The following is a 72,089-nucleotide window of genomic DNA, read 5'->3' on the forward strand; positions in this document are numbered from 1 at the left end:
TTAAGCGTAGATTATCATATTTTTCACTGTTTGCCTTCTGCTGTGTCACTGCCTTCTTACTCTAGTAAAACGTGTTTATCTAGCACATCACAGAAAGAAATCTACATATGTAATGTGTAACTTGTAAGTGCTTGTAAATTAGGGCAGTTTGACAGAAGCTGGAGAAAAAATATCTGTGGAGCAGTATTGTCTGTTTACTATGTTAGCTCAGCGCAGCTGACGCATCATCACTGGTTGACTCTGGACCAAAATACAGACTATTAGATTATTTGGTAGATTTTCAGTACTCGCTGGTAAAAACACATACAGTATAATACCATCAGTTCCGCTCGTGCCTCATGGTGATTTATGGAGTTTAGATGTCTGTAATGTAATCAGCTTGCCTTTTGCTGCCTCAGAACCCAGAAGCAGTAAAAAATGGTTTCTTTACATGTATTTATATTGTATTCCTCATGCTCTACCATAGTGGCCTTATGTTTAATAAAGCAAAAGGGAAATTCATTTATGTCTTTAAACTATTTCTACACTGAAGCTGATGTCTGTAATAGCAGCTATAAGTATGTAGCACAGTACAATATAATAGACGATTACCTGTAAAGTATGTTTATGGATCATGATATAATTGTTAACCAACAATGAGAGATTATTATTTTGAATATTACCCTTTTTAATCTTATTTTCTGCATATCCTGATGTATATATTCAATGTTATCAGACAAGCACACTGTACATCTGTTTATATTCAGCCTGTACGGATGAGAACGATGGCTGTGGTGAATTTAAGGTCCAGTTTAACAGTCAGAGGTGGGAGTGAGTGTGCAATGTTATACCTTGAAGGCATGTGTTTCTATGCAGAACCTCAAATAAAACCCGCTTTCTTTCCCTGGTGTTGAAGATACTTTGGTCTCATTTCAGTTTTTTTCTTCATATGTTAACAAAATAGTTTTTCTTTTTATGTTTTGCTGCTGTGCTGCTATTTATATTTGAACCAGCAGAGAGCTAGTAGTGCCTGCTTGGAGTGGTGTGGCGGCAAACACAGCTGGGCCTCCTGGTCTCTGCTGCCTCCCTGATTATATACCAAAGGTGTAAATGGCACCCAGATCACATCTCCATGGAGATTAGAGATGACAGGCAGCACTAATTAATGCTCAGCTACATGCATCCCTTTTCCCCCTCACTTCCGTTGATCTGATGCTAGTATAAAATGCATGTTCTGATTCTCTAACAGATTTAGATGTGAAAGCTTTCACATTGGTGCAGGAAGATGATGAGGGAATTGACTCCCTAAAGAAAAGATTTGATGCTTAATGATGCATATGCTACTGATATAGTGGAAGATGTGCAAAACAAACAATACCATGTAAAGAATGAAAAATACCACTTTGTGTTAAAGGACGAAGAAGTTTACTTTGATTTAGGTCAGACAAATTAAATTAAATCCCATATATAAGACTATCTTCTAGGAAAGTTGGCCGTTTTCAGAAGAGGTTTTTCTAATATTAATTTGCAGATTTATTTTTAATTTCTGTTTTGAAATTAAGTATTTTCCTCAATATTTGAAATGTGAATGATTTTTAACTATTACATTTACTCTAGACATACAGTGCAAGCTGTATTATAGGTATCAACTTGTTTAGGCAGGATTGCTAAAATTATATTTTACTTGCTAAATTACCTTAATGCTAAGAAAACCAGTAGCTAATCCCAATATTTCACTTTCTTTTTTAGTTATTTACAAAAATGTGTTTAATTCTGTAGTTTTTTTGTATGATACAAATCTGCAGTAGTTCTTGAAGAATTGTATTCCTTTGATGTAACTTGGATTCTGTAGCTATTCACTACCTGTCATATAGCTTTGTAGTTTTTTGACCTATCAGCAGAATCACACAGAGAATCAGTGAGTTTTAACATTTTATTTAAAAAAAAAAGCAACAAGAATCTGGAAGCAGAGAACGGAAATCAGTTGAACTTTCTGGTTGGTCTGAGCGGAGAAAGCAGGTTGATCAGGAAGGAGCTGGTTGATGAAAACTGATGACTGATTTGTTTACATGAGGGATGAAGTGGAGGCAGCATTGATCTGCAGGGGTTTTATTCAGTGGGCTTTGCACACTGTACCCAAGAGGTCAAGGAGTATATGAGTGAAATCCGAGAGCATTGGTACTGGAAGAGACGTTGTGCTGGAGAGCAGGCAGGCAGATGATGAAGACGGAGGACTACTGCACACAGGTGAGACCATTTCCATGAGATCAGACTGGTTGTCAGGAACAATAACAGAGTCTACATTAAAAGGGATTCACAAGAAAACAAATTTCAACAAGAAGGTTGTTCCTGGTTTAGGTCTTCAGCTGGAATACCATCAAGGGTAACCATCCGGCAAGGAGAGATGATCCTTGGCCTCCATGTATTCATGCTAGTCATCCTGATTGAAAAATGTTCTCAGGTTTGCATCAACATGGGTCGGCCCAGACACCAGCAAAGATCCTCTCTGTGACAGGAAGCTCACTCACACCAGGAAAAGTAACAAGACCCCAGAGACCCTAATACAGGCATGCCAAACGTTGGTCCTCGAGGGACGCTGTCCTATAGGTTTTCAATGTTTCTCAGCTTCAGCATAGCTGATTCTGATGATTGCAGTAAAAAAAAAAAAAAAAAAAAACTGTTCATAAGCTATCAATGGAAGTCAGCTGTGCTGAAGCAGACAAACCTCTAAAACCTGTAGGAGAGCAGCCCTCAAGAACCGACTTTGGGCATGCCTGCCACTGTCCTCTCATCCAGATCTTGTTATGTACCTGAACAAAAAACAAACCAAAGAATCCCAAAAGTTTAAAAAAGTCTAGTTTAAATGACGTGGCCTTTGCATAATGCATTCATGGGGTCTGTATTTATACATTTTGGTTGTGTGTTTTTTTAGAACCTCTATCCGTTTTACATGGTGATTTAAACACAGACACCTAATTGTTACCCTTTCAGTCCAGATTCACAAAACTGGATTAAAAGAGAGTTGAAATAGTAAAGATGTCATGTAAAAAAAGGAAAAGGAGCTCTGAATTCATTAAAAAATATTGTATTATAATTGTTTAGGTTTTGGTGAAATAAAGGTTAATAGTTGCAGGAATCTACTTCTCAGAAAAGTTATTAACGGGAGAAAAATGTTAAATGGACTACTCATAATTTAGGACATTCTTGGGAGGGTGACAAGATGAAAGCAGCTTTTAAAATATGCTGTTTGCACTTAAATATGCATGTAAAAGCATCTACATGATAGAAAATCCTATAGTTAAATTTTACACTCCTTCAAACATAACAAACTCGGTATAAAAGCCCCTTTTTACTAAGTGATATGGGTTTCCGATATCGTTATTGGGGGCTCTAAATAAACGATACCCAATATATTGACCAACATCTGATATCTGATACATATCAGCCAGAGTAGAAAAAAAATGATCATAGACATACCCTGGATTTGCACTGTCCAACTATAGTCCGAATGAAATTCTCATTACAACCAAAAAAATTTTCAAGACAAAGAAACAGAACATAGAACTATGGAATTAAGATAATTAACTTTAATTTGATCAGTGTCGACATAAGACAATTAATACCAATCAATATTTGACGAGCTGATTTATATATTGCATTAACTTTGTGGTGCTGGAGTCCTGACTAACTTTAACACTGCAGCTGCTGAATCCAACACCTGTTGCATTCTTCTGGAAGGGGCTCCACACCTGATTGTTCCCCTCTGCCTGTGAAATTAGTATATATAATTTAGTGTGTTTTTCTAATTAGATTTAAACTCTATGGATGATAATTTCAATATGAAAATAAGTGACTTCATATAGTTTAAAGAGAAAATACACTGGCTATTGGGAGTTGTTTTGTATCTGATTACTTTTTAAGAGTCATTCACAAAACACCTTAGAAATATATATTTGTCTTATTTATCAGCAAATGAAAAGTTTCCTCCTCCACTGAACCAAAGGGACAAAACTAGATTTGAGGAGCAATGCTGCATTTTTAAAAACATCCAAACAAGATTACAACCATGTTAGAGCAGGGGTCTTCAACGTTTTCCAGGCAAAGGACCCCCAAACTGATGAAGAGATGGCGCAGGGACCCCCTTATTAAATATATTGTATGAAATTGTTTTATATCAAACTGGTCCTATAGTCACTCTATTACATATGGAGCAATGTAACAAAAGTAATTTTACCCTGGGATTATTAAAGGATTTCTGATTCTGATTCCTGGTTGATGGGACAGGTGTTGTGAATCAAACAGTGCCCAGCTTGAAAGAGCTCCTGTGTGTCGCTGAATGTGTGCATTGATGACTGGAAGACATCTTCTGCCTCCATTTATCAGTTTACTACAGTGTGTTGAATTCATGTTAATGTGTATTTAAAGACATTTCAATTAGTGGAAAAATGGATTATAAAGTATCAGCTGAATATAAAAAAAACTTTTGCGACCCCCATGCAATACTTCCATGAACCCCCTAGGGGTCGCGGACCCCCTCTTGAAGACCTCCATGTTAAATGTTGTTTAATGAAAATGTTAACTGCTGAAATTATGAACTCATTGCCCATCACTAAGTCAAATTCTTGCTAAATGTCATCCTCTGCAAAAATGCTTTAAAAACTTGCGCAAAAACTATGTATTTGACAGGTCGTGTGGCCCATTTTATTATATTATAGTAACTCTTAACCTCTCTTAAAATATACTGTACAGCCAGAACTACATTGGATTAGATGAAAATGTGTTCAAGTGTTCCAATAGTCGGTCCACCAAGATTTCAAATTAAAATTTGTGGCAGGACTTTAAAATTAATATCCATAGTCTCTTCATTATTTTTGTCAAGTGCAGGAGTTTAGTCATTGAGCTGTGAAAACATGAGAATCTTTTGTAGTTTTACAAACAAAAAACATCTAAAATAAATTTAAATATATCTTTTGACTGTGTTACAGAAAAAAAACAACAACATGTTGAAAAGACTCAGAGAAGACACCTTTGAGAGTTACAGCAACATTGAGTTGCAAATTAATTCATTTATTCATTAATTCTCCATTATTATAAAGGCACTAGCATATCAGTAGGTAGGAAAAATCTAAACACTAATTTTATTTAAAATTTCAGGAGTACTTTAGAGAAAGGACAGCTGATAAATTTGTCAGGATTTATAAAGATGAGTTATTGCTGAAGAGAAACAGTTGAATTTGAATCCATCAGGATTTGTCCTGTCAGCCATGATTACTCCCTTTGATTGTTTCTCCTTGTTCCCTGTTTTTTCCCCTCCATAAAAGGTTGTCATGACAATAGAGAACATGGTTACCATGGTGAGGGGCTCAACCAGAACCATCTCACTGTCTGAAACATGTGTATTCTTGACATATTCTGGATCAAGCTATTCTGATCCGTTGGTTAATGAGGATGTAAAGTTATGTTTGAATATTGAATCATTGTTGGCCTCCTATAAAACCTGAGAACTGTGAAAGCATTTCAATAAAGAAACAATTGAATCGATTAATGGACCTTGTTTTATGCAAGTCATCCCTTTTAAAATAGAAAATAAATCCAACTGAATGCCAAAGATGTTGTTACGAAAAAGCATTTGATGATTTACCCACAGTCTTGAATCCATCTTAAGCAGGGAAAATTCTGAGTTTGAAGAAAATAGAATAGGAGTGTGACCTCTTAGGGGCTGTTCATGTGTAGAGAAAAGGTTGGATATAACTCAGAGCTTAGTTGAATGTGCAGCAGCAACAGGAGCTCTGATCAGCCACAGCTGAACAGAAATGAGGGTTGTGAAGGATATTGCTGCTAAGCAAAGGTTAAATCTTGAAGAGATAATTTTGGTAAATCTTTATTTGGTCATACTCATGTTTTGCAGTCTTTATGAAAATTTTAAAGGTCCCATATGCAAAATTCCCATCACAAAAATTTTTCAACAGTCATATATATTCTGAATCCTGTATATGAGATTAACAAATGGAAAAAAAAATTACATTTAAATTTGCATAAGTTTGCACACAGGCGGAGGAGAAGGAGTAGCAGCAATCGTCTGACTTACTGATAAGTCCAAAGCCAGTTAAAAGTTCAAATTCTTTTAAACTTTTAACCCCGAGTTCCCCCCATCCAAATTGTAAAGCAACATAACCCCTTCTGTTTAAAAATTTGAATCATCCACCAAGTCCTAACTCACAATTTCTAGAGCAGTTTTCAGAATTCCTATCTGATTAAGTGTCAAATACTGACAAGATAATTATAGTGGGGGATTTTATAGTGGGGGAATGTCGTATAGACATTGTAGAATATGCTGCATGCATAAAAGGGAAAGATGAAAGCATGCATAAAAGCGGTGGAGTATTTGAAAGTGGTGATTTGTATATATCAACGTAACCTTGTTGGTTGACCTTGAAGTGAATTGAAATATTGTGACCTGCCACTTACTAGATATTTCAGATCTTACCATTTTTCATAGTACCTGGTGTTGTGGGTTCTTGCCCTACCAAAATTTGTCTGTTTACATATAAAAAAATTCCAGCCATAAAAAAGGTTTTTAAGATCCAAAAGAGGCTCACTGAACATTGGTGCCTTCATTTATTTTACTCAGTTGCAAAAACTTCACCAAACTAAATTAAATTAACGAAAATGAATTCATACAAAAAACTCTTTAGTTACAAATATATGTAAAGGGAACAAAGCATAAAATTAGTAGTTATTTAATTACATTTTCAAGGAAATCAGTTTCTAATATTGCATAGGTTTGTGTCATAGTTATGGTAACTTATAGTGTTGTTTATTACCATCTAAGTTAGAAGCAGCATGTAGACATTGAATAGGAGGTGCCCTAAGATGGACCCTTGGGGAATGACATGTGATTCTTATTTCAGATGTAAAGTTACCTCGTGGCAAAAGTCCTGTCCTTGAGGGAGGATTTGAATCAGTAGGGTTCTGTAACAGAAAGACTGAACAGTTTTTTTCAGGTGACCTGGTAGAATTCAGTGATCAACAGTATCAAATGCTGCACTAAGGTCCAATAGTAGCTCCGCTTTGGTTCTTTATTAATTTGCATTTATGCAGATGTCTTTGAACATTTTTGACAAGAAGAAGACATTGGTGTATGATTTCTTTGGGATTTTTTTTGTTGGCTTTAAAAACATCAAGTGGACTTAATATGGACATTCAGGATTCCCTTTATTTTCAATTAAGTTAGCAAATTTGTTTCATTCGCAGGAAATGTGGAGAAGCCCTAGTCCTTCACCTATCCATTCTGAATCAGATATGAGAGTTATTATTGTTTAAGATCTTGTTAGGATTCCAGTTTGTGTGGGGTTTTTTTGTGTTTTCCTCTCTCCACCACCAGGCAGTGCCCTGTCCTCATTGGGCCCCCTTGCACACCTGCGGCTTGTTGGGTCATTACCAGAGGAGTACTTGAGTAGCGGGCTGTCACCACCTCGACGCCAGAGTGTTTGCCAATATTGAGTACTTTAGCCAAACTGAGATTAGCAGAGTCTAACCTTAGCATTGTTTCTCTGAGTCTGAACTTATTTTTTGTCTTTGTTCTTTGGCAGGAAGACTTCCTGTGTTACTGGATAAGCCTGGACCTTCTACCCCCTGGAAGGATTTACTGAGTCTCACTGAGCAATTGGAAAACCTCCACATGATCCGTTCAAGTCCACTCCTGGAAAACCAAGTGACAGTCCGCACTTTTACTCATCTGGGTCCAACGTATGTCTGCCTGTCTGCTCTCCAACGAGTTCCCTCTTTTCTGGATTAAACCACCACAAACTGGATCCAAGGATAAACCAAGAGCCCCCCAAAAGTGAGTGCCTCTCCAGCAATATTCAAGCCTCAGTCTATTTTCCTACTGTCCCTGAACTGATCACTGTGATCTCCCCTTCAGAGTTTCCGATGTGTCTGCTAACCTACAATAAACCTGTTAAACTTTTACCCTTGGTCTCTGAGTGGTTCTCTGCATGTGGGTCAGATCTTTAAAGCCCATTATGACAGATCCAACAGAAAAACTATTCTTATTTCTGCAGTTTCTCTATATACAGTAGATGTTATAGTGGACCTGGAGTGCACTCTTTCTCCACCTGTATTCAGCTTTTCTTCCCAGAAACAACCTTCACTTTAATTGGAGCAATGGACTCATTGATGTCTGATGTGTTATAATAAAGTTGTCTATCAGCTCATCTGCAGAATTAAAATCAGTCAAAAATGCACTGTCGAGTTTCACCGATTGGCTATTGAGCTGCAATGTAGACCGTTGTTGAACACAGAATGAGTGGAGAGATAATGGAGTAGAGACTCAGTGACAGTGTTCCTAAAGAAAAACGCTCCAAATGTTCCTGTAATTTGCTCTCTATGTGCTGGAAAGAAGACTTTAAATCAGTTTCAAGAATCTTTACTCCTCACATCATGTCATCATCATCAACACTGGCTAACAGCTGGCTGTGAACCAGGCTACCTCAGAAGGAGGTGAAGGAGGTGTCTGGGGAGAGGGAAGTCTGGGAGTCTCTGCTGAGACTGCCGCCCCTTTCCTGAATGAAAGGAAAGAGAAGAAGAGATGTAGGAATTTTTAAAGTTCTGCTGTTTTTTGTTTTGTTTTTTTTTCCTGGAATTTTTTTTTTATTGTTTACTTTTTGATTACTGCTGCACCTTATAAATGGAAATATTAATTTCACTGCTAAGCTGCTCATTCACTGTCAAAAACCTGTACGTAACGAAATTTCATTTGCATACACTTTGCGTATATAAAATGACAAAGTTTGTCAAAGTCTAAGTCTTTTTAGTTTCATACTTATTTCATAGCCAGTTGTCAGAATGCAAAAGTATTAAGTTATAACACATCAACTTTACTTTGTCAAGTAAATAAATAAATGTAATCTACCGGTAACAAAAACTTCCAACTGTTTTTAATATTCTTTTTTTGTTTCTGCATTTTTTATTTTATTTTATTTATTTTTTATTTATTTATTTTAATTTTTTTCCTACTTGCTTTGATTCTGTTTTATCTTCCTGTATTTTAATCATGTAAAGCACTTCGCATTGTCTTTGTACTGAATTGTGCTATACAAATAAATTTGCCTTGCCTTGCCTTGCCTTGTTGTTTTTTTATTATAAACCAGGGGTGCTCAAGTCCAGTTCTCAAGAGCCACCATCCTTTAACTTGTAGATGCAACTCTTCTCTAACACACCTCAATCTAAAGGCTCAGACCCCTTATTTAGCTCACCAGAGGAATGGTAACGATCCACTAATTTTATTCAGACATGCTAAAAATGGGGTAGATCAAAAAGTTGGAGGAGAGTAGCTCTTGAGGATTGGATTTGAGTACCCCTTTTGTAAATAATAAACATAATGACATCTTCATCATAGTTATATGTCGACTCACTTGCAATAAAGGTTATAGGTTTAGTTATAATGTGAATCACTTGCAATTTAACAAAATAACCAGTCTAAAAAGGGTACAGGGTAATAATACTGGTGCATTTTAAATAATACTGGTTGCTTTTTTTTTTTCTAAGAATAACTTCCTTAAAAATTCCTGTCAATAGAAATAATTTTGATTATTTTGACTGGCCAATCTGTATCATTCTGCTAAGTTTTCTCACTTGGTAAGTAATGTCTGTCATTGTGGTTTGCTATAGTCCAAGAGGCTCAGACATTCATTTAAAATATCCATTTCAACATGAATAGATGTCAGTTACCTCAAATCTGTCTTTGAACTACTTTAGTGTGATGAAAGAGTTCTGGCAGATGTCGTGCCTGGGTAATTCTAGCAAAACTAGATTTAGCTATTGTGATCTTTCAAAGGTGATTGCTAATTTAATAAGATATCACTGGAGATACTATGGGTTGTTATTTTAATGTTGACTTGAAAACCAACAAAATTAGTTTCCATTACTGTAAAATGCACTTCTAATATGGCGATATAATGAAAATGGTCCTTTTTTTATTTTGGGGTAGATTTGTGCCAAACTGTAAACAAAAATGTTAAGGTCCGATTTTTAGGAATGTCATGATCAAATTATATAATTAGATCGTTTTTGTCACAATAAAATAGAAGACTATGGTACATATACAACCACACACTGAAGAGGTGGTTTAAAGTGTTTTATGTGGATCAATAGTGGTTTTCTCATTTCAGTCAGTAGACAGGTCCCTGGGGTGAGTAGAAGGAAAAACAGCTAATTAATGAACTTTCCTGCAGATGAAAAGTAAAGATATGAAACATCAGAGGGTGTCTGTGTCTTAATTACTTGCTTAAGGTTATGTTCTGGAGGAGTGGGTGCTGTATATCTGAGACTGCGTGTTCTTTGGGCTCCTTTAAAATGATGAGGGTACAGGCAGAGGGGAGATAGGTGGAGGAAGGTTTTCCATGGGGAGAGCAACTCTAGCAAACTTGATCTAAGGTAGTGCTCTGAGAAGTAAGAAGTGCAAGGAAATAATCCAGGAGGAGGAGGAAGGAGATTGGTATTTAAGGCTGGAAAGTAACTTGGAAGGAATTAAAGGATCAACTTGGAGTAACTATTTCGGAGTAGGAACTAGGGGGACCTGTTTGCCTTAAACAAACAGGCAACTCTCCCTTGCCTTCTTTTAAGTTGCATTCATGCCTGCAGAGAAGTGGAATACTAGATATGCATATTATCTCTGGTCTTAAATATACAGGTTTTAACCATTCCACAAATGTACTATATTTCCTTTATGCGGGATAACTACTTACTATCACTATTGCTATCTTACTATTTCAGTACACCTTGGCAACCAAGAAACTCACAACTTGATAAGTTTGCATTTTTTTCAGGTGTTGAGCAGGCAACATACTTTTTTTGTTGTGGGTTTATGTTGGGATGTGGAGTTGAATTATAATTGTAATTAATCATTTACATTTACTGACTTGTGTGTAAACACCCAGCAAGGGGTGGCCTGGTTGTTACAGCATTGGCCTTTCAGCAGTTTCATTTGTGAGACATAGACTTTTAGCATGTATCTAAATTTATGTAACTAAAACTCATCCAGATTATGTATACTACAATATTAAATGTTTTGGAACCTGATTTGGAAGTGTTACTCTGAGGGTATTCAGTTAAAAATTAGGTGTTAACAATTCAATTAAATTTTACTCAAAATAGGTTTTTTGCAATTATATTAAGTATTAAGTTAAAATTTGCTCAAGTGTTGGAGATAATATCCACAGGAAAAATTTGACAGCCATGAAGTGTCACTTTTTCTCTGTATGGTGTTGATTACCCACCAGTAACCAAGGAAGGATTTTTCATCCTGTTAAAATGAGTAGATGGAATTTTGCTTTTATTGAATTTGTTATAATCACATCTCAAATTAAAGTATCAGATGCTCTGAAGTCCATTATATGCTGCTTTTAAGGTCTGACACTTCTATTCTCTCTAATCTGGTTTTGTAAAAAGCTTTCTTAATTACTTTTTGTCATGTTGCTACAAAAACTCTCTGAAATTAAATACAAGGACTAATGCAGGACAAATATACAACAGATCATATGAAGAATCAACTTTAAAGAAAAGCAGCAGAATTATGGCACTCAGAGTTCCCAAAAGAGGTGCGTCTATCCCATACTGCAGAAACTGCAGGAGACACTCCTGGACATACTCCATAATATGTTTAATGTAGAGCACTTACTGTGTTCTTTTGTGTTTGTATGAGATACAACACTGAAACATTAATTTCCTTGAATGTCTTAATCAAGCTTTTCTGCAGTCTAAAGATATTTTAGTTTTATTCGTTGTAGCCATTGAGTCATAGCTAATAGGCTTTAAAGTTCAGTCCAAACTTATCCACAGCAAAGTAAAAAGTAAAGAGTGATGATAGGGCAGTAGTGCTAATGAGGTATAAGCCAATAACATCCAATTAGATGCAGAGTGTATGAGGCAGCCTTATTCAGATGACTGGTTAGTGTGTTTTCCATGTCTGTCATTTAGGAATAAAAATTAATGTCTGTTGCTTTTAATATTTCGAAGATGTGCCTCATTGTGTGGCACACAGTGTGTAAAAAAACAAAACCTTCATTCAAATATGGCTTAAATCTTTAATTTGGTATATTTTTATTCTTTTCTCGCACGTTAAACAGGTATCCAGTGAAGGTTCAAGTCAGGGTGATGGTCCTCAACTTTATGTGGCCTTTATTAAGTGGCATAAATACGTATGGCAGAGAAATTATAATTCAAACATGATCCCTGACTCCTTTCTATGCGCTAAAAATAGAAAGATTTCTTTTTTTTTTTTTTGGTAGAGATAAAAAAGATTAATGGACCTTTTTGTGTGCACTGATATTACATTCTAAAATATCTTGTCTTGTACCCACTCTCCAAAAGACCAGAACTAAAAGCATAATAAAATACTAGCATAAATCTGGCAGATATAATGCTTAGAAAAAATATTAACAGATTTAGAACATATCAAATCAAAAAAAAAAAAAAAAACCCATACACCAGACGTCATTTAGATATTGGTTTTTAGGCTAAATCTGGTCGGTAAGTCATAGTCCTAATTTAGTCCAGAATCATTGTTGAAAACTGGGCTGTGTTTGGAAGGTCTGATTTTGTCCCACTTTTGTCCAGTAATATATGTTGAAAAGATTTAGCAAATCCAGTTTTCAATGTCTTTTCAACTATCTTAAAATTACAGCTTTTCACCTTTCAGTTTTCAACCAAATGTAGACGAAGGATGTAAAGCATGCTGTCTTTACAATGTCTTTTCAACCAATTGTTGTTCAGTGGGGATATATGAATTTGGTGTTAGGATAAATCCAGATGTTCGGTTAACAAACAAGGAATATGGAAAACAGGTCAGTCGGAGACACCGAAAGGAACAAGCAAGGGTAGATTTTACCTTAAAGTACTTGAAAAAATCTTGTGCTTTGGAAAACTAAAGCTCCATGTTGCCCTAAACACACCACCTCAGTAGTTTGGGCAAGGGGCTGGTCAAAGATGAAGGAAAATGGAAGGCGCTAATTACAGGGCAAAACTGTTAGATGCTGCAAAAGAACTGAGATTTAAAGTTCAACATCCAGAGAACAACCCTCCCTTTGTCTCTGTCAGCCATTTATGCTCTCCCTCTGCTCTCACTCTTTGTTGGTTCCTCTGTTGTTGCTGGTCCTGTCTTAGCTGTAGTCGTCTCCCCTTGTCTCTCCCTGGCTCCTTCTACGTGTTTTCCCTTGAAGTCTCCATGGTTCTGGCCTGTAACATTTTTAGTTGGATTTTTGGACTGCCTTCGTTAACCATTTTCATTAAAACTACAAGTATTTACCTCTGCCTCTGTCATGGATGGTTGTGGTCCTCCCAACCACAACCATCCATGATATAATCTTTCTACATTACAATACCTTCTCTTCTAAATTAGCTCTCGGTGGAGGAGGACGTTTTTTCTCTGTCTCCCACTCCTTCCCCTGTCTACCCTGCTTAGCTCTGTGTCTTTTGTTCTGTTGGAGTCTTTCGTCACATATCTTCCCAAAACCTACAAACTGAATTAAAGATCTGGTCAGCTGGTCTCTCAATCCAATAGATTAATTGGACTGGTGTGGTCATGTCCCCACCAACGTTGGCCTGGAAGGAACAGTCCCTACCAACAATTTCCACAATTTCCACTCTCCCCTCAATTACTTTAGCCAATAGAAACTCAGGTTTGTGTCTGTGTTCAGAGAGTTTTCTGTGTGCATTTTTTCTCTCTGTCCCGCTGCTCCCAAGTCCCACCTATCCTTCTAAAATCATCGAAACTTCACACTGAGATATAACAAAATTTTTGGTTGCTACTTACTGCATACATAGTAGCTATGTGGTTGGAGGAGAGACAACACACAGTAGTAGCACTCAGTGCATTTTAACCAGAAGCTACTTCAATATATGTTTAAGTAAAAGTTAGAAGGGATAACATTTGCAAAAATGTGTTCGTTAGACATATGGAGATTGTTCAGTAAAGAAAATGGTAAGATTGTAAGTGTATGTCAAAAGTTAGTATTATAATGTAATAAATTTGACAAAACAAAGGGTTTAAATGTTGTTTTTTCTTTACTAGTTAAAAGAGGCTTCTGAGAGGATAATGACTCACAGTTACAGGTATATCTGTTGTTTGCAGTTAGATGGAATCAGACTGCAAAGCTTTTTTTTGGCATCATTATAATAGTAGACAGGTTCATAAATCCAAGAAGAGCACAGAGACACAAGAAGGCATAGCTGCAGATTTAAAGGTGAATCAGATTTAGTGGGATATGCAACATGCAAATATATATATCCAAGTTTATCTCCAAGTTTACCAGAAAATTTACTAAACAAAAAAATTTTTAAATGCTGTGTTACTTTTAAAATGCAACTTATCTTTTTGTAATTATAAATCAGCAAGACTAAGTAATAGTTGCAAGCTTGGATCTTGGCGGAGTGGACCAATACCTCTGTTCTATTGGGTTTCACTAATATGAGACTCCAGCAAAAACTCTGAAGGCTGACAGAAACAAATAACAGCCACCCTGAACCAAACAATCTGTCTCTATCTGAAATTTGGCTCCCCACTGACCTTAAGAGTCCTTTATCCAGTCCAGTCTCCAGGAGGAAATGTAAATATGAGGCTCTGCCCTCGTATGTATTGTGCCTATGTATTGACTATTTATTTTCAAGCAATGTCAGTAACCCCAATTTTTTCCCCAGCTTTTCTTTTCGTATAAACATTGCTAAATTCCTTGCTAAGAGTTGTTTTCCACATCGGCAAACATATAATCACAGGGTAATAATGTTTTTTCAAGCCATTGAATTATTTGGGTTAATATGCATGCTAAATCATCAGGTAAATGTAGAAGAAACATCATCACATTTTTAACCACACAAAAAGTAGTATGCAAACCACAAGCAGAAATGATTTGATTAGAAATCTGAGGTCAGCTGAACCCTAGTTAGTCCATGAAACTGCATGAAAAGCTTTTGGACAGCTTAAAGCTTTTAGTTACCATTTATTTTATGTTAGATCAGATTCCTCTCAGGGTGAAGGCATGTCTTTTGTAAAAAGGCTCAGCCATTATGTCTCACAACAGGCGGGAAATCACTCAGCCATTAGTGTGTGCATTTGCTTCACTTGCCAGTCCTCTGAAATACTTGATCCATTTAGACAATTCAATTCGCTTCCCCTGTAAAAGAGAAAATGTCCAACTTTACTGAAGGTTCCTTTAGAATAAAACTTTTCAGACAAAATCCACCTACACAAGAGTTTAACATTAAATCTAAATTCTCAAGTAGAGCCTTTTCAGTTGCATGGTAAAGGTTTTACCTTCACACGTATCTTTGAGGAGACAGAGAAGGCAACCGTGGACTCCTGCTCAGCAGTGGTCTAATCAGCTGCCTGCTGCTCTTCAGCTGTCATTGCAAAAAGGCTTTTCCTGCACTACTCTCCAACAATACCTCTGAATGGCTGCAATTATCCCATTTGATGAAGCCTGTGCACATGAAATGACAAACCCATTAGACATGACACCTTCCACCACCACTTCCAGGTTGGAAGGAAACCATTAAGGCCCAAATGTTTTTCATCTAGGAGTTGTTGTGCTAGGCTCAACATCTCAAATGTTTAATGTAATGTTGTTAAATATTTATATTCTTGCATGCTTACTAATTGCTCCGTCCAAAAAAAGAAAAAACAACCCTTTGATTGTATGTGGGTGGATTAAATGACCACATGTTATGTTTTAGGAGTCCCAATGGATGCGACAAGTAAAATCAAGCCTGTTAATGCAGAGAACAGGCTGACATTTAACCGATATAAGAGGATGTTCTTTGTTCAAACATGATCTCCATTAATTCCAAAGAGCTGCTGGACTAAATGCATAGAGAAACAAGGCAGATTTAAAGTGTGTGACATTTTAATAACAGATATTTCTATTGTCAGAGATGCTCTTTCAATTGATAAATATTTAAAATGTGGACATGACATGATGTTTGTCAGATTTACTATATCATCAATATATAAAGGTTTTTAATAATCTATGCTAACCTATATTTGTCAAATAGTCTCAAACCATTTCTCACAAATCTCACCATCAAATATCAGAGTAATGCTACAGTCAGACCACACATTCTAGAAGCAGCAGAGGCAGCTAGTTCACAAAGTCAATGGTTGACGCGCATCAACGAGCAACAAAAGGTCCTGCAGCGCATTTTGAGCAGCAGGAGCAGTGCTTAGCGAGCTTCTGAGCTTCTAAAGTGTGTGACGTGCTGCAAAAGCAGCAGCTGCTGGAGTATGAAAACCACATCAACCAATCAGAGAAGCTGATCTGGGAGCTGGCAGGGAGACAGACACAGCACTGCTGATGCAGAGTGCTATGATCACTCCACTAAAACAGTTTATCAATGCCTAAATTAACTTAAAATGTTGAAACAAAATATTCAGTTTTATTATTCTGGTAACTGCAGTTTGGATTACGTACATGAAAAACGCCTTCCAGTCGCCGGGAACATTAGCGGAAAACCCCCAAGAGCTAAACAGGCCAGAGGCTGCTGTTGAATGGGATTACCAGGGACAGAGCACACCGTACAACCACTCAGACCCCCGTACAACGGCAGTCTGAGCGGCTCCTACAGCAAAATAATATTTGAAGGCAGGATCGTAATCTTCATCTTGCACTGATGAAGTTTTCAGCTGGACTTTCTCCCTTAAAAACATTTTAAAACTTATAACAGTAAATTTAGCAAAGCTGTCTGCCATTGAACACAGAAGCGGCAGACGCATCTGGACACACTTTACTGGACAGGCTACAGGAGTGACAAAAAGCTGCTCTTGACGAGCGTCAGACCTTAATGTGTTCAAGCATCAAAAATTAAGAGGCAGAAGCTTTTTTTGCTGCTTCCAGCGTGTGCGGTCTGAATGTAGCATTGAAGAAGCAAGGAGATTCTAGATATTTATCAAAAATAAAGATATTTTATCAATGATACAAATTACTTATATAAGAGGATTGCATTTCAATACTGTGAAGATCTGTTCTGTAAAAAAAAACAAAAAAAAAAAACAATTTAAAAGTCACAAACTAACAAGTTTGGACCAAAAATCCCCAAATTCAATGTTTCTTTAAAGGGTGAGATCAAAACCTCTACATATGCATATATAAGTCTATTATTTTTTATTTTGGGCAAACTGATTAACTTAACTGATTCATGTTTAATTTGTAGATTAGCCAGAACATCTGATCCCCAGCTGCCTCCCAGCCAGTTCATTTTAATGCATGAATTGAAATATTGGGATAAGATTTTCATATCTGGATTGGATGTTTAAATAGAGTCATAATTTAAAGCAGGTAGCCTGTTTGTATTTTCTCTGTGTTGTACACATTCTATGTAATCAAATCAGTTATTATTTAAATCTTTGTTTTCTTATTAGTCGAATTGAAGGGAATTGTATTCCAACCTATTAAAAAAACTTATTTAGGTACATCAGTTCAGCAAGAACCTTTGGTTTATTCATTTTAGTTTTTTTTTTAAACATTAATCTACTGAAATGAGTAGATCCATTTGTTAACTGTGGTCAGACAGAGCTGTAAAAACAGCGGCAGTAGATGTTGATTGGTGTCAAACAGCAGGAAATGATCAACTAATGATATTTTTATTTGCATCTTCAAAAATATGGCTATTTTTTCTCATCAGCCAAACTATTTGCATTTATATTCTTATCTATTTCTTCCCAAATCAAAAAAAATACTGTACGTAACTGTCTGTAACAAGAGGATCTTTTCCTTCTGTTTATTTTTGCAATAATGAGAAACAAATAGAACATAAAAGGTGTTTTTTTTCGGACACAGTTATTTCAGGTGGCTGGTTGGCAGTGGGTGTCCTGAATCCCATCGATTTAATTGGAACTCGGAAGGCAAGGTGCATTGAGTACAAAGGATGTTTAGTTTGAATCAACTGCTAAAGTTCCGGCTTGGCTCTTCTTTTATTTATGATTATGGTTCTGTATGAATTAGGTATGAGCAAAATTCAACACAGTTGCAAAATTAGAGCACCATAAATCCACTTTACTCTTCTGTAAAAATAGATTATTTTTCAGCAATCTCTTTCTGTAAATGGTTGGTTTTATTTTGACATTTGTGTGAGTTTCCTAACTTCCCTTTATGAGCATAGTTTCTATAGTTTTTTTCCTCCAGGCGACAAAATCTGACTTGAAGCCATTAGACTTAGACAACTGTTATTGTCATTTAGTATACACAGAGTATATTCAAAACAAAATTTCATTTTATTACAGCTGTGCAGAACTTTTACTTCATCCTCTTGCGAAAAAAAAATCCCCAAACAAATTAAATTAACTTACAATAATTGTTCTTAGATCTCAATAAATTATTAAGAGTGTGAGACTCAACAATGTTGTGCTCAATGTGAAACAGTTTCAGTATACGGTTCACTCAAATGTTAACAATCAGAAGCACACCAAACTGAATGCATAATGTTTTATTAGATCACACATCCATAAAAATGCTGAGTACTGATATTCTAAATGTGTGTAACTGGTGTAAAGCTGCAGTGATTTTAGTTATCTCTATTGGGAATGAATATAAGAGCATTCTAAGTAAATCCTCAAAATAAATTGCAATTAAGAATGTAAAATGTTTCAGGGGATTCTTTTCAGTGCTGCTTGTTATTAACTATATGTTTTCCTGTTTTGTTATAATTCATATAAATAATATTTTATTGTTTCAATAATTTTTCATAATGTGCTGCATTGTGTGAGAAGATGTATTCAAATAAAAAAAGGTTAAACTTTGTTTATCAAGTTCATTTTTGGTGCTTTACTGGTAAAGCCCTTTGATTTCGGATTTGCTTATTGGTCAAACACTGATGGTTAGCGCTCTCATCATGCTTCACATGGGATGACTTGGCTATGCTGAGGAAAAAAACAACAGCAGAAGAAGCGACATTAAAAAAATACTAATGGATCTCAGCCTACAAGCACACTGTTGATTGGGAAGTGCTACTTGAAGTGTGAAAGCTTACCATCGAGAGTCTTTTCTTAGAAGATGTGAGGAAGCGGTGAACATTTAGGAAGCAGCCGCTGCAGCTGTGAGTGTTGTTGTGAGATAAATATCTGTGAAAGAAGCTGCAGGTGTTCTCTTCCTACTCCCCCCTTCTCTCTGGGCTTTTTCAGGTCAATGCAGCCTGTTTGTGAAACCTTTGTGTGATGGAGAAGCTTTCTTTACAGGATGCTCACAGGATATACCGGTACACTTTTCTCCACTAAAGATCATAATAGTCAAAAAAGGAAGTGTGGTGTTTGGCACATACTAAACACACTTGTGACCAATAATATCACTACAATAGAAGAAGTGTGCCTGTAACGGCATTAAAAATAGCTTTTAAATACAAAAAAGTTATTATACCAACCTTTTAACAAAGACAAACTGTGGTTATACATGTTCCAGAAAGGTGTAACATGTTATAAATAGGAACCAGACTATTTATAATGTTTTTTCTCTTCTGCTGTAGTTTTAACTTTAATGGTTAAGATCTAAAAATTCATTTACACATGTCTGTAACCCCTCTCCTACTTGTTTTTGTCTCTGTGGTACAATAAACATATTCTAATCTATTCTATTCAATGCTATACTGTTCAATGCAATTATATTCTATTATATGCTATTCTATCCTAGGCTACCTATTCTATTCTATTCAATTCTATTCTATTCTATTCTACAGGGTTGTGTAAATAGGTCTGTATATTGCTATTATCTTTCTTTAACAGTTATTTTAAAAGACTGTTAGTAAACAAACCAAATTGTTGAATAGGCATCACAAGGCTGTCATTACAGTCTCAAGGAGAACGTAGGCAAATTGTTCACAGAAAAAGGTATTTTCACAAATCTTCTAAACTTTTTGAAAAAAAAAATGTCATTATTTTGTTCATTAGGAAATAGTAAAAGTTTTACTAATCCTCATTTAGTCAAAACATGTTTCCATGAAAGATCTGTTTTTACTGTTGGTTAAAGAAATGAAATATGCTTATCTATCATCGAAACAAGATACGATTGAAATTCCCCTTTTTAATGTCTTCTTTGTACTTTTAAGTAAACTCATGTTTACACATTAGAATAAAAGACACACAACGCTCTTATCAATAAAAGTGGTTATTTTAATTCCTCTTCATACCAGAGTGTATTCTTTTTACACTGTCACTCTATTCACCAAAATAGTTCCTGTTTTATTGTTACAGTCATACATGTCTTCCTGATTGCGTTGTAAGTTTTGCACTGGATTCTATCACTGTTCGAGAGAAAGACAGAGAGAAGAGATTGCTGAAACGTTAGTGGTCCCACTCAACAGCAACATTTGTTTTCATGTACTGGCACACAACACTGAAAGAGGAGAAAAACACAGAGCGAAACACCGAAAACCAATACATATTTTCACTTCAAACAGATGCTCCCTGTTGCACACACAGACACACAGGCTCTCTCGGTTATTATCATGAACAACAATCACATAAAAACACCTGAAACCAACAGATACCAATGTAACAGTACTGACAGTACAAAAAAATATCTGAAAAATATACAATTATTATTTACAGCTCAAGTATACACCCTGTCACTCGTACTACATATATACTCAGTGTGAATTTATCAGAATATACATCAATATTTACAGGTTAAATACATCGTCTTAAATACTATAAATATAACTATGTTTGGTCACATAAAGACTATTTGCACATTTAAATAGATTTACTGGTACTTTGTCAAGCTCATGTTGTTGACTAAGCTGAGATAAATTCCAGAAGATGCTTGTGACACAGCGGACATGTGGATAAGACAAAAAGACCCTGGGGTGTTTGTTTTCAATCATACTAATCATAGCCAAGTGATAATAGCTTTTTCCTGCCTGAGTCATCATCTTTGTAAATTTTAAGGCAAAATCTACATAGATCATCAGTTATAATACCATAAACTCTGGCAGGTAACTAGGATTGTGCTCTAATCGATGTCTCTGTCTGCAGATAAAATGTTTTATGGCAGTTCTGTTACTTTTATTGATGGCAGTGTGTTTTATTGTGCAGATGTGTGCTTAATGTTTTGTAGGATCCTGGATTTAAGTAGACGAGATGTTCGTTCATCAACCACCATCCTGTGGCTATGGGATCAAAAGTTCAACTTAACATTTTATTCAACATGACATTACCGTCCATGCTTCTAGTTGTGCTATCCTAAAATGTGCTTTGACCTCCAGCTGAAGCTGCAGATTTATAAAATATGTGCTATTATTTCAGGTTATGTGTCATTGGTAAAACGTCTGCCATGCAATTTTAACTTAGACATTAAAATCTTTAAAAAGTTTAATAAGACATTCCAAGAGAAGGAATAGTGAGGAAATGTAATAAGTGCCTTTACTATTTGTAAAAGTGCATTGTTATTTAACTCTACAAAAGCTAAAGATAAAGAAAATCTTGGGGTTGTTTTTGGAATTTTGCTGCTTTGGGTGTTTTAATGTGATAAAGGGCTTGAAGTCCATGGAAATGTTGCATTCACATCACCCCTTTATGCGCAAGTTTCAGAAACTGGCTCAAAATGGAGTTAAAGCTATTATATGACAGAATATTTTAACTCCAGATAACTGTATTGCACAGATTCCCAAATGTGAAATCAGTAGACACGGAAAAGTGTAAGGTTGCCTGTGCATGTAGATAACATTCATAAATCTATTTCTTTATATATCTCATTTATATATATATTTTTTTCTTTTCCTGAAACATGTTTTCCTCACATTTGTGCTTAACAAACAACTCCAGGGTCTGAATCTAATTAAAGTGCTTGTGTGAACAAGACAAAACATCAGTGCAAACAAACTACAAAGCAAACAGTGATCAAATGACAAAAGCATAAGGCAGACAACACAGATGCTGCTCAGGCACCACACAATGTGATTCTGCTTTTATCCATTTCTTTTTTTTTTTTTTTCCAAACATTTTTTATTAGTTTTATGTTTTGCTTTTATCCATTTCTGGTGGCAGTTTCAGGTATTGGTGCTCTAACAGGGAGGGGCCACAGATAAAATTACACCACTGGATCCTCTGCTAGGCAGCAGATACATCTAGTGGCCAAACCCAGGTACTATCACTTATTCAAAACATTAATATCACGTTACATTGCCACTGTCTTTCAGGATTAGAAGTTAGAATAAAAAAAGCTTTGTTTTTACACTTTGGATAACAGAAAGTATAGCTTGAGTGCTGTGGTCACTATTAGAGGAATGTACAAAACCTAAACCCAAAGATCATCTTCCCAGGGATGAAGTACTGGTCCACAGAGGTATAGCAGTGAACCACATATATTCAGTCCTTTTAGCAACACTGGTGAGAATTGTAAGTGGGGTATGAATAGATGTGCAGGTGGAGCAGACAAAACAAGGTGTCTGCTACTCTCCTCCTCCTCCTCCACATCAGAACAGAATCTGTTTCTATGGTGCATGTTGCCACGGCTTCCCCTGGGTAACGCTGCTCTATTTTTAAACAGGCAGGTAAGCCAGGAGCTCTTATTCAGCAGCGGACAGCACTCAGACTTGCTCATCTGCTTATATTAACCAAGCTTTCTTCTATGTCTGCCTCCGTATAAAACATGCCCTGCACAGGCAAACTTAGCTTTCTGTCACAATTAATGAGGAACATAAGTTCAAAGACAAGTGTTAAGGCTCAGAGATTCTCTAAACATAGGTGTCTGTGGTCCTGTGCTTGTGGAAATGATGAGGGACAGAGGTAACCTCTTTTTCTTCTCTATTGCAGTGTGTACGCATGGTGGTGTCTCAACCTATTGCCCAACATCTATATATATATCTATATATATATAGATATATATATATATATATACAGTGTTCTAATGTACATTAGAGGGGAAAAGAGAGCTAAAAGGAGATCCGTGATTTTATGAGCACTGGCATTATTGCTGATGCATGATAGGCACACACAAATAAAAATATAGAATGTGCTTGTAAATAATCTCAAAGTACATATTGTTGTAGATGTACGCTTGGTCAGTTATTGACTGGATGAAAAGGTTTCTGGTATTGATAAGATGAAGTATGATTGATTCTTCTTAGTCTTCTGCAATCCTATTCCCACAGCCTCTCTTGAATGAAATAAGCAGAAGTATAAACTGATCACCCAGAGCAATTTGATTGTTTACTTGCCAAAGCATTGTGGCATTGCCAAACATTTAACCTCAGAGAGAGTTTTTTGGTGCATTTCTGCTCGGATATTTGAAGATGTTAGAAAATACTGGCGCTAGCATGAGAAAAAAAGTCAACCTTTTCTGAATATTCTAGGAATTATATACTGTTAACAGTAAAATTCTCAAAATTCTCAATATTTCACATTAGGGTTGCATTGACATGTTTCAGGAGAGACAGAGTTTGAAAGATAACAAGAATTAAATAACAGTATTCTAAATCAAGGAATCTTCTGAAATTTCGCTTTCTTGCAGATAAAAAGTTATAAGAACATTCTTATATTGAATAGTCTCCTCAAACAAAGCATCAAGCTTAGCATGAGGCCCTTTGGTTTCCTGACTGGCAGATCGAAACCTGATTTTTACATACTGTGATTGATTAAGTTGTGAGCAATGGAAAGTCAGATTCCTTGTTTCTGTGCACAAACTTGGCCATTACTGTTAATTCAGATTTTTTTAGTGCATCTCTATGCATGATCTGTCCCACCAAAATATCCTATAACAATTATACATTTGTATATCATTTTCTCTAATTCAGACCCAATAATGCTTTCGATAAAAACAGAAATGCTGATTGTAATGTATTGCTCACTGCTGTCAGTTACTTGCAAAAACATAAAGAACTACTGCAAATTAGTAATGAAGCCGAAAAAGGAGAAATTGGAGGGTTTTCTCTCTAGAGGTTAAGCTGTAAGGAATGCTGTATTAAAGTTTTCTTCACCTGCTTTAATTCTCTTCTAGCTGAGTTGGGTTTTTGTAATAGGAATGAAAACATTGAAGCTCATTAGATCATAGCTCAGACTCAGGAGAGCCAATGTTTTGGTATCCCGTCTTGGTGGAGGTGCCATAATTGGTGTTGGTCATCTCCTGGGTGCCACCAGGCCCAAGATATGCCCGGTGGGCGGGCATGGGGGAGGGAGCCTCACTGGGATTCTTTCCGAGGATGAAGCGCTGCTCATCCTGCTCCTCCAGGTTGGAGATATCCTTCATCATGCCCTTGCGATAGGAAACCGAGAGCTTGTTGGAGCCGTCTGAGACCAAGTTAAATTGGCGGGCAATGAAGACTATTGGCAAAGGCAGCATGGCAACCACGATGAGGGAGTATGCCATGGCTAACGCCCATGGAGGGTAGCTGTGGAAACGCTCTGAGCCCTTAACAGGAAAGAGTAACAGTAAAACAGGTTTCTGGTTAAAATCCACATTGTCATCTGAAAATGATGTTTAGACAAAATATACATACACAATCAAATAGGAATATTGACCCCCCATGGTGAGTATGGCTACGTAAGGTTTGCGTATGTAGTACCCGCAAAATTGATAGCACACACAAAGCTGATTTACTATTCAGCTTAAAACAAGGTTTGCATTCCTAAAACGAGCATAAATGCAAACCCATTTTATTTTATGGGTTTACCTTCATCATTAGGAAAAATTCTGCTGATAAACAGTATATGTAAAATCCTGGGAGATGTGTATATATATATATATATATATATATATATATATATATATATATATATATATATATATATATATATATATATAGATATATATATATATATCTATATACAGGTGCTGGTCATAAAATTAGAATATCATGAAAAAGTAGATTGATTTCAGTAATTCCATTTAAAAAGTGAAACTTGTATATTATATTCATACATTACATACAAACTCATATATTTCAGATGTTTATTTTGTTTAATTTTGATGATTACAAATGACAACAAATGAAAATCTCAAATTCATCATATCAGAAAATTAGAATATTACTGAAGACCAATAAAAACAAAGGATTTATAGAAATGTTGGCCAACTGAAAAGTATGAACATGAAAAGTATGAGCATGTACAGCACTCAGTATTTAGTTGGGCCTCCTTTGGCCTGTATTACTGCAGCAATGCGGCGTGGCATGGAGTCGATCAGTCTGTGGCACTGCTCAGGTGTTATGATAGCCCAGGTTGCTCTAATAGTGGCTTTTAGCTCTTCTGAATTGTTGGGTCTGGTGTATTGCATCTTCTTCTTCACAATACCCCATAGATTTTCTATGGGGTTAAGGTCAGGAGAGTTTGCTGGCCAATTAAGAACAGGGATACCATGGTCCTTCAACCAGGTACTGGTAGCTTTGGCACTGTGTGCAGGTGCCAAGTCCTGTTGGAAAATGAAATCTGCATCTCCAAAAAGTTGGTCAGCTGCAGGAAGCATGAAGTGCTCTAAAACTTCCTGGTATGTGGCTGCGTTGACCCTGGACCTCAGAAAACACAATGGACCAACACCAGCAGATGACATGGCACCCCAAACCATCACTGACTGTGGAAACTTTACACTGGACTTCAAGCAACGTGGATGAAGTGCCTCTCTTCTTTTCCTCCAGACTCTGGGACCTTGATTTCCAAAGGAAATGCAAAATTTACTTTCATCAGAGAACATGACTTTGGACCACTCACCAGCAGTCCAGTCCTGTTTCTCTTTAGCCCAGGCAAGACGCTTCTGACGCTGTCTGTGGTTCAAGAGTGGCTTGACACAAGGAATGCGACAGCAGAAACCCATGTCTTTCATACGTCTGTGTGTGGTAGTTCTTGAAGCACTCACTCCAGCTGCAGTCCACTCTTTGTGAATCTCCCCCACATTTTTGAATGGGTTTTGTTTCACAATCCTCTCCAGGGTGCGGTTATCTCTCTTGCTTGTACACTTTTTTCGACCACATCTTTTCCTTCCCTTCGCCTCTCTATTAATGTGCTTGGACACTGAGCTCTGTGAACAGCCAGCCTCTTTAGCGATGACCTTTTGTGTCTTGCCCTCCTTGTGCAAGGTGTCGATGGTCGTCTTTTGGACAACTGTCAAGTCAGCAGTCTTCCCCATGATTGTGTAGCCTATAGAACTAGACTGAAAGACCATTTAAAGGCTTTTGCAGGTGGTTTGAGTTAATTAGCTGATTAGAGTGTGGCACCAGGGGCCATCAATTTTGAACCTTTTCACAATATTCTAATTTTCTGATATGATGAATTTGAGATTTTCATTTGTTGTCATTTGTAATCATCAAAATTAAACAAAATAAACATCTGAAATATATGAGTTTGTATGTAATGTATGAATATAATATACAAGTTTCACTTTTTAAATGGAATTACTGAAATCAATCCACTTTTTCATGATATTCTAATTTTATGACCAGCACCTGTATATCTATATAGATATATATAGATATATATATATCTCCCAGGATTTTACATATACTGTTTATCAGCAGAGATGTATATATATATATATATATATATATATATATATATATATATATATATATATATATATATATATATATATATGATATGATATATAGATATAAATATATATGAGTATCGTTTTGACAACAAGCTCATAGATGTATAGCAGAAAACATTGGTAATGAGTTTAATACAATTCTATGAAAATGGTCATGTTTTCATTATTGTTCTACCCTTTTCCAAATTTTATCTACTCTCTGTATAATAATACTAAAAAAGCGACACAGACATCCAGGAGAAACTGACCTCCTCTTCCACCCATGCATTGTATCCTGCAGGATTGACTGACATCTCAATGACTGTTGCAACAATGAGCACCACCAGGACAGCTGGGGACACATATCTCCACATGTAGTAGTAGAAACTGTATGGCCTGAAACCAAGCATGTCCTCAAGGTCCTGCATGAATCTGAGTACAAAGGAAGATTGGAGACAGTGGGATTAGACAATGTTTCATAGAGATTTTGTAAGAGAAATATTCTTCTACCTCAAGTGACTTTTTTTTTAACTGTAATTTAGTTGTGACAGATTTTTTTATATATACAAATAAAAAATCAGACATATTACATATTCATATTCAAAATGAAACTAAATATTTAGAAACAAAACATAATATTCAAAATGCAATGGCATTGACTTGAAAAATGAGACCTCGCTGACTGGACACCATTTGGCTTTTAAACAGGAAGTCATTCTGCTTACAGCATGCTCACTTATTCAACGTTTGAACCGAAAAGGCGTCGTCCAGGTAGCGAGCTCTCCGGTTTCACATTAAGATCTACCTCTTCCAGTAGGCTAATGTCATTGTGATTCTGAAAATTATGTTGTGTTTTTTAATATGTGGCTGAGTTTCTGAAAATGTTGTTGCGTTTTTAAAATTTTTACTTGTTGATGTGGTTTGTACTTCTGCGCCATCGTAGATCTGCTCTTATTTTATGAAAATATTTTTTTTACCAATACTTAGAGGTGATTGATGCAATAGGTTTTTGTACGACAGCTTAAGATCTATTTTTCCTATTTTCTTCTAACAACACAAACGTCCAAATAACTATTTCTAGCCATGTTACCTCTTAGTGCCGTATATCCAGGCGACAGAGATGTTCTCTAGGATCACAACCACAGTGAGTGGCAAACCAGCAGAGTAGTCATCGAACATGGTGACAAAGTAGTTCCCTGAACGCTGAACAAACAGCAAGCCCAGCAGGAAGGCTATTATGCAACAAACCACTGAAGGAGACATAACAGAGAAAGATTGAGTGAAAATCTGATCCCTCATTCTAATTTTTACAATGTAAAAGACCTGGAAGACAAGAATCAGGACTTACCACACAGGATCTCCTTGCGGATCTTGAAGGCATCCAATATGGGTGTAGTTATTCCAGTCATGGTTCCGATCATGCTTCCCAGTCCCAAGTTGATCAGCATGAAGAAAAACATGACAGACCAGCATGGACTGGCAGGGAAGTGTGTCATGGCCTCTGTGAAGGCGATAAAGGCAAGGCCGGTACCCTGAACCGCCTTAAAGGGAGAAAGAAGGTGGAGATGGTCACAGAAGCAAAAAAATACTGTATCTATCAGTTCATTAATTATTTTAACTAAGATAATTCACCAAAGTGACAATATCAATCTGAAATACTTTTCTGAATTTCAAATACCTTAAAGAAAAACAAAACAACTGAAGGCAATTAAAAGATACATTCACAACAAAGACGTTGACTTAATAATCCTAATTTCTGCTTCTCTACTTCTTTGAACTGTTCCAGGATCAGCATAATTTAAAAATAACCTTATTAAGTTCGTCCTCCAAGATACAGGGGTCCAGACCCAGCTGGCCAAAGCTGTCCTCCTTCACCGTCTTGATGACGCCATACATTTCCGAGTAGTCCTGTGCTGTCAGCTGGGAGAAGTTGACATGAGGAGGAACTAGATCTCTGCTCAGCACACCTTTTTCCAGGTAACCCAGGATCTTCTCTGCATTTCTGGTAAGGAAAAAAGTAGACATGTTAGTTAATATAAGAAGGAAAAAAACTACATCTGATGAAGAGCAACTGTTTCTGTGAGACATACTCACTCGACAACACACTTCTCATTCATGATGTTAGCTTTAAAGCCAAGTACAGCAAACACCACCAAAGTGGCCAAGATGGAGGTGACAAAATTGATGGTAGAAACCAGTGTTGCATCGAAGTGGCAGTTGTTATCTCTCTTATTGTAGCTAGAGAACGCAATGACGCCTCCGAAGCCAAGGCCAAGGGCGAAGAAGACCTGGGTAGCTGCTTCTCTCCACACCTGTGGCTCCAACATCTTTTCCAGCTGGTTTGGAAAATATATCAACATAAAGACAATGTTCATTCGCATTTACTGATGTAGTCAAACGTTTCCAATGGCAGTTAGAAACTTATATACACAGAAAAAAGTAGTGCAACCATTTCTGGCGTTTACTTAATCAAATTTAGTTAATTTAACACAATTGTTTCATGTTAGCAGGGTAGGACAATTGTGGTAAAGTAACTAAATATGATTAAGAAAGCTTCCAAAGCGGTTGCATTATAATTGAGATCAAAGATTTCATGAATACCAGCTTTAGATAATGTATTTGAATATTATATATATATATATATATATATATATATATATATATATATATATATATATATATATATATATATATATATATATATATATATATATATAAATAAAAAAAAACTGTTTTCTCACCCCTCGTGGGGTGGTATGTGTCATCCTCAAGCTCGGGTCCTCTACCAGAGGCCTGGGAGTTTGAGGGTTCTGCGCAGTATCTTAGCTGTTCCTAGGACTGCGCTCTTCTGGACAGAGACCTCTGATGTTTTACCTGGAATCTGCTGTAGCCACTCTCCCAGTTTGGGGGTCACAGCCCCCAGTGCTCCAATTACCACTGGCACCACTGCTGCTCTCACTTTCCACATCTTTTCTAGCTCCTCCTTCAGTCCTTGGTATTTCTCAAGCTTCTCGTGTTCTTTCTTCTTGATGTTGCTGTCGCTTGGGATTGCCACATCTATCACTACTGCCTTCTTCTGCTGTTTGTCCATCAACACGATGTCTGGTTGGTTAGCCATCACCTGTTTGTCAGTCTGGATCTTGCAGTCCAATAGGATCTTAGCTCGGTCATTCTCAACTACCTTAGGAGGAGTCTTCCATTTTGACCTTGGGACTTCCAGCCCATACTCATGGCAGATGTTCCTGTACACTATGACAGCTACCTGGTTGTGGCGTTCCATGTATGCACTTCCTGCCTGCATTTTACACCCTGCTGTTATGTGCTGTATTGTTTCAGAGGCATCTTTGCACAGTCTGCATCGGGGGTCCTGCCTGGTGTGGTAGACCCTGGCCTCTATTGATCTTGTACTGAGTGCCTGTTCTTGTGCTGCCATGATTAGTGCCTCTGTGCTGTCCTTCAGTCCAGCCTTTTCCAGCCACTGGTAGGATTTTTTGATATCAGCCACTTCTTCTATTTGTCTGTGGTATACGCCGTGCAGCGGCTTGTCCCTCCATGATGGTTCCCCTTCCTCTTTCTTGTCCTCACTTTCGGTTTTCTCCTGCCTGAGGTACTCACCGAGCCATTTGTCTTTGGGGGCCATCTTTCTGATGTACTCCTGGATCTTAGTTGTTTCATCCTGGACAGTGGTCTTGACACTCACTAGCCCTCGGCCTCCCTCGCTACGCTTGGTGTACAGTCTCAGAGTGCTGGATTTGGGGTGGAACCCTCCATGCATTGTGAGGAGCTTTCTCGTCTTGATGTCAGTAGCCTCTATCTCCTCCTTTGGCCAGTTTATTATACCAGCGGGGTATCTGATGAGTGGTAGGGCATATGTGTTGATGGCTTGGATCTTGTTTTTCCCATTCAGCTGACTTTTCAGGACCTGCCTTACTCTTTGTAGGTATTTAGCTGTGGCAGTCTTTCTTGCCATCTCCTCGTGGTTTCCGTTAGCCTGTGGCACCCCAAGGTATTTGTAGCTGTCCTGAACATCTGTTATGTGGCCTTCTGGTAGTTCAACCCCCTCGGTTCTGATCATCTTCCCTCTCTTTGAGACCATGCGACCGCACTTGTCCAGTCCGAAAGACATCCCAATGTCGTTGCTGTAGATCCTGGTAGTGTGGATCAGTGAGTCGATGTCTTGCTCACTCCTGGCATACAGCTTGATGTCATCCATGTAGAGGATGTGACTGATGATTGTTCCGCTTCGGAATTGGTATCCGTAGCCAGTCTTTGTGATGATCTGGCTGAGGGGGTTCAGGCCTATGCAGAACAGCAGCGGGGATAGTGCATCACCCTGGTATATGCCGCACTTGATGGTGACTTGTGCAATTGGCTTTGCATTGGCTTCCAGACTTGTTTTCCACAGCTTCATTGAGTTCTTCTTAGAGTCCTGTTGATCTTGTACATTTCCAGGCATTCCAGTATCCATGTATGTGGCATTGAGTCATAGGCTTTCTTATAGTCGATCCAGGCAGTGCACAGATTTGTCTGCCTGGTCTTACAGTCTCGGGTGACTGCTCTATCCACTAGTAGCTGGTGTTTGGCTCCTCTGGTGTTGCTGCCTATTCCCTTCTGGGAAGGGTGCATGTATTGAGCCATGTGCCTATTCATCTTAGCCGCTATGATGCCTGACAGGAGCTTCCATGTTGTACATAGGCAAGTTATTGGCCGGTAGTTGGATGGGGTTGTTCCCTTCTGCGGATCCTTCATGATCAGGATTGTCCATCCTTGGGTTAACCATTCTGGGTGGGTCCCATCCATCAGCAGTTGGTTCATTTGTGCTGCGAGGCGTGCGTGAAGTGCGGTTAGTTTTTTCAGCCAGTAGGTGTGGATCATGTCAGGGCCTGGTGCTGTCCAGCTCTTCATACCTGCCACTCTTTCTTGGACGTCGTACTAGGGGATCCAGTTTCGTTATGATCTGCTGTCGCAGGTCAGCTGCCCTTACGTTTAGTGGGCTTGTTGTTGTTGGGGCTGGGGACCCAATCTCTGTGTGTTGGGATGATGATATTTCCCTACTGACCTGTTGTCCTGACTCCCCCTTGCCGCAGCATGTCAGTTGTACCTCGTCAATTTCTAGCTGTGATAGGAGCTGCCGTGTGCGGATGTTAGAACACTGAGTTAGTAGTTGTTTCTTTGTCAATGATGACAATCATTGACATTCTTTGTCAATGATGACAATGGTTGTTGGAGCTGCCATAATTCCCATAGTCTCTGCATGTAACCTCTCTCACTGGGGACGCTTCTATAGTAGCATTTCATCAGTACCAAGTTTTCTGGTATCTAGTCCATCTATGTCTTGTTCCAGTAGCCAATTTGTCATCAAGTTGCCCTGGTTCCCTAGCAACTGACAAGGACCTTGTTAACCCGGGCGACGTCCGAGCCGGTATGGCTCTTGTATTTGCGGTTTCAGTCATGCCTGAGGTAGGCCACTAAGCACAAAGGACCTTGCCTAAGGGTCCACCTGGATGTCCATGCCGGGAATCGAACCCCGGTCATCTGTGCCGGAGTCGTCGATGTTACCGAGCTATCCAGTTGCTTAATATATATATATATATATATATATATACATATTTAGTCATATATATATATATATATATATATATATATATATATATATATATATATATATATATATATATATATTACAATATACATATATAGATAGGCAGGTAAATAGAAAGAGTTATATAGATAGATAAAGATATTATAGATATTTATGTATATATATATAGTTATATAGTAAAACTGAGTTTTATGTTGCAAAAAACATTCAACAACATTATAACAACATTATGTAGAGGTGGTATTCATGGCATTTATATTATTTGGAAGGTTTTAAAAGATCAAATCTAACCCAGAATTATGTGCTTAATCATGGAGATTTATTCTGAAAACATTTTTACTAGAGAAATTAAAAAATAAGTCCAACTTCCTGCTCAATTATCAGTAATGACAATTGAATTATATAATTTCCTCTGAAACCAAATGTATTTCTTATCTTGTCTCAAAATATAGCAAAAGAAAATTAATACAGTACATTTCTTTACGCTATATGTTTTTTTAGCACACTTTTTAAAATCTTTCCAATGGTAAATTTTTGAAAAAACAACACACAAAAAAGCAAAAATAAAACACGAAATCCACAAATGAAATACTTTCCCCAAATATTCCCAGAGAATGTTGAATGACAGACTCTATTTAAAATGATTGACTTACAAATATGTAGTTGCATTCTTAAGCTTTTTGGTGCTGTTTTTTCAGTGAACATTGACCACTAGATGGAGACACCGCTCATCTATAATCTATGTAGTGCTGACATTTTCATGTAATTGGATCTTAATGAGTGGTGCTTGAACTATTAGAGATGTTGACCAGTGTTGTGTTGTGACCTTACTCCCTGCTTGGGAGGTTATTTTTTCTCTGCTTTAAGCAAGAAATTCTCATCTCTGTTGTTTAAAATGTTTTAAACCCCTCTAGTTCATCAAGTATAATCCATCCCAGAGTTTCTATATGCTGATAGCTCCTTTGATAGGAAAAAAAAACTGCCTAATCTCTCTCACCTTGGGAGTAAACATGTGAGCTATGCCGTCCACCGCACCCTTCAGCAGCAACCCTCGTATCAGGAAACAGAAGAGCACCACATACGGGAACAGAGAGCTGAAGTACATTACCTAAAAGAGGGAGAGGAAGTCAACACACATCAAATAGTGTTGCCATGGACACGCTTTTTCTGAGACCTCACACATGGAAGAAGTGCAATCAAACCCACTTCCACATACACTTGTGCTGGATCAGTCCCAAAGCTGCTCCATGTTTGCTTAAAAGCAAATCTGTGAGATGAGCCCATGGAAGAGAAAATCCTTCCCACAGCATATCAGGGACTCGTTAAAGCTCTGAGAACTGGATCACCAGGCACTGTTTTTTTTTTTTTTTTATGTGTCAGAACTGAGTTGGATTTAGTAAAGAGATATGCTGGATGACTCATATTTTGGCCTGAAAGCACAGCATTGTTCATTACAGCTGTTCCTTGGTTCAGTTTAAGATTATCAATGTTTAATTTCTCTTGGTTTCATAACCTAGATTAGTTCCAAAAATAGACACAAGTGGATAAAACGGCTTAGTTTTTACCTTTGACCCAAAAGCAAAGTCAGAAATGCCCTCATAGATACGGATAAAGCAGTTATAAAAAAAAAATCTAAAAAGGAAGCTTTTGTTATATGTTATCTTTATGTACTATCATTATATTTTTATTCTTTGCATGTGGGAAAAAAAAAAAAGTTATGAATGTATGGAGGCTGTGGGTTCAGGGAAGCCACAAAAACGGCATACCTTCCCAGAGGACTGGATGCCCTTGATAACGGCCAGGCAGACCAAGATCCAAGCCACTAGCAGGGACAGGGTCATCTTCCAGTTCAGGCCACCGGTGTCGTCAATTGTGCTGGTGATGTTCAGAGTCTGGCGGTACCAGAAATAGGTGGTAGCTGAGCTCTTCTCACATTCAGGCTCCACAACTGGAACGGCCACAAGAGATTAAAAAAGGGATGACAGAGGCAACACTTAGAGTGATACATACTGAACTAAAAGACATGTAAGAATAAGGCAGCAACAGGAAAAAGCTGAAAAACCAAAACAGAGAAAATAATCTTTATACATTTACAAATTATGTAGAAAATTATATTTACTGATAAGCATTGGAGGCATTGATATTTGTCATATTTTGACACATCATGACCCAAATCCTTTGTCTAATTTGATTAGATTTTATGTGAAAGACCAGTTAAAAAGTTATTGTTTTAAAAGGCAAAAAGATTTGCCTAGCATTTCTTTAAACTTAAATCAGAAAAGTGTGTTGTAATTTGAAGGCATATCACGGATTTTGTACCCTGAACAGTTGACACATAGGAGTTATTTTAAATGATTCCTCAGGCTAATATACAGCGCTTGACACTATCATTGCTACAAGCAGGCTCCTCTCTTGAAATACTGACTATGTAAGTTGGGAGAAGATGCACCGTCATTGGCCAGGTGACCTAGAAGAACGTATCCTCGCTTTATAGCCGCAGGCTCTTATATAGTCATGGAGCTAAAGCTTTTGCTCTACAATTTTTCTGCCTCCTCGACTACTGATTATGGTTGAAGTAAAGAAAAAGTTTAAACCTTCTGAAGAGGCTGAAGAGAAAAACGTAAAAGGGATCATGCATGAGGAAAAACAAGAGTCGATCTTGGAGAGGAGTTTCCCTTTTCTAAACTTTATTATTAGACTGGTAAGTTAACACTTTGCTCCTAGTATACAGTCATATATCTTTTTTATTATTTTCGATGTTTAGCAGAAGCAAAATGGGGCAGAGAAAGCTAGCAGGCTACAAACAAAAGCCAACCGAGACACCCGTCCAACCCAGTCGCTCTTCACTGGAGCTCCGCCGCTGATCCTCAGCGCAGTCCAGCCTGCCCTGGCAAAGCTCTTTAGAGCGCAGCAGCGTTTCTAACACCCTCCGAGCTGAACCTAGATGCCTAGCGCGGTCCCCAAATTAAAAGATACAGGATTGTTTGTTGTCTTTTCTGGCAGTGCTACAGTACATGTTGCCACTAGGGGCGCTAGACATGAAACGTACAGGTCTAGCACCCCTAGTGGTCAAAAGTTACACAATGTGCTTTTCAAGAGGCATTATTGAGTTTCCTAATGATATTGTCACCTATGGCCAAATCTCAGAACTGCAAGGTTTGTTCATGCTAAACAAGTTTATCTTTTTTACTTATTCACCTTATGTGGTTTTGCCACTGGTGTCTGAGTATCTTCTGAGTATCCACAAAATTCATCTTGAATATAACGCTTTTATTGTTTGCTAGGTCAGACCCATTTAACATTGATGCGCTTCACATCTTATCCACCGTACAGCATGGGTGTTAGGATTCCAGTTTGTGTGGGTAGTTTTTTGTGTTTTTCTCTCTCCACCACAAGGCGGTGCCCTGCACTCGTTGGGCCTCTCTGCACACCTGCAGCTCGTTGGGTCATGACCGGAGGAGTACTTGAGCAGCGGGCTGTCACCACCTCGACGCCAGAGTGTTTGCCAGTATTGGGTACTCTGGCCAAACTTAGATTAGCAGAGTCTAACCTTAGCCCTGTCTCTCTGAGTCTAAGCTTGCCTTTGTCTTTTGATCTCCGGAAGGAAGCCTTCCTTCTACTCCCTTGGAAGGATAAACTGAGTCACATTGAGCAAGGGGAAACCTCCACATGATCCGTTCAAGTCCACTTTCAGGAAAACCCGGTGACAGTCCGCTCCAATACTCCTCTGGATCCAACATTAGTCTGCCTGTCCGCCCTCCAACGAGTTCTTTAATCTCAGGATTAAGCCCCACAAACTGGATCCAAAGATTCACCAAGAGCCCCCTAAACGTGAGTGCCTCTCCTGCAAATTTCAGGCCTCAGCCTTTTTTCATACGTTCCCTGAACTGATCATTGTAATCCAACTGTGTTACCTAGCTGTATATCTCTCAGTCTGTGTTTTTGCTATCCCCAATAAACCTGTTAACTTTTACCCTTGGCGTCTGAGTGTGTCTCTGCATGTGGGTCAGATCCTTAAAACCCATCATGACAGTGGGAACTTCGGACCTGAACTAAATTCAGGAAAATATGCTACAGGTTGAACTATTAAGGTCAGTCTGCTCATCAAACATCTTTTAGTCATAAAAGGTCAAATTAAAAGGATATTTTGTGTGAAAACTTAGGTAATGTCTCTTTAGCATCCCCTCAGTTAAAATCTTATGTAACCACAATTTTGCAATGAGTTCAAGTCTTTGGGGTGTCTATCTGTCTGGGTATCTACCAATTGAGCATATTTAGAATTTTTTTCTGCCCATTGTTTCTTATGATATAGATTAAACTCAGGCTTCCCGTCCTCCTTGACGCTGAACACTACATTCCTGAACCTTACATGATGAAATAGCCTTTAGAGATCCATTTCTGATCTTTTTCCTCTATATTTGGACTTCTGAATAGCTTCTCAGTAAGTAAGTAGAAATTAAATGTGGATGTTTAAATTTCTGCATTGTGTATTTGTGTGAAAAACTCACTGGCTTGGGTTCCATTTTTCTTGATAGGGCATTCAGCCCAAGGCAGCGGATACTGAAACGACTGGAAGAAATAGAAGATACTCCAGCCGATAATTACATTATAATAGAGGCCAACAAACCCGCACACCTGTGGGGACAGGAGAAAGACATCAGAAAGGTGCATTAATCAAACAGTCCACAGTGTGGCGAGGGTAGTCAGGATGCAGGCCCACACAGCACACATCAGCTTAAGACGAAGTCGGTATGAATTATTGAACTGTTTGCTTTCAGCCGCCAAGGCTGTGGTCCTCAAAGAGGTAGTATTTATAGCCGCACAAGCTCCCTCACATCTGAGCTGCCACACGCCTCACTGCCCCCAGCCACAGATCCACATCCCTTTCGTTTACATTAGACTGATGAAATTTCTGTCTGGATTGAATGGATGACTGGCACACGCTGAAGACTCACTGACTGAGGGATGCAGGTGCCGACAGGCTGTTTTAAGCTGCTGACGATAATGTGATGGGGACATTGTGGGTCAATACTCTTGATAATGAGGACATGCTATGGCAGAGATCACTGATGGAGGCTGTTTTTATATAGCTTAAAGCAACAGCAGTTCATTTGAAGAAGCACAACTAGTTGTGAGGGGCATGCTATACTTGTATTGTACATCTTTCAGGAGCAAATATACATACATGCAGAGAGCATAAAGAATATCCCTTATAGGTTTCTAGAAGATACATTAATCGGTATATTTTCATGTGAAAATGTGTGTAGGACTTCAATTGAAATCTGATGGAAAATTTGGATTGCTACACTATATTGCCAAAAGTATTTGCTCACCCATCCAAATTATTGGAATCAGGTGTTCCAATCACTTCCATGGCCACAGGTGTATAAATTCAAGCACCTAGGCATGCAGACTGTTTTTACAAACATTTGTGAAAGAATGGGTCGCTCTCAGGAGCTCAGTGAATTCCAGCGTGGAACTGTGATAGGATGCCACCTGTGCAACAAATCCAGTCGTGAAATTTCCTCGCTCCTAAATATTCCACAGTCAACTGTCAGCTGTATTATAAGAAAATGGAAGTGTTTGGGAACGACAGCAACTCAGCCACGAAGTGGTAGGCCACGTAAACTGACGGAGCGGGGTCAGCGGATGCTGACGCGCATAGTGCGAAGAGGTCGCCAACTTTCTGCAGAGTCAATCACTACAGACCTCCAAACTTCATGTGGCCTTCAGATTAGCTCAAGAACAGTGCGCAGAGAGCTTCATGGAATGGGTTTCCATGGTCGAGCAGCTGCATCCAAGCCATACATCACCAAGTGCAATGCAAAGCGTCGGATGCGGTGGTGTAAAGCACGCCGCCACTGGACTCTAGAGCAGTGGAGACGCGTTCTCTGGAGTGACGAATCGCGCTTCTCCATCTGGCAATCTGATGGACGGGTCTGGGTTTGGCGGTTGCCAGGAGAACGGTACTTGTCTGACTGCATTGTGCCAAGTGTAAAGTTTGGTGGAGGGGGGATTATGGTGTGGGGTTGTTTTTCAGGAGCTGGGCTTGGCCCCTTAGTTCCAGTGAAAGGAACTCTGAATGCTTCAGCATACCAAGACATTTTGGACAATTCCATGCTCCAAACTTTGTGGGAACAGTTTGGAGCTGGCCCCTTCCTCTTCCAACATGACTGTGCACCAGTGCACAAAGCAAGGTCCATAAAGACATGGATGACAGAGTCTGGTGTGGATGAACTTGACTGGCCTGCACAGAGTCCTGACCTCAACCCGATAGAACACCTTTGGGATGAATTAGAGCGGAGACTGAGAGCCAGGCCTTCTCGTCCAACATCAGTGTGCGACCTCACAAATGCGCTTCTGGAAGAATGGTCAAAAATTCCCATAAACACACTCCTAAACCTTGTGGACAGCCTTCCCAGAAGAGTTGAAGCTGTTCTAGCTGCAAAGGGTGGACCGACGTCATATTGAACCTTATGGATTAGGAACGGGATGTCACTTAAGCTCATATGTGAGTCAAGGCAGGTGAGCAAATACTTTTGGCAATATAGTGTATGTATGGCTATGTATTTTCGGATAGGCTCTTTGTTCAAAACCAGAAAAGCCCAAATCATGCTCCAAAAAGCACAATGTCTGTCCTCATGACAGGAATTTCGGAAGGGCACTAATATTACCTGTTCCACCAAAATTTTTATTCGGAGACTCAAATGCTGATAGCCGCCAAGTGTTGCTGCTTGTGTAATTTTTTACCTATTGGGTAAGAGACTGGGAAACTAGGGTATATGAACTCTAGCAAACTGCTAATGTTGCTAACACTACACCCACATGGATCTGTTTAAACACAAGTCCAATTCTTGTGCATATATGATAAAAAAGGGAAGTGAAATTTTCGATCTATTTAATTTTTTTTCTCCTAAAATGATTGAGCATTATTTTAAAGAGGGATTGTGTAATTAAAACACCAGGTTTTGACTCTAAAATACCAACATAGAAAAAAAAACTGAAGCAGGTAGTTAAATGATTACATTTACATTTTAAAAAAGTACTTCTAGGAGTTGCTTTACTCTCTATACCCCTAATTTTAACTTTGGTGATAGTTTGTTGAGTTAATGCTACTTTATTGACTCTATAACTAAGACAACCTAGAGGACCAACAGATTCCACCAGTCCACACCAAGTGTTCAAACTTTACACTATGCAAGTAATTTGAAATCTGTGTCCCTAAACTCTTCCTCCAGACGGAGAGCTAGATATCGAAAAGGGAGCAATGTTTATTTACCGAATCACTGAAGAACAGTCAAGCTATTTTGCCCTTAATCCCTGTGACTGGGCCCCTTTGGTGTTTGACCCCTCGGGGGGTCGGGCTCCAGGTGTTCTCTTCTGCCCTTCACTGGTGGGTGTGGGCATCCCTATGTCTGCCCTCCTTGTTTCCCAGTGATCTGGGGTGCCTTTTGACATTTGGGGCTCACATTCCCTCTTTATCAATCCTGAGGCGCTGTAAGGCGAGTCTGGCTGCTATACAGATTCACCTGCTATTGATTTTCCTTCCAAAGAATTTTTGTAAATCTATATATATATATATATATATATATATATATCTTAGGCACACATGGAAATCTAAGGGAGAGCTAATGTTCATTAAAGCATTTTTTTGTTGTCCTTTTTCTTGTATTTGCTGCTATTCTCACTGTTTTGTGCTCCTCTAATCTCATGCAGGCATGGAAGCAGACTTCTAGGAGTTACTGTATATATTCTCTGTTGTCTGTTTTTGCTTTATTTGCTCTCTTTTTATGCACTCTTTCCTGTCTCTATCACTTTCCCTCTCCTCCTAGTTCCTATCGCCTCTTTTTTCCGACCTCTCTTTCCGTCTGTGTGTGTGCTGTAAATGGTTTTACTCCCTAAACAGTTTTCAATATTGTAAGAAAAGTTGGGAAATTGGGAGTATATAAAAGTATTCAACTAAATCAAATTAAACATCTGATTCTTGTGTTGTGGAGAGTGATAATCTATCCTAAGTTAATTTTATTGACATAACATACTTACCATGAGGCTAGAAACCCCAATGCCCCCCAGCTTTGGGTAGACGTAGTTCCACACACCGATACTTCCACGCCTGATCCTCTGACCCACTGCCAACTCCAGGAAAAACAAAGGGATCCCAATGAGGAGAAGGAGGATGAAGTAGGGCACCAGGTATGCACCTAACACAGAGAAAGATTAAATTATAGCAGTAATTTCACAATTTATCCTCCTTCAAAAGCATCAGATAAAACAATGCTTGGTCTTTTTTTTTACCACATTCTTTTTACTACAACACTTTATTTACTCTAACATTAGCAATATTTCTCAACTCTTCATCATGACATTCATTTTTCGAGAAGGGAAATGCAGAACAGACGGCTGTCGCAGACATCAAATCACATCTCGTCCTGCTTACGTCAAGAAATGAAGAGGCACCATGGTGACAGAAGTATCTGAAGCCAGAGAAATGGTTCGCAGAGAGAGACAGCAGTCTGAAAAAAATCATTTTCGTTTGATCTGAAACTAATTCTAATAACAGTATCATTCTGATACGGTGAGCAGGAGAGTGTTATATTTGGCTTTGATACTGAATCTTATTTATTATAATTGATACTCCACTAAACAGGCATAATGAAGAGAGGTAAGGCAATGTGTAACAAAGGAGAACAAAAAATATTTTTCTCACTATGTCTTAGTCAGCTCAGTAGCAGTTCTACACATGAATTAAACCATTTATTTGACTAGTAATGTAGATATTTATTAGATATAGCTTTTGACATAATGTTAAAATAGGAGTTGACAAGTTTTGGTCTTCTAAAAACTGCTATTTAAATAAGAAGAGAAACCATCTAATCAAAAAAAGATTTGCAGGTGGCATGCTTTAGTTTGGGCCAGTTTTGACAACATGTTGCATCATTTTTTGAATTCTGTTCTTATCATAGTTCACTGGTGCACAATGTAATTGAATGCAGTCACCATTCCTTTATCATTAATGGGACTGATCTTGAAAGACTCCAAATATGAAGTACGGTACTACTGCTGGTGCAAAAGTATGCTTTAAATGATAACTGTGTTGGTTATGATAAAGCCTGATAGACAAAAGTAGGAAAAATATAGGCTTTTCTTAATGAATATCACAAGAAAATGTATCTCTACATTTTTCTCTGAAATCATGCAGAGAAATCATAGAACTCAAATCACAAAAAAACCCTCAATGAATTCAAATTGACCCCTTTACCATTTTATCCAAACCACTATGTATCTCAACCCCCTTTAAACAAACCATCCTGTTCCCATCGACTAAACATATTAATTTAAGAGAAAAATGATTAAATAATACTTTGATGAATATTGTCCTGCAGCATCATTCTAATAATCATAGTAGAAACACATTGGACCACATAACATACACACGACCTCCAACAAATGTAAAGAACACACATTTTCCTATAAGAATACCTGTATAAAGTTCCTTATTAGTTTTCCTTAAAACTGATAAGGAACTTTACACAGGGTCGTTAAAGGTGATTGTTGGCCTGGCTGAATAGAAGAGGTCGTCCGCTCTCCTGTACAGCCCCAGCAGCCCCAGCCCCTGTACAGGAGAGTGGAGGACTATTTAGCCAGGCCAACAATCACCCTCAAACCCAATGCTAATTCAGACATTTTGAATTCAAAAAGCTTCCTGGATGGGAAGCGAAATGTCTGCATACCCTGCATATTACTCAAGGTTAATAGACTATATTTATTAGGCTATTAGGCTAAGTGTGCTTCCAAAAATAAAAAAAAATTCCACCATCCCCTTTCTTTTTTTATACAGCTAGACTACTGGCTACATATTCTTTTACTTTCTCTCACTAAAAATCTTACCTCTACATCAAACATGATATGACCAGTAATATAGCACAATGTTTTAAAGCTGTAGCATAGGGTGATATTTAGGGTGAGTTAAAGTTTCCTTATCCTACTTATCGTTTAAACAAATGAGGATGATAAAACACCTTTAACTGAGTCAGCCTTCTGGTAGGAACTGTTTAAATGTGAACATATTAAGAAACGCTAAGCCACAATTCATGTAACATCATCCCACACAAGAGATCAACACCACCTAAAAACCGGGAGCATTTATATTTATTCTTGAACTTCCTTCTTAGTCATCGCCACTTTCACACTTCATTTTAATAGCAGTAAATCAAGCTTCAAAAGGCAAGATTCTAAGAGAACTATAATAGAATGAGGGTTTTTAGGCAAATGTATCTGTGCCTCCTCATCTCATTGTGGATTAAAGGTCTAATCTCATTGCTGCTGAGGCTGCATGTTGACTAATTCAGACAAATGCTGTATAGCCTGCAGCGTGGGCTTGGTGAGAGTGGTTTCTCTGTGTGTGTCAGGTGTAATTTCACACAGAACAATAACAGAAAACAGTCCAAATGTTTATGTTCTTTTTGCTGGAATACATTTTATTTTTATGCTACTAACACCAATTAATTCAGTCCAAGCTGGGCCAAATCTTAAAGGTATAGTGGAGGATGTTCTTTTTAAGTTTGGATCATCAAAATAAGTGGTCCTCCTAATTGTCAATCGTAATTGTGATATGTCCTACATCCTGATCCCAATTTTCACTTACTGGTGGTGAGATTGACATAGCGGAGAAATTGCAAATCTTCTTTTGGAAAGTTAGCTTGTATGAGTTATGAGAAGAGAAACTTTTTAACAGAGCGTGCACAAGGAGAAATGGGCTTATGTGTGCTCTTATACGTTTAATAGGCATCCCCTCTCGGGAGCGGGTACAGGGTTGTTCATGTGCTTTTTTTTTAAGTGGAGAGGGCGGGTCTTTTCAAAAATTCACGAAAATCCTCCCTTATACCATTAAGTAAAACACCAATAGCAGAGCAACCTGGGAAATAGTCAACAACCTTCAACCAGGACCTTAGGCCTTCAACAACTCACAAGTCTACTTTCCTTGGACAAAGCAAGATTTCACTGAGCAATCAATATGTTAAACTATACAATAAACATATCCATCTAAGGGTCTGATCTTCAAAGGGTTTTCCTGTATAAAAAAAGTTGCAAACTTTATAATGTCTGCAAAGGTGGTCTGCTAACTACACACATGGACAAAATTGTTGGTACTCCTTGTTAAGTGTAAAAAAAAAACTCACATCGGTCACAAAAATGACTAGAATCTGAGAAAAGTAAAAAAGAAACTCCTATGAAAATGAAAAAGATGAGAGTCAGACATTGATTTGCAACCCTGCTTAAACAGAAGGAATTAAAAAAATAAACTCATGAGACAGGCCTCAACTAAAATTATGTTATCCTTATTTATATAGATATATAATTATGATCATTATTAATTTGAACTTAACCTTTTTTAATGACCTGCTCTCCAAAATCACTTCGGCACTTTGTAGGCATCTTTTCAAATCTCCAATATCTCACTCACTGCATGTGCATTTTTGTTTTGCAAAAGTTCCTTTTTTAACAACTGAAGATCAGGCTCCATCATTTTAAGCTACACAATGGGTTCAGATTTAAGGCTGAGATTATAGTTGGCTGGTATGGCTTTCTGTCCAGGGAGCCTGGCCAATACAGTCATTCCCTGGCAAACTCCAGTCAATGGCAAGAGGCCCACAACCACTGTCTGTACATTTAAAGCACTCAAACATAAGTTGCACACCACAGGTGGCTGATGTGAGATTAAGTATCAGATTTCCAGCTTAAAATGCAAAGCTGCCATAAATCAAACATCTTACCAGATTTTCATTATTATCCATTTGTAGTTCGAATGTTTATATTTTTAGACTTCATCTGAGCTTAGAGTGTAAAAGAGATGGTGAATTTGAGTCCAAAATGGTATATGATGAAAAGATTTACAAGCTCTGCTTATGCACTAGTGATGCACCTTAGAATATAAATGAAAAGTAAGATGACTTTTTAGCCAATTAAGCATTTTATATATATTTGTTCTGGTCATTACGGAGTGTGTAATGATGCTCGTTCTTTACTGTTTTTGATGGACCAACTCCCTTTTCTTACCTGCTAAGTATGTTTTACACTGTTCATTGTTCGTAATTAGTAAAATAAATGGTAAAGGACCTGTTTTTATGCAGTGATTTTCAGATCAGAGGACATACACATTCACACATTGATGCTGGCAAACCACAGCTGCCCTGGGGCAGACTGACAGAAACGAGGCTGCCAAGAAATCAGTGCTGTCCAGTCTTCAGATCACAGACAGCAGGGAGGGCAGCTGAAATGTCTTGCCCAAGGATTTAAGGTCAGAGGGAGAGAGAGCAGAGACTCAGACTAGTGGCAACCCGCCAATTACATGACAAACACTTTCATGCATGCTAAGCTCCTGTCACCACAAATAAATTAAAAGAATATTTATTGCCAATATTTTTGGTTCTTTGAGTTTTTGGTTTCAAATTTGTGTATCTGTTTGGACTTTTTCTCTGCTACTTCCAAGAGTTCATTGTTTCCTTGAGGGTTATTATTTAAACTTCATAATTTAAAAACAGAATGATAGAAGTCAAGTGAAAAAGCAACTGGAGAGACTGGATCATAATAAGTCACCAGGTCCAGATGGTGTCAGCCCCAGAGTTCTGACGTCCTGTGCAGAGCAGCTCTGTGTGATTCTACAGCACATCTTTAACGTTAGCCTGACAGTGTTCATCACAGTTCCAGCGATGTGGAAGATTGATTGATTGATTAATTGAATTTATTGATCTTACAGTGGAGAAATGTACTCGTTACATCAGCTTAAATAGTCAAAGGAGAAGAAGAATGTGCCAAAGGAAGAAAAAGGTGCATGGGATATATACAGTGTGTCCACATATGGCATCTTTCTTTTTATAGTAGGATTATTATACAGGGTTATTGCACAGGGTGTTTACATGGGTATTTATATAGATGGATATTTATATACATATATATATATGGTTATTGCACTGGATGTCAAACATAGAGAAACAAGTTATTGCACAGGGTATCAAATAGTAATTGCACATTATACATTTGTCAAAGCAAATTGCTCAAGATCTGCTATGGTGTTTTGGTACCAAAGAAAAGTCAGCCCACAATCAATAATGACCGGTTTGCCCTGACATCCCACATCATGAAGGTCCTAGAGAAGCTTCTGTTGGTTCACTTCAGCAAATGAGCAAGCAGTTATCAGGACCCCCCGCAGTTTGCTTATCATCATGGAGTTGAAGCTGCCATCGTACACCTGCTTCAACAAACCCAGTGTCATTTAGACAAGGCAGACAGTACTGTGAGGATCATGTTCTTTGATTTCTCCAGTGCATTTAACATGATTCAGCCTGGCTTACTTTGTGAGAAACTCCAGAAAATCCAGCCGTCTAAAAGAAAGGACACAGCAGATTGTACGAGAGCTTAGGTCCTTCAGTGTTTGCAGCATGATGCTGCATATCTTCCATAACTCTATTGTAGAGAGGGCGATCACTTCTGCCTTCATTTGCTGGAGTAACAGCATCAGATCAAATCATGAAGCTCAACTAGCTGATAAATAAGACTGGCTCTGTTCTAGGCAATCTTCTAGAACCTCTGGAGATTATTTCATATAGAACAAATTCTTCATTAAATACATTGACAAATAATTTATTTTTTAGATATCCCTCCCTCCACTCCCTTACTGATGGTGTGCTCTTTAGGGAAGAACACCTGCAAGATAATGCATAAAGGATGTTCCTCACCAGATCAATGCCCCCAGTGCCAGCAGGGGCCCCGTTGGACCCCAGAGTGGGCTAGGCACCACATTGGTTCAGAAACAAGCCGACAACCACCAGCAGGGACCCCACCCCAGATCCATCAAAACAGCCAGAGGGCCGGTAAACCATGTCCGCTGACACAGATTCCTGCAAGACCATCTACCCAGCCTCCAGGAGTCCCACCCTGGGGCTACCAATCTGGTGCATAACCTGAGCATTGCAAGCAGATATCAGGCTGTGCAAAACCCATCTTAAACATCCGCTGACCTAGATAGTGTACTGTATAAAGGATTTTATATTAAATGAGTTGTTAATTAGGATTTCTAGTCATGGTAAAGGTTCTCTAAAAGATTTTAGACCAACAATTTTGTTTAAGCATAATTGTTAAATCAACTTCCATTTTTCAGTAGGAAGTGATATAGACTGATCTATTTTGGATAAACTCCTATAGATTTTGGACTGTCATTTTGGAGGATTAAGATTTAATAAATCCTCTACATTTGATAACATTAGACAGAATTAAAGGAATAGTACACCCAAAACATGATTAGCATTCATTTTCTACTCACCCCCATGCTGAACAAAACTCTGGAGTACTTTTTTGATATCTCAAATGCATCTGGAGATCTGGGAGGCTTCTTGCTGTCTGCCGACATTCAAATAATGGAGGTCTATGGTGACCGAGACAGAAAGGTCCATAAAAGTCCACAAAAACGTGTCAATATTCCTCCATACTGCTCGTCCAATGTAATCCAAGTGTCCTGAGTGGGTAGCATCCAGAATTTACTCGAAACGAAGTCATTTAGAACGTTTTAGAGCCTAAACAGTAGTGTATAGGATTTCCTAATAGCGCCCCCATGCGCGCTCACGATTCTACGGAAGCCGGCAGACCAAACCGGAAGAAAGTGCGCATTCAGCGTCTGCTCTGCCGATAATGCAAGCGTAGAAGAAGAAATGTGCTGTTTACCTGTGCAAAGAAAGAAACAACGAAAGAAAAATGCCTGAGGACTTCAGTGTTGAGGAAGAGCATGAGTTCTTTGCCGAGCTGAATGCGCTGGTTTGGTCTGCCGGCTTCCGTAGAATCGTGAGCGCGCATGGGGGCGCTATTAGGAAATCCTATACACTACTGTTTAGGCTCTAAAACGTTCTAAATGACTTCGTTTCGAGTAAATTCTGGATGCTACCCACTCAGGACACTTGGATTACATTGGACGAGCAGTATGGAGGAATATTGACACGTTTTTGTGGACTTTTATGGACCTTTCTGTCTCGGTCACCATAGACCTCCATTATTTGAATGTCAGCAGACAGCAAGAAGCCTCCCAGAACTCCAGATGCATTTGAGATATCAAAAAAGTACTCCAGAGTTTTGTTCAGCATGGGGGTGAGTAGAAAATGAAGGCTAATCATGTTTTGGGTGTACTATTCCTTTAAATCTGTATTTTATTATAGATATTCTAGAAATGTGTGTTTTAAATAAGATCATTGAATTAGTCTAAAATCATCATATGAATTCTAGCATAAACAGATAATTTAAGAGATAAGAGGCACATTTCCTGTAGCCGCATAAATCTGTAAATATTTTTTTGTAAAATAATGTTTTATAAAACTAAACAGATAGTGTTTACCATTTTTTTATTAACATGTGAGAATACTTTTCAAATCACAGCTGAATAGTTTCAGAATTTACCATAAGCGATAAACCAACATTTAAACAGCAAATTGAAATGGTGTCCCGTCTATGGATTTTACAGAACCAGTAAAAGGCATCATGTTAAAGTCCGAATATGCTTGTTTCAACTAAGCTGAAACTAAACCAGAAATTATGGCAATTCAAAATTCGGGAAAGTGTTATTTAATAAAAAGAAAACAGGAGCTGGCACACATCCATTTTCTACTTACCTCCACCGTTCTTCTGGCACAGGTAGGGAAATCTCCAAACATTTCCCAGACCAACTGAGAAGCCCACTTGAGCAAGAATGTACTCCAACTTGTTGTTCCATGCAGGTCGGCCATCCTCTAAGTCTTGTTCAGGGAGCAGGGACCTTCCTGGGGCAGTGGATCCAGGACTGAGCCCCATACTCATCTGACTGCTCTTATAGTCCATGGGATGCTCCAGGGACAGAAGGTCAGCCACAGACTCAGTGACGGCCTCATTGCTGTGCTCCCGCTGAGTCACCTTGGTGTTCTTTGGCATAGTTGCTGGAACAAAGGAGCTCCTTCACAGGAGAGGCTGACGGCTGGGCCTGAAGAGGAGGGTCTTTAATAGAGGACCAACTAAGCCGCTGAGACCGAGGATGTGTGGGGATGATAAAGCTGCACTTTTCTTAAATCTGTGAAGGGATATATGGAATAGAACAAAAATGACTTCTCAAGAACAAAAAATCCCTATTAATTTTCACAAGGCTTACATTTTGTATTGCTTGACTGAAAGCAACCAGCAAACAGACTGGTCTAAAAACAGTTTAAAGAGAAACTGGTGTTAGAACTTTGTCTTATAGCAAATTTACATGTTTTTCAGGATTCCCTTTTATTAGCTGCATCCATCGTTCCAAACTGGCTTCGCTGTCCCTGCTAAAGAAGAGCATACCCAGTGCATGACATTGCCACTATCATGTTTCAACTAAGAGAAAGCATCTTTGAAATAAGGTTCACTTTTCCTGCCACACAAAGCTTTTCTGCATATAGGCCAAAAGGTTACAGTTTAGCCTCACCAGACCACTAATCTTGACCATAAAAGCAAGGAATAAAAATGCTATATTTTTTCTCCTTTACATTTTTAAATACATTCAATACATTTCTTAATAATTGTGTGAAACTGTCTTGACCTGTCATATACAAGCCCATGTTTGTGGTCATATCATGAAAAAAGGGGAAAAAAGATAAGAATACTTTGGCTTGAGATCAAAAGGTTGTGTGTCCACTTTCCTCCTGTCACAGGTGGATATGCCCCCAGGTAAGACATCTAACCTAAAGCTGCATAAATGCATAAGAATGTGGCTGGACGTGGGCATAATGTAAAGTGCTGTATGAACTTAGTCAATGTACTAGGCTTTACATATTTTTTTAAGACCTTTTATGGTAAACATCCATGCTAATCTCAGGGTACTGATGTCCCTTTTTTTTTTTATAAAATCAGTGATTGTTTTTTTTCTTAAACAACAGAGAGCTTTTAGATAATTTACCAATTTGAAAACAAAACTGATAAAACATGCTAAATGTGGAAAAGAATGCACTTCACTGTGGATTCTTCAACATTGAAAATCTGGTAATTGCATTAACAATAAACTGTTTCAGTTTTTTCTTAACTAAAGTATTTTTAAACAGCAATTCAGCACCTCAAATAGCTATAAACAGCAGCACTTCAGAGCCATGAGGCCATTCTGTAATCCACTTCATTATAGCAGATGAATCTCTCAGACTGAATTACAATCCATTTCACAGCAAGGCCCATTATATGAGTAAAGTCATGTGAATGCCATGAACAACTGGGAGTTTTCTATGTGTCTTTGTCTCACGGAGGAATGCAACAGTGTTAAACTATGGTCTCTGAGCACAGATTAAATCAGTTATTAATGCTATTTTCTTTCTTATCAGAAAACCTTTACCCTTTCTCAACTGTATTTTGTTTTGTTGAGCAAAACATTTTTGTCTTTTCATAATACCTATGAATTGTTATTGTTTATCGTTTAACTCTTCACTGTTATGTTATTCTTATACATTTTTCTAAGGTCCACATTTGTGTGACAATTTTTTCTATAAACTTTTTGCTGCTGTAAACACCAGAATTTCCCCATTGTGGGACAATTAAGGGATTTTCTGTCCTATTCTATTCTATTCTATTCTATTCTATTCTATGTGGAGCATTTTACAGGAAAAGATGCAACAAAAGATTACCTGTAATAATTTGGTCTTATTGTCTGACATACATTAGGATTTTACAGACATTAACTGATTAAACCAGTAATCCCCTGAATTAATATTGAACTGTCTGAGTAATCCATTATTTTAGTATCAGTTTTTCTAACAGTTTAAGGAAAATTAATAATAAGTTTGCTTTTGCACAGCCCCCATTTATCAAAGTAAATCTAATAATGTTGACAAATGAGGGGAAGGTGAAGCGGGAGATCAATAGGCGGATTGGTACGGCGTCTGCTGTGAAGCGTGCTCTGTACCGGTCTGTTGTGGTGAAGAGAGAGCTGAGCAAAAAAGCAAAGCTCTGGATTTACCAGTCGATCTACGTTCCTACTCTCATCTATGGTCATGAGCTTTGGGTCATCACCAAAAGCAGCTAATATGAGTTTTCACCATAGTGTGTCCGGGCTCTCCCTTAGTTATAGGGTGAGGAGCTGGCCTAAGTGGCTGGGGAGAAGGGAACGTCTGATCCTCCCCAATGAATCTGCTATCCCTGCAACCCCACCCCGGATAAGCGGAAGAAGATGGATGGATGGATGGATGGATGGATGGATGGATGGATGGATGGATGGATGGATGGATGGATGGATGGATGGATGGATGGATGGATGGATGGATGGATGGATGGAAATCTAATAATGATTTCAACTAATAAACAACTAAATGTTAAGACTTTATCTGGAGCATGTAACAAAAGTAATATCCGTCTGGGATTATTAAAGTATTTCATATTCTGATTCTGACTGATTTAAACTTTCACATTTAACACTTATGTTTTTTCTGTATATGGTTTTTATTTTATCTTTGCATGTTTTAAGTTCATTAGATTCCTCAAATCCTCCAATTTCACTTTTTTTTAAATTAGTTACATTTTTTTTCTCCCAGAAATACTGCTTATTCCAAACTGATGTTAAAATTGCACATTAAAATATTTTTTTTCAGAGCCTTAAAAATAATCTTTTGAATAAAATCTTTTAAAAGGGAAACAACAGATGGCAGATAAATAAAATATTTTAGCATGTTAGGTTGCAACAGCACTTACTGCTCTTTTTTTTTATATTTCAAAAGATTTAAACATTTTGTTTGATATTAATTCTAACAAACTTCTGGCCAAAATGTAACTATTAGAATAATAAGCATTTGGTCGGTGTGCACACTAAACATATATTTATTTAATTTCCCTTTGAGATCAATAAAAAAAGGTTGAATTTAATTAGGCTTTCGATATATATATTGTTTGTAAGGACATTCATGTCTTAACATTGTATACAAGTTGTTTCCATGAGAAAAACGTATTAGTCAGGCAAACAGACTGTTTGAAAAAGAGTAAGTAGAGGTACAGACTTCTGTCATTTTCTTTTCCCCCAAAATAATACTGGCATCCCAAATTTCTAATTACAATATTAGACATGCTAAGTTAAAATAACTGTCAATGAGCCCAGAAAAATACACAGAAGAAATCTTACTACAACTCATCCTCAGCTTACTCTACCAAAAATATATAATTTTTATGTTATTTTATAAATTCATTTATATTTGACTATGTTTTAAATTATTATTATATATATCTATAACAAATCATTGACCAATGCATACATCTGGATTTTTCCCTAAAACTCCCCAAAAATTTTTTTCGTTCTTAATTTTTTACATTTCTTATTTTAGATTTCCAAAGTTCTTACACTCAGAGTATAAACCCTCCAAATTGTGAACTATCTACATTATGAATGTTTCAGATTTTTTACCTAACTAGTTAAATGATGTTGTAAAATACACCGTAAAATACAGTTAAACTTACAACAGCATCAGCATTTATTTAATTTACACCACTGTAGCTGAATGAATAGCTGAAAACAAACTGCAATTTACTGTAGAGAAAGGATTGGTATCCCCTTAGAATATCAACAATGGTTTTGTTGTAATTCTTTCTCTGATTCTCTGATATTAAATGTATTCCAGCCCCATGGTTATAGATTTAAAAACAGGTGCTTGAAATTTACAGAAAACTAACGACGGTAAGATCAGTGTCCATATACCAATTAACTAAAGGTCAGCTTGAGAAAGCCTGACACAGACTGGCTCAGGTGACTTTTGTTGAATGCCAAACAGCAGCTGCAGTGGTAGGAGATGAATGAGCAGAAAGCTAGCGCTTTGTTTGGCTGGGTGGGATAGGTGAAAGATGACTTTTATTCACTCGTAGCACAGGGGCAAAGAAGAATGTCAGAAGTGTTAGATCTGAAGAAAAAAGAGCTTAATTTGAAAACACATGCAGCTGACAGATATTTGAGCCCAGTGTCTTTTCAGTCACTTCTTAAGAATGCTAGCCTGCTGTTGAGCCCTGAGGTCCTGGAAAAGACTGAATAGAAGTACAACACAGTAGCTCACACTTCACAGCAGTCACGACACACAGCAGCTTACAGGCAGGTTGTAGAGCACACATTCCAGAACTGCAATCCACAACTACTACATTGTTTCGGCCTCAAGATCCATGTGAAGACTGATTATATTTCCTTTTGCTGTTTTAAAACACACAAAAATACCAGGAAAGTTAACAATTGTTCTAAATGTTGAGGTTAGGTAAAATTATTACAGAGCTCCTCCAATTGTTCAACCTTAATATTTTCCATTGCTATCAACAGTGAATAAATACCTAAATTTCAAAGAAAACAAGGACTTAAAATAATTAAATGACCTCAGCCCCTAATTTTTGAAGTTATTCTAAATTCCACCTGTTTACAATTTGAACTTACTAATTCTGTAAAGGATTTCTTGAAAGAAAGAAGTCTTTCTTTGAATTTTCCAAAGCAAATCCATAAGAACAAAAGACTCTCTGGTTAAATGAAATAACATGTTAAATTTTAGCCCGTAATCCAAACATTGCATGGCGAAAAGCAATCACCGTACATTATACCCTGAGCCCACAATCTCTATTGTACAGTAATGTTTGGTAGTGGCAGCGGTATGCTGTGGGGAAGCTTTTCTTTGGCAGCAACTTGGAAGTTGGTCACAGGTGGTGGTAATAGATGAAGCGAAACACAAAGTAATCCTTGAAGAAAACCTGTTAGAGGCTGGAGATGACTTGAAACTGTGACACCTTCCAGCAGGATAATAACCCAAATCATACTGCCAGAGCCATATAGAATATTCACATATTAAAACGGCTTAGTTAAAGTTAAGATAGGCAAAACATTTAGAGACATACCACCAAAATGTTGTCTTAAATGAAAGGAAGGTAAAAAAAAATTATAATTCAAAAGAGCTTAGTATAAATACATGTAATTTCATTCATTTATTATGAACTATCACTTAAAGTCTTGATCAAATATATAAAAGTTAGTATTTGTAATAAAAAAAAGGGGAAACATTCAAGTGTTGTGAATATTTTTTCAAGCACCTAGTCTATTTCTATCTATGTAACATTTCTAGACCAAGGTGAGGGTCCAGAAGAGTGTACCCTGTCATGCAACAAGCTGATGCCTGATCCTGCAACACCTTGGTTTCCACAGACCACTTGGAGTTGATGATGCAACAGAACAGCTTCCTCATGATGTGATGCTCCACTTCTATCTGCTGCGGTTGCCTAGCAATGGGCTCTTTCTGAAAAATTCAAATTTCATCTTTGCAGCATAATTTCTCGCCTGTGTATATCTCTTTCTCTCCTCTCTTTATCTTAAAAGTACAGACAATCATACACACCCCTGAAGGGTGGAGGCAAATAACTGTGACAAAAGTGAAAGGGAGAAACAGAAAGTGGCAAGGCTGGAGGTGATGATGGGTTGCATCTACTGGCTATCTGCTAGGGAGGCATCATCACCTCCTGCTTATCTCATCTGTTAGGGCTGTTTTTTTGTTTTGGGGGGTTGAGTTAATGAAATCAGAGCAATCATAACTCCCTGAATGTTAGGTTAGGACAGCACCTGACTAAGAAGATCCGTCCATCAATTACATGAGAGATGTTGGACAGATTTCCTGAGCATACAACCTCCCTCAAGGTCAAACTAAGTATTTAGCAGCAATGAGGGGATGCAGAAAGATGTCAACACACAAATTAGGATCAAAATAGGGGAAATAATTGGCATCAGCGACAGAATAACGAGGCTGTTTGTCCGGTGAGGAGCTGCAAGCTGCCGCTCCTCTCCATCTAGTGCTTTCAAGCCTTTCTTGTAGAAAAAAAAATCTCGCAGCAACTGTAATAATACTAAAAACTGCTTATCAGATGCATAAATGGAAAACAATAGAAAGGAATCAACTGAGACCCATCTGGTGGGGAACTGTTCTTACCTTTTTTGCAATCTGCAGATCGGGTCGGTGTGGCTGCATAAATACTCCGTTAGATCATCCTGCGTTCATTCAGACACGGTCTCCTCATGCAGCATCTCTACACACTCACATAGATGCGAACTCACGGAGAGCCTGGAGCGGCGCGGGGCGCACGGTGCGTAAAGTCTGACGCAGGAGCTGAATGGATCGCTAAACCTGGCATTAACCCGCTGATTCCCTCTGTCTTACTTCTTATGTCAGGTGATTGGAACTTAAAGGAGGCTCTCTCTCACACGCGTGTCTGGTTTCCACGTGGTTATGGTTGTGTTGTGGAAAAATTAGGCTACATACTATAGCAAGTCACGACAAAGTCTGACGCAAGTTTGACTCATCAGCCCGTGCGCACGTCAGCGGCTGATCCAGAAAAAAACATCTGCAGTGTTCGCTGGATGTCTGTATAATGAGACAGTTAGTCTGCAGGTGTCAAAAATCTCCCCTATATCAGAGCCTTAATGTTTTCATATAAATCCTGAATATCTTCATTTACTCATATCGCTGACTTGATGATCGCCAATAAAATAAGCCTGGGTGGTTTCATATCTCAAGCAGACATAATATGTGGCTGTCATTTATCTTTCTGACAGATACGGCCTTGGCTTTGCCTTCATCCAGCTTCATTCATCACAATACACCGATTTTTCCCTGCATGATCAATTTTACTATATTTTCCTCCCAAATATGATCCATATAGTGAACTTTACTGACTACAGTGCTATCAGCGCACTGTCACTGAAATGGGTGAAATACAATAGAGTGAGAGAAAGTAGTGTATGAGTATGACGTAGAAGGAAAATCTAACTTTGGATTTAAAAAAAAAATTAAAAAGTGTTAGGTATTTGCCCCCAACTTTGATTTTTCTAAATTAAATCGAATGCTTGCCTTCAAATGTGAGTCTACCTGTGTGTAGTTTTTGTAGACCCCTAAGGTTTATTTTTGTTTTTAAACTAAGGGATAATCAGCACTGTCATGCACAACAAACTCATTAGAAATGTCTGCCCTGCAGTTATGGAGAGGTTTAAAGCACCTCTTTAACGCTGGACCTCTATAACTCTATAGAGGGGGCCTTCAACCCTGGTCCTCCAGATCTACTGTCCTGCAGATTTTAGATGCTTTCCTGCTCCAACACAACCAATTTAAATGACCAAATTTAGCAATTACCTCTTCAGCATGCTATGAAGTTATGCAAAGGCATAACAAGCAGGGATGCATTTACAAACTGCAGGACAGTAGATCTCGATGACCAGGATTGGAGACCCCTGCTCTGTAGGACCTGCATATATCTACTGCTCAGGTGTAAGGAAATGAGATCTGTCAACAAAACAATTATTCATCATCCACTCATCAAATCTGAATCTTATTGCAATAAAAATACTGCTGTAGAAATAAGTCTGTAACGTTGCAATAACTTTGAAATAATGTTACCTTCCAGCAGGATAGTGGCCGTAAACATTCAGCCTGAGTTACGAGAGAAGGGTTTAGAACAATGCATGTTCAAGTGGAAGAACGGCCTAGTTAAAGTCTAGACTGATGGTTTAAATGGCATGTACTTATAGCGCCTTCATTCAAGTTAGGAGACTTGACCAAAGCGCTTTACACTACATTCATTCACCCTTTCACGCACACACGGATGGTGGCAAGCTAAATTGTAGCCACAGCTGCCCTGGGGCTCACTGACAGAAGCGGGGCTGCCATACACTGGCGCCACCGGGCCCTCTGACCACCATCAGTAGACAATGCAGGTGAAGTGTCTTGCCCAAGGACACAACGACCCTGAAAGTTGGAGTCGGAGCTTGAACCACCAATCCTTCAATTTCAGGGCAAGCTCCTACATCCAACGCCACTGTCGCCCTTTAATCTGATGGTATTTTGTCATTCTTGGAAACTGTTGCTTCAGAGAATTTGATGCAGTCTAACTGGGCTGGATTTATTGTGCACCACATGAGCCAAAATGTTGGTATTAACATGTGCAAAAAGAGACTTATGTGACATAAAAATAAAATTGCCTTTGGCAAAACATGGAAAAGCTTTATAAAAAAAAAAAAAAAAGAAGAAACAAAAGCCAAATGTCCTGAAACACCAAGGTTCTGAATTAAATATTTGACTGAGTGTGTCTTTGCCAAAGCTGAGCAAAGTGAACAGAAGAAGACTGGTGTTAACTTGGCAGCTGCTGGAACACACAGTGCCTACAGGAGTTATATTCTGAGTCCTCATTTATAATCGTCTTAAACATTAGAAGCTTAATGTCAGAATGTCTTCTCTGGGGCATTTTGTATTCAACTGCTGCTGGATCAGCTAACACAGAGTTTATCTTTTTATGCATCATGGGATGCATCCAAACAGTACAGCTACCTCCTCACACACACACATAAACAAGCAGCCCTGCATACATGCAGGCAAGGTATGCTTCCTGTCTCCTTCAATCCGCTCATGTGACTCACTTTCCAAGGACTGCCTACTGGGATCAGTTGCCATAGCAACCAGCTGATCATATGATGGTTACTCACCCTTTGAGCATTTGTGTCTTTTTTCTCAACCTTCTCATTCTTCCTCCCTTCTCTAAAGGACCCTTTACCACCGTTCCTCTCTGCTGTTGTGAATAACCCTCTGTACTACTGTACACCATCCATTCACCGAAACAAACCATGCAGTTGGGCCTCCTGCTGGTGGTTTGTTGCCTTTGGTGTGTGACTCATAAACACAATGGTTATCACACCTTCAAAAATATTCATTGCTACCCTGATGTCCCCTGCATCCTGTCAGAGCCTAGATTCTGGTGCAGTATTACTCACCTTAAAGGTTCAGGAATAGCCAACAACCATAATTCTTAAAGTGCAAAGCCCTAAAGCCCTGAGAAAGGGACTCCCACTTCATATTTTCTGTTCCACAAATGGGAACAGCTATATTATGACTTTATATCATCACACCTTTCACTTTGGACATTGACTCCTCTTGTCAGGTTTCTATTTTTACAGTGCAGGGCTGTTCCATAGGCAACAGCTCCGAGTGCTTGGATGCATCCTTAATATCTCACACACTGTTAAAGTAGAGCACAGAATGGAGGGCTAATGAGCCATCAGACTGGGCTGTGATTTTACAGCTCTCTTTAAGGCCATTGATAAAGGCTTAGTTCTGTGAGGTCTGACAACTTAATACCCTGTAAACAAGGGCTTATGGGAAGCCTCCCAGACTTACATTAAATCTAAAAGATCTTAAGTGTACTAAAAAATGACTGGTCCTCATATTAGATGTATGTAAATTCTATTCAAGTTCTCTGTAATGCTTTTCAATAGTACAGTGCCTTGCAAATGTAATGATTTATTTCTGCTAACAACCCTAAACTGATAGACCACCACAAAGAAATGCATTATAGGGAAGTAAAATGAAAAGTTTTCAAAATTTCTAGCAAGAACATTTCAACATTTTTGACATGAATTTGTATTCAGCTGTATCTGAATCAAAGCTGTATAAACCCAGCATGTGTTGTAATGGCAGCTTAAATTAATTTAGGCAAAGCACCTTGGTTTAGATGCAGAAATGTCTGCCCATTGAGTCTAAAAAATACCTAAGCCAGGGGTGTAGTGGTAGTAGTGTTTCTCATTTTACATGATGAACTCCGTCAAGCCGTTTCCGGAGGCGAAACTGATGAAACTCTGTTAAATGTAGGGGTATCAGATATAAAGATTTGATACTTGATTTTATTTGTAAGAAGAATATTTTTTATTCTAGGTAACAAATGCTAGTTTGTGTTGGCCACTAAATCCAAATAAATAAAATGACATTTTTAATTGTAGCAATGTGAAAAAGTCCAAGAGGGATATATATATACCCTGGCAAGGACTCATATGCTGTGAGTGCATTCATGAATGGGCCTCCACAGTAAAGTTCCATCCCTTGCCACCATTCTCGAGAGAGAGACAGGTTGCCATGTTCCAAGTTAAACCTGCTGATAGAAACCTAAGGGCAGAACCTGTTCTTAGTCCCGAGGGGCGTTTCCATCCAGCTGAGCCTAGTCAGCCTTTCCGATGCACTCTCTCTCATTGCGTAGTCTGCTTCTTTCAGCTTGCTCCAAGAACCTGACACCTTGCCCACTTTCCTCAGGATGGATGAGAGCAGTCCCTGGAAAATGGTGGACAACTGAGGAAGGTGGGGAATTTTAGAAGATCCTGTTAGAATTTACTGGTTCAATTTATTTGAATAAGAACACAGTGTAAGATATATTAGTATTCAGTACACATTAACCAGTTGACGGCCATTGTTGCGAATATGCAACAAACATTTCGTATTATGTACACAGCTAAGATAGCCTGTGAATTCCCTCAGTTTCATTTATCACACATTCAGTGTGGACCTAGGAACCTTTGACAAGCTCTTGTTCCTGTTAAAACTGGTCCCTAACAGTGCATGTTATGATTGACCGTTATGAATGTCACAAATAGGAGAGTGGTGGCCTAGTGGTTAGGGCATAGGGCTTTGAATCCTGAGATTGTGAGTTTGATTCCCCCACCGCCACTCTGGCTCCCTGAACAAGACCCTTAACCCCACACTGCTCCCCGGGCGCTGCACAATGGCAGCCCACTGCTCCCCAAGGGGATGGGTTAAATGCAGAGAATTCCTTTCGTCGCTCTGTACTTGTCACAGTGTATTGACAATAAAATTGTATTATTTTATTTATTATTATATAAATTTGTAATATTCCCAATTTAATGTAATATACCCACACTTCTAATTCTATTTTAGTAGTTTATCTTAATAGTTTATATAAATATGGGTGACAGGGGGTTAAACATCCTTCACTATCATGATGGAGAGGAACTAAATCATTTGTATTCTTTCCCCCTCTTGTCTATGTCCTTTCTAATAGCCCATCCCTGCTGCTCAGCAGACAAGAGAGTCATTAGTAGTCACTAAAGCTTCGCTCCTGTTCCTCAGATAAAGGAAAAAACACAGAAGTCACGACCAGGGAAGGAGAACCATTAGTATTGACACCTCTGATGAATGTGCAGCCAGAAAAACGATGAGACAGATTTGAGAAAAGATGGTATTATACATGATTGTAATGATTTAAACATTAAATATTTTGAAGAACTTAATATATTATACAATAATAATGAACATTAAAATAAACAGAACTAATTCAATAGGCTTATCATAATCAACCAGGCTTTTCTTTTTAATATGATGTCTGATAGCCAGATGGAAAAGCTTCATCATTTTTTATTATCAATGTTTGAGGTTTTTTGGACGGAATTTAGAAGATTATAATACATGTTTTTAAAGATTTTTTTTTCCTGTGCTTTTTTGTGCTTTCCCAGAAATGGTAATGTGCTCTCTAAGGAATGGCCTAAATGATGACTACAACTTTTACTGGAGTGTATAAGTTTCAAATAAAAAGGATGATTAAACACACTTATAGTTATTGCTTTGGAAAATCCTGAATGTATTTTTCAACAAAAGCATAAAATGTTGAATTGACCTTATATGAGTAATGCGTTGCTATCCCAGCAACTTATTTGATTGTACCTTTAATTACGCTAAACATTTCAAGAAATTAGTGAAGTGTGCAGATTTTTTTTTTTTACTTTGAAGTGCTAATACCGATAGTTATGTTTAATTTAAATTGTACTTATAACCTGTAGAGAAACGATTTAATGCATTTCCTATAAATAACCTTTTCCATTTTAGGCTGTGAAGAATATACAATATTCTGATAGTGAACTTTTTTTTTAAATGCATCAAATTTGCTTTAAGAGACAGAAACAACACATTTGAAAGAACACACCAAAGAAATAGAGTGGGGCTATTATAACATTGTTATTAGATTTAAATTATGTTATTTAGTAGATCAGTAGAGAATAAATAGCATTTCCAATGTCCCATGTTAACAGAAAAAGAAAATTTGCTTCTGGGCACACTGGCATGAAACTAGCTCAAATCATACATCCAGAATAGTCAGTGAAAACTCTATCTGACGAAGTGTAAACAGCCTTACCTGCTAACTCATGACTATGTGACTGCAGAGCCAGGAGGGAGGCGTGGCCCTCATGTTTTGAGTAGATGAATTTCCAGATTTCTCAGTAATCACCCAGAGTATCCTAATGAAATACTAGCACCCTGCATGCTTTGACCCTGTCTGCTGCAGTGTCGTCACAAACATCCAAATATGTGGGACAGATGGTGGTTCATTCAACTGTGTAACCAGACTTTCTAGCCTCTTAATTTCTTGGTTAACCAGCCAAAAACATAACAGGTGCTGCAGAGTAAATAGAAGCAAAATATGCAGCGAATACAATCTGTTTTTCTTCAATGAAAGATATGCTCCCAAGTTATTTCTAAGTGCTTTTTCAGTATTACACAATGAGTCCTAATATTTTAACTCTACAAATAACTTAATTTGATCCTGACTACAAACTGCCTGACATGTATTTATTTTTTCAGTTATCTAGTTTGATGTTTGTTTTTGTATCTTAAATTTTTCCAACATTACTGTACTTTTTAGTTATATGGAATTTAAACAGAGGTTGGCGGAGTGCTTTCAGAATAGAAACTTGTCCCAATAATTATTTAAGTAAAATTTAAAAATTGTGAGGGTTGGTTGTGGTTTAGGACCCAAATGCAGAGGCAGAGAGGCTGAGGAGATTTCCTGTGGATTTAATTAAAGGAAACTGTTCAACAGAGGCAGGAAACCAAAAATCCAACTAATAATGAAACGCAGACCAGAACCATGGAGACATCAAGGGAAATCCAAACACGAGGAGCCGAGGAGAGACTAGGAACGTAGACCACAGCATGGGAAGACAGCAAAGACAAGGAACCAACAAAGAGTGAGAGCAGAGGGAGAGCATATACAGCAGAGAGAGACAAAGGGAGGGCTAACGAGCAGACAAGGAGCAGGTGTGAGAGGAGACAACGGGGGGGAGCCAAGGGGAAAGGAACACACACACACACAAGAGGGCAATAGAGGACAACAGAAAAACATGAGAACTAACATAAATCTAGAAATTACAACAAAACTGGAATTAAACCAATAAAACTAGAAAACAAGGAGCAAAGTAAAGAACAACACAACCAAGACCATGACAAAAATATTCAGTAAGAATGCCAACCAAGTACTGAGTAACTGATAACATTTGTTAAACAAAATTTTAGGAAAAATAGCATGAATACATAAAAGCTATATGCATATTCTGTTATTTTTTTTTTAACAAAAATGTCATAAGTAGTAGTTTTTCTTGATAATATTGCTAAAGTCAAAGTAAAATGTTCTGTATAGCAAAACTACTCCTAACATTTTTATTTTTTCTAAAAGTTAATCAGGCAAAATCAACTAACTAAATGTAACTAGCTATACCCACCCCTTTTCATGTAAATGATGAAATATCACTATGAAAAATATTTAAGTAATATACATATCTTTATCAGTTTATACACAATACAATACTGAATCCGTTTTTAAAAAATTATATCTTAAATCAATATAAAAACCAGAAGGGTGGTATAGAGTACAGCCATAGTGATGTTGTAATGCCCCCTACTGGTTAGAATCTTATACCATCAAACGTAGACCAGTGCTGCTGGTTTTCAGTATATGTACACTTTAAATAGAATAGCAAACAGTCAACTACAAATTGACATAGTGAAAACCTTTATCATTTATCAATATTAAATATATGCTGCCCTGTATATTAACATCTGGAGCAACGTTTTTCATAATTATCCAGCATTAATTAGTCCTGCTTGTCTTTCAGAGGAGCACTGTTTGCTGGTATAAAAGCAATGTTTGTTCCCTCCTCCCACTGTGTCCTCTCCGGCTGTCAGCTCCGGCTGCTGTCAATGGGGAAGCTTCACTGCCATCTGGGCTGCAGCAGGGAGTGGCAACCACGGCAGTAATACAACATACACACTGGTAGAAAGAAAAATATTGATTTATTCTGGATTTTTTTGCTGGGTTTTGTTTGCAAATTTGACAAGAAATCATATTAAATAAAGATAATCAAAGAACAGTAAACTGTGGTCATGTAAAAAAAAATGTCAAAGAAGAAAAAGTTGCAGAAAAGAAAATGCATAAATGTTTCCATTGTATGGCATTCTATAAATTCAGTTGTTCCATGAAAGCATTGGTTGATTGGAGAGCATTTGGAGCTTTAAAAATCTTTTTTACTCCATTTTTTGAAAAGGCAAAGATTCACTGTGAGAATGTTGTTGTCAAAAAAAAGTGCAAGAAATCCTGCTTGAAGTTTGCAGAGCACAGAAAAAAGCATGTTTCTTGTATGAAAATGGTAAATCATAATGGTTTACAAAAAGACAAATGGTACAGATGAAACAAACAGCAGATATATCTTAAGCATAAAATGGGCACAAAAACAAGAAATAAAAGCTGAAAAACATGAAACCTAGTCTTATAGAAACAAAGAAACAACAGAACAGCAAACAGATAAAAAAAAAACTTGATAGAAACAAAGTAATTGTTGTTTCCTAAGTAATGAAGCCATACGTTTGATGCTCATTTCCCCTCTGAAATACACATGAGGGCAAAAAAACAAACAGGATCCTCTCCATTACGTTCAACTATTTACTTCAGAAATATAAACAATACAGGTATGAAATATCCATCAATAAATGAAATAATAAAAGAGGATTAAGAGAAATGTAAATCAGGTCAAAAAACTGTAAGACTCCAATTAACTGACTTACACTGAGTCAGAAGCCGCACTTCTAAACATCCAGAAACTCACTAATGAGCAACAAAATATGCACATTTGGAAAAGAACTTCAGTACAATTAGAAATATTGCATATCCCTACACATCTTTTACTTTCTGGTAGATATTGTAACTTACAAAAAATCCCTTTTATCTTAACTTAAAGTAAACTTAGACTCCTACAGAAATGTTTGGTCTAAATTAGTGAGACACAATAAACAGGTTCATCAAGATTTCACTTCAGATTCCAAGAAGCCAACACTTACTTTATATCACAGGTTTTCATGGAGTCGATGCAGCAAATAATCTGATTGTTGCCTCCACTTGTTTAATTCTGGTCTTGGGAAGCATGGCCTGTACATCTCTGATGTTCGACATAGTTCTAATTGCACCGGGAATCCTGAAATGAGTTTTGATGCTCTTTTTAGACCATCAAAAAGCCTTTGTGGAAAGGTTAAAGTTTAAGGTTAAAGTTTAAGAAAGGTTAATACACTTTTGCAAAAATGTAAACCCTTGGTTTAATTGCAAAAGTTATCCTGTTATAAATAAATGTGGACATTAAAATGATTTTAATAATTAATTATACATGTCAATAATTAATTATTGAGATGTATATGTAACACTGACAGAACATCTGTAGAGGTTTAAGATAAAGAAACAGCAACGTTTTATTCATTAAGGACTACCCCACCTTCTCCTCATCTGTCCAACATGTTCCCAATGTTCATCATGGTTTGTTTATTTCCTGTTGTCTAGATCCATGTCTTTATCAAGGTCGACCATCACTTTGACAAATTCTGCACAGTCTCTCATCCGCTGCCTATTCAGCTGCCAGCTTTTTCAGGAGGCAGACCAATCTGTAACACCTCTATTCTCTGCCTCTGTCTGCTCCCTCCCCAACAAGATAAACGACCTCATCTCTACCATCTCCCAGTAGCCTTCATCAATTATCACCCTTTCTCTTCAACCTGCAGAGCATTTATTTTCTTGTTTCCTTCACACCCAGTTTCATTATCGATTCCAGCACAGGATGGTAAGAGCGTGATGTCTTCTTTTGAACGTTGCTCTTCTTTTGTGAAGCAAAGCTAAAGTCTTCCTGCATACAATATTCCCTTTATGTTATGATATTTCGGTTAGGTTGCAGGATTAACTGGACACATAAAGTAATAAAAAGGAGTATTTTTTAGGTCAGCAGTCCCTTAATTTATAAAAATAGACACCCAGTTCCCACTGACACCACCACCAACAGATGCTCATAAAGTGTGGCTTGTCTCTGGGTTTGAATAAGATTTATGGGCTATATAAATCTCCCTTTTCTCTGAACTTTGCAAACATTAACAGAAATAATAAGCATTCAGGCTACTCATGTTTTGCTGTAAAGTCTTGTTTGCAAAGCCCTGGGAGAACAAAGGATTATCTTCAGAGATCAAAGATAAGAGTGGCTTTAATTCACCAGGCCTGGGCTGGAACGTTTGCCTAATGGAAGATGCACTCTGTACCTCTGTCTGTTTTTCTGACTGGATGAGTTTGACAAAACCATTTGGCTTAATGTATTTCAGAATTCAGACAGATATGAACAGGGGCTAAAGAAGTCAAAGTAAACTTTTAGTAAAGTACATTTGTAGCCTACAGTCCCTCGTGATTTTTATGCTTGATCTCCCAGGTGTGAAGCACATGAAGCAGATATTGGTTGTTGCAAAATGCACAGAAAATGTATATATGTATATATATATATATGTATATATGTATATATATATATATATATATATATATATATATATATATATATATATATATATATATATATATATATATATATATATATATATATATATATATATATATATATATATATATATATATATATATATATATATATATATATATATATAAACAATAGAGAATACAGAACCTATAGCTATATAAAATATAAAAAAACAATATAAGATATAGGCTGGTAGCGGATGGGAAGAAACTGTTCTTGTGGTGTGAGGTTCTGGTCCTGATGGACCGCAGCCTCCTCCCAGAGGGAAGTGTCTGAAATAGTTTGAGGCTGGGGTGTGAGGGATCAGCCACAATCTTCCCTGCGCGCCTCAGGGTCCTGGAGGCGTGCCGATCCTGGAGAGATGGAAGATTGCAGCCAATCACCTTCTCTGCAGACTGCATGACATGCTGCAGTCTGCCCTTGTCCTTGGTGGTGGCACCAGTGTACCAGATAGAGATGGAGGAGGTGAGGATGGACTCAATGAAGGAGAAACATAGTAACTTCAGCGTCCCTTTGAAAATCTTTCGTGTTGTTATTCCATGCATAAGTACAAGATGGCAGACTGTCATAGCGCATTGCAAAAAGGTGACAAGCCTTATGTCTAAATTAATATAAAATTCTTCATCTATGAAAATGTATCTGACTATTAGTGGAGTTAATGATAAACCAATAACAACACATACAAATGCACTTATCAATTTCTGTCAGTAAAAAAGAGACATTGTTAAACAATATCCATTTACGTGTTTGTTTCTGGATCTGGTGGTGTGCTTAGGGTCATTGTCCTTTTGGAAGATCCCTTTTTAGTCAAGCTTAAACTTCCCTATACATTTATTATGTATTTTTTTCCCCCATATGATGCTTATTTTTTTAAACCTATTTTGTGAAGTGAACAAGGTGTATAGATATTTTTTCAAAAGTTGTGGTCATTTGGGCTATAGGTAATAAATATATGAAGATGTGTGTAGGCGCATGTCCTAAACATATGTTTTGTTTTTTATATGTACAGAAATTAATTCCTCTGCTCACCTAAAGGACTTCTGCATATTATGGATTAATAAGTAAAGTAGGAATCAGGAAGATTGTTGGTGTACAGGTATAGAGGAAGGAGAAGAGGTATGATTAGATCACTTTTACTGCCTTATACTGCCTCAGAGAGCGGTGAAATAAATGTTCACAACCATCTGTATGCAATGCAACTTTGGATGCGTTAAAAGGCTCAATTATATTTCTGTGCACAACCACTAGATGGCAGCACCGGGATTAATGACGCTTCTGGATGCGACTTTGCACAGCAAAATAAATGATATTCAGACCAAAGCAGGGGCGGATCCAGGATTTTTCAAAGGGGGGTGCGCACCTAAGGGTCATGGGGTCAAGGGTCACAGGTCAAGACTATGTGAGGCTAAAAGACCAAAGAATACCATCTTCACTCTTTCACGCTACCCTAATTATTCATCCAAGGGTTTATAATTGATAATTTTAATGGATGAACATAAGTAGAATTAGCATGATTACATATTGTAAATTAAAAAGGATCTCTCGGTTTTTAATGCATGCACAAGGTTAAAAGGTAGTTTGAAGAAAAAAAAAAGATCCTTATCAACAATTAATCAAACAAGGAGTTTCTTTATTTCCAGAAATGATATTTACACAGAACATTAAATAAAAAAAAATAAAAAAACAAGGACTTGGGTTCGAGTAAGACAAAAGAGTTTTGAATATATTTTAACAAGATAAACTGTTGAAAAACAAAAAAAACAAAGTTAAACCAGACAAAGAATATTGTTCTCTACTACAAACTTTATGATGATGATAATGAGTTTACAAATGTCAACCTTCTGGGATGCTTCTGGGCAAAATGTCTATGATTTTGTTGATGTCTAACTGAATGTCCTTGTGCACATACAAAAGTAGCAAAGCCAAAAACCTTTCCTGTCCCATTGTTGACCTCAGCAAAGTTTTCACTGCTTTAAGACCCGAGTTAGCACGTTCCACAGAGGCACTGGTAACAGGTATGACTGACAGAAGGTGAAGAATCATATAAATGTTTGGGTAGCACTTCATATTTGTTATCTTTAGAATTTCAGGGAGAGAGCGGGGTTTTTCCACTGATGATGACCACTTTGTGTGCCACAACTTCACTTCCTGCCTGAATGTTGATCCTTACGGTAGATCATCTTTATATAATGTAAAAATGATAAAAAGTCATACTTGTCCAGCCAGTCCCTCTGGCATGTTTTTTTGGTCACCCCACTGGCTCTTCGGTTGTCTTTAAATTCTCTGGCAGGGAAATTGAAAGATTTGGGTTTTCTGGTCTGAAGAAGCTGGAATTTTCCAGAGTCATCCATTTCACTAATCCGGTCCTTGGCCTTTGATATATCTGTAATAAGATTGATATTTACATTGTCAATTTTACATGGGTGCTGGTGGAGTTGTAAATCTGCCTACATGAAGATTTTGTATAGTCTTGCTTTATTATGAAATAATTATTATAAAATGTAAGATTTCAAGATTAAGCAAAAAAGTCAATCATGTAAAACAAAATTAGTTGTTTTGACATTGAAAAAAATACAACTATTACTAACCTATGTCGTAAGTTGTTTGGGGCAAATCTGCTTGGTTGAGTGCCGGCTCTTCAGTTGTCTTTAACACGGTCCTTGTTGTTCATCTAGAAAAGTAAATAATTTTTGTGATCAGGTAAACCTTGTAATCTCAGGAGGAGCCACAAAACAATTTAATGTTGTGGTTTTATCGTAAATTATTAAATTCACTGAACACATTTCACCAGGTGCACAAAACTGAATTTACTTAAAAGTAAATTGTATTTTTATTGTAAAATATTAAATGCACTGAAAACAAATAACAGCAGATTTGTAGTTATCATATCACAATGTTAACAAGACTCCCTTAGACTCCAAGCATGTGCTTAGAGCATTCATTGATTTGGATCCTTACCAATTGATAAAAGTTAGTAATGTTTTCGTAAAGGATACCATTCTTATTTTAACAGTACAACACATGTGGTACAGGTTTAGACCCAAAAATACACACTACAAAATAACTATTGTATGCATGTCAATGGCAACTAATGTTGCTTATTTTTGTTAATTGTACACTCTTTTTATTACTTATCAAACGCTGCAATTTTTATAACTTTCCCGTTACTGGTTAAAGTATTCCTACAATTGCATTACTTTGCAACTTTAAACAACTTGTTTATCAACAATCAACAATGTTGATAATGTTTTCTCATTATCAACATTTTCTAGCAATCATCATACCTTTTATCTGTGTGTCTCCAATATCTGAACGTTCATCAACGCTGTGGTCATTTTCTGTAGTTGTGCCAGGTCCACTGAAGAATAGAAAACAAGATATAAACATTTCAATCTGTGTTATTTAGATTATAGACATAAGCCTTTAGAAAATAAAGTGATAAAGTTGGTTTCTACTTACCCTTTTGTTGGATTGGACCAGAATCTTAAAAGAGATGGCTGTCTGGCTTTCTTGTTTGGCCTTAAATCTTCCAGGTCTCCTCGTGCTGGCAACGACGCTATTGTGGTATGGCAAGCCGATTGGGCCAATAATCGTCCGTACAATAACGCGCAGTTCCAACCCGTATTTTATGCGGGTGCGCGTTTTTTACGTCACCGCGCGTTTCCAGCCACCAGCCACAACGCGCGGTGACGTAAAAAACGCGCGCTCGCGTAAAATACTGGTTGGAACTGCGCGTTATTGTACGGACGATTATTGGCCCAATCGGCTTGCCATATCCCAAGGGGGGGTGCGCGCGCCCCCCGCGCCCCCGCCTGAATCCGCGCCTGCAAAGTATATGATATAATATGATTTTACCTACTGTGAATAGCATTATGGTCGGTTCACTCTGGAATGGGACAAACATCGGCTTTCCTGCCTTAGTTAGGCTGTAAACTGGAGAAGGAAAATAATTATAAAGATATTGTTAAAGTGTTGATGTTTGACTCAGTAGTGCATTTCAGAGAAACAATCTTAAAGGTCTTTCTGATGTCTTTTTATGTATCTTCCTTCCTCACTTGTACAGTTTCTTTCATTCTAGTGAAACCTTATTATTAATGCACCTCTTGTACTATCCCTTACCAGTAATAACTACATAATAACCAACATACACTTTCTTTTACCTTAAAAAAATTAAAATATTCATGCTACCATGCTAAATATTCAATATTACTTTAGTTTTACTTAAAAAAAAAATAGAGAACAAGTTATATTAACAAAGTTGCTTTCATATATTTTCCTATTTTTACAAGTAGTACAGATGTGTTCCAACCATTTATTTTTTGGCTCATGTATTTGAGCTCAGTTGCGTCTGAATTCCACTGATCATCCTGAAGATAACTCCTCAACTTAATTTGGGTTTACCAGTGGTCTATGGAGGACTAACTCTGAAATATATCAATATGGATATAATATGAAATAAATATGGCAGAGTTGGTCCTCCATAGGGTCAGCTATGACATCAAATAAACTGTATACAGACCAGTGGCGGCCGGCCCATAGGGGGCGCTGGGGCACCGCCCTCCCTGATAAGAAGAGAGAAACGTAAAATATATTTTTAGAAATTAACTCACAAATGTCAGTTTTACTCTCTAGACTAGACTGTGTACCTATAAGCAAAACAAATTATATAAACTACATTTCCCTATCTACTGTCATTAATTTGTGGATTTCCACAGACAGACTCCTACCGTCTCTGTTCTGGGGGCGTTGATCAGACTGACCCACATTTGCAGAGAATCTGTCAATCATGTACTATTGCTAGGTGAATTTAATGGCCAATCAGCGTCTCGGAACTTTATGGTCTTGGGGCGCTGAAAATACTGCGCTTTAACAGGCTTCTGAACCCAAGCGCAGGTGCAGACAGTTAGAGGAAGGATGGCGAATGTAACGACCGAGATGCAGCTTCCACCAAATTCGGTGAGATCCTTATTTATCTACCCGTTTGCCAGAAGAATATCCCTGTTGTAGGATATGAACATTTCATGTCATGGTTATTGTGACTGTGACGAATCCACCTCGTCGCTTAAAACTACCTCTCTAACTTTGCGCGCCACACACACATTCCTGTTATACTGTGTTTGTGAGGACCAATACACTCGCGCTGAGACCAGTAGCTCCATGAACTTAAAACACACAAGCTGTTCCTGGTTACCTGCTGGCATATTGAGGGTGCACACTTAATATTTCAGTGGGGTTAGCCGTGTGTGTGTGTGTGTGTGGGGGGGGGGGGGGGGTGTACGTGTTTATGCTACGGGGACTTGTCATCTTCAGTCTGGCTGCGTCTTTGCTGGGTTCAAACCCAGTTTGGTGTAATTGAATAAGTCAATGAATCTGTGTAAAAGAATTAAGTTGTAAAAATTATTTGTTTTTGTACATCAATTGTTTGTGGAGGTAATATATGGACAAAACTGATTAATGAGAAGAAATCAGAAATAAGAGAGCCTGATGTGAGGGGCTTAAACTATTTAATGAGGGCTGTGGGAAGAAAAGCGGCAATTTTTGTTTTCTGTTTCTTTGTTACATTGCTGGTAACCGGAGGGAGGCTGAGGCCCAGAGTATCTTGTATGTTTAGTTTCTTTTGCACCCTGTTTTGAGTTTTTGAGGTCAATAAATCACCAACACCGGTAACCCGACTGAGACTGGATTCTTGGAGGCCAAAGAACCCCGTCACAGTGACCCAAATCATCACTGTTACTGTTATTATATAGTAAATTAAATCATTACTGTTAAATTGTATGTAATGTCCAATTGTTTATTTGAATTCTTATTCCGGATTAGTTGGAGACATACACTAGGCTATATCAGCCCTACCAAAAATATTTTTCACCAGCCTCCACTGATACAGACCTCAGAGACCCATAACTAAATTATAGGCTAGATTACAGCAAATGTATTCCCTAAAAATAATGTTTTCAGTATTACTTCTAGGGGGATTTCAACTATTTGTAATAATTATGGAAACACAAAACTTAGGCTATAGATGTGACTGGTTGGCTATACTAAGGGCAAAATGTCCATTACTAATGAATTTGAGCAGCCAGGTCTATATGGTAGACGTGGAAAAAGTGCTTGATGTCTGCCATTACACGCTTTAAAAATAAAATAAAAATAATGAGATTTGGAAAAATAATAATTTCTCTATAATCTCTGGTGTTAATAGCCAAAGTCACACCTTTTGAATAAGGATTGTCCTATACTTTGAAGCAGGATGGTGGTAGCAGCATGCTGTGTAGATGTTTATTTTTATACTAGGAACCAGCCAACTAGTCAAGGAAAAAATATTTGAGAAAAGGTTGTGGAAGAGAACCCCTTCCCAAATGATGTTGATCTTAGACCAAGGCAATGATTTATATTCAAAAATGACAAAGAATCAAAACATTTAATCAAGATAAGAAATAAGTGGCTTCAGAAGTAGCATGTTAAAGTCCTCAGTAAAGACTACAAGTAGCTGTCTACTAAGTTTGGCAAGCTTACAAAAACAATACCAAGAAATTAAGGCCAGGGCCAATTGTGTTTTGACAAAATATTTAGCCAAATATGAAGCCTTATATGTAGAGGTATATACTTTTCTTTTCATTTAAAATATATATATATTTTTATAACAAATCAAGTAGGCTTAACAATATTGTAACTGGTCTATTTAGTCAGAAAAAATGTTTTGGGTGTAAAAATATGTTGAAAAGGAGAATTTATGGAGTTTTTTAGAGACTATTAAAATAGTTTATGGATGAATAACATGACACAAATAACTTTATCAGAAGAAATATATGAAACATTTAAAGGGAAAAGTAGACAGATATAAGACGATGTAAGACGATAAATAACGATAGGATAAAAAAAAAAAAAAGATGGTCCGATCACCATGAATATAAGCTAAGTTCATTACGACCAGGAATCTGTAAGACATGCAGAGGCTTCTGCTGACCAATCCTTTCCCTGAAGGTCAAAGGTAAAGCCATGACCTAATAGCAACATGCCCCAAATAATAAAACAGCAAACATCAGCCTTCTCTCAGCAGGTCTTCAGCCTGTGCTTTTCATGCACTTTAGTCGACCTAACTCCTTATATGCCTTATATTAAATATATGCTGGTGAACATAATGAAAAGATTGTATTCATGGATATTATACTGACAACAACAATGCTTGAATATGCTAAATCCTGCCACTGACTGCAAAAGCGAAGTTTAATTTGTGTTTATTTACAGTTTGCCCACCATATGTATTTTTCTGAGTGTTTGAAGTCTAAGACCAGTCACAGAAGTGGGGGACTCGTGGCTCCAAAGACACCTAATACTCTGCATGCTCCAGGGCTGGAGAGAAGAAAAAGAGCACAATTGGATTACATATGAAAATAGTGTTAGTGTTTGTTTTAATCAGTCTGGTGACACAGCGAGCTCTTGAAAGGAGTTTGTAATGAGAGCATGGAGAGCGAGAAAATCAGAGGGGGAGAGAGAGCAGGGCAAGAGAAGGAGAAAAAGGAGACAGAAAGGGCAGCCAGGGTGATGGGCCCTCAAGCGAAAAGTG

At 37.8% G+C, this 72,089-nt stretch overlaps 1 protein-coding gene across 2 annotated transcripts; it reads right to left on the minus strand.

Annotated features, from left to right (window-relative positions):
- Nucleotides 1–22,834: 22,834 nt before the first annotated feature.
- On the minus strand, nucleotides 22,835–54,349 carry slc6a17 (solute carrier family 6 member 17). Of its 2 annotated transcripts, XM_038283096.1 has the most exons (12): nucleotides 54,024–54,349; nucleotides 47,730–48,160; nucleotides 40,120–40,277; nucleotides 36,585–36,711; nucleotides 33,843–34,024; nucleotides 33,074–33,184; nucleotides 28,569–28,810; nucleotides 28,284–28,476; nucleotides 27,823–28,015; nucleotides 27,565–27,724; nucleotides 26,744–26,906; nucleotides 24,003–24,365 (listed from the first exon to the last, which is right to left on the minus strand). In XM_038283096.1, the coding sequence occupies exons 2-12, from the start codon at nucleotides 48,022–48,024 to the stop codon at nucleotides 24,003–24,005; spliced, it is 2,187 nt and encodes a 728-aa protein (XP_038139024.1). In that variant the 5' UTR covers nucleotides 48,025–48,160; nucleotides 54,024–54,349. The 2 variants fall into 2 exon arrangements, with proteins under 2 accessions (XP_038139025.1, XP_038139024.1); XM_038283097.1 differs by lacking the exon at nucleotides 54,024–54,349 and having other exon boundaries at nucleotides 22,835–24,365; nucleotides 47,730–48,024.
- Between the last annotated feature and the right edge of the window lie 17,740 nt (nucleotides 54,350–72,089).

Source organism: Cyprinodon tularosa, unplaced genomic scaffold (assembly GCF_016077235.1).
Source record: "Cyprinodon tularosa strain WSP-4 unplaced genomic scaffold, ASM1607723v1 ctg19, whole genome shotgun sequence".
Lineage (NCBI taxonomy): Eukaryota > Metazoa > Chordata > Actinopteri > Cyprinodontiformes > Cyprinodontidae > Cyprinodon > Cyprinodon tularosa.

Bases quoted from the DNA above. Each gene is read 5' to 3' on its own strand.
- slc6a17 (XM_038283097.1), bottom strand. From the start codon at position 48,024: ATGCCAAAGAACACCAAGGTGACTCAGCGGGAGCACAGCAATGAGGCC. The intron at 36,712-40,119 runs GTAAGTATGTTA...CTGTCCCCACAG, and splicing joins TTGGGGTTTCTAGCCTCATG to GTGTGCGGGTTTGTTGGCCT. The intron at 27,725-27,822 runs GTAAGTCCTGAT...TGTCTCCTTCAG, and splicing joins CCGCAAGGAGATCCTGTGTG to TGGTTTGTTGCATAATAGCC.